This window comes from Musa acuminata, chromosome BXJ2-9 (genome assembly GCF_036884655.1).
Source record: "Musa acuminata AAA Group cultivar baxijiao chromosome BXJ2-9, Cavendish_Baxijiao_AAA, whole genome shotgun sequence".
Classification (NCBI taxonomy): Eukaryota; Viridiplantae; Streptophyta; class Magnoliopsida; order Zingiberales; family Musaceae; genus Musa; species Musa acuminata.
In genome coordinates, this window is record NC_088346.1 from 42,540,237 (window position 1) to 42,612,325 (window position 72,089).

The following is a 72,089-nucleotide window of genomic DNA, read 5'->3' on the forward strand; positions in this document are numbered from 1 at the left end:
AAGATTTCTGACCTTTCAATACTAAAATGCCTATAACTCTCTGTTGAAAATTCTGATTTATACCAAACAGACTTCATCCGAAACTAGACTTGCAGACCTTTCTTTTGACATATAGTTTGAAAATTTTGGAATTCAAATGGCTACCCTATTATTTGTTGAATCCGACCCTATGTATTCTGCAAGACAGTGATTGTGTCCTTGACCTTGTGTTACCAAATCAAAGGTAACTCTGCTAGTCATATGTGCACAGCAAGCCAATCACGTGAGTGATGGCACGTGTGACTTGATACAGAATCTTTTTGCTTATTATATTTTGGCGTATATCACTTTATAACTATTGCATAAATGCATATATATATTGTGATGTCCTTGGATTTGTGCAATGGGAATCGGATCGTGATGAGATTACGATAATGAGATCGATTCACCTTTAAACACATATCCTAAATAATCCCGGTCATAGGTTACTCGAGAGGGACATCGTGATAACCGGATAGACTGGTGTGCTATATACCCGTCCATATGATGGATGCAGCTGGTCTCATAGCTGCTCGTGTAGGGACACTAGGGATACAGTACAGGTGCTCATTGGAGAATGAGTTCACTGATAGATCCGCTTACGGAATGCTGGATGGTTGATGATGCCTTATTGTCAGACAGTGATTCCGTAGTCCTAGTGGTGTATCTGGTCCTTAGACTTGAGACACCAAGGATGTCCTGTATGAGTGCTCCACTCTTTGATACCAGACTTATAGGTTTTGGTTGTCCCAAATCTAGTACAGCTGGTCATTGGGAGTGGTAGTCGACCTTACGAGGGCTATTGAGTATCGATAGAGGATCATCCACTCTCGGCGTCATGAGAGGAATATCCCATGTGTTCTTGCTCAGACAAATCCCTAGCCAGGGTCATCGGGTTGAGAGAGAAAGAGTTCTCCGGGAGAATCCGATTAGAGCGAGACTCGAGTAGAAACCGTATGGGTCGGACAGCACCATGCTCGATATACGGTCTCTGGGATATTAGAGGGATGAAGGACTATAGGTACATGGTAACTAAGGACAGACAGGTCCAATGGATTGGATTCCCCTGTATCGTCTGGGGACTACGGCGTAGTGGCCTAGTACGTCCGTAGTCGATGAGTCGAGTGAATTATTACATAGATAATGATTCACAGAGTTAGAAGGAGTTCTGACAGGTATGACTCACGGCCAGCTCGATATTGGGCCTAGAGGGTCACACACATATGGTAGGTATTGCGATGAGTAAAGGTTCGGATATGAGATATCCGATCAAGCCCTTGTCTTATTGGATGCAGATCCAATACCCACTAGGGAAGGACCCATTAGGGTTTGACACGGGATCTCTATAAATAGGAGGGATTCACAGCCTCATAGGCTAGAGTCTTTGCTTGCCCTTCCTATTCTCCTCTCCCTCTCCACCTCAGAGTAGGCCTGGAGTTTTGAGGAGCGTCGTCGCAACCCTGCTGTGTGGATCACCGCTAGAGAGGAGGACGCTTGACCTCCTTCACCCTCTCCTAAGGATCTGCAAGGAAATAGGGATATACGATCTCCCTAGGTAACACAATCTCTATACGCAGTTTTGTGTTTTGCGGATTTTTGCGCACCAATCTTCGCACGATGACGAACATCTTTTTGGGAATCGGGGATTTTTGTTTTCTTGTTCTTCCGCTGCGCATATGATGTCGCCCCCCATGATTTCCCAACAAACTCCTTGTTGGAAACCATGATTCGTACGAAACTTGTTTCGATAGAAAACAAATTAATATATCTTTCAACAGTAGTTTTCTTTTGGGTATTGGAGCATAATTGATAATCTGAAGTATTTGTTCTATGTGCCACTTGAATTCTGTCAAAAATCGAGCTCTGGTCGATTTCGCGTATTCTGTTTCATTTCTTTGGATATGGAATTCATCCAACCTTCTTATTTGAATTGAGCTAAATATGATTGCTTGGAATCCATGTATACTCTTACTTTCCTTTCATTCCAACTCTGAATACATTTGTGAGAGATTTGTTCCTTGCATCGTATTGTCTTAAAAAGGCACATATATGTTTTGTTGTTCCGCGTGTGCTTCTGATATATGCTACTTATTGATAAAACTGTCCTCTTGTACTCTGGTGTTATGGGATTGTCTGGACCTTTGCCAGAAATGGTAAAGGGTGTTATTCTGGACCTTTGCCAGAAATGGTAAAGGGTGTTATTCTGGACCTTTGCCAGAAATGGTAAAGGGTATGTGCTTAGAGCCTGCGATGCTCTACCGGCCCCCTCTGGCTTCACCTAGACGTGGGTGGATGGAGCTCCCAGACGTGAGAGACTTCTGTCAGGTGGTCATTCAAAAATGGATTAATCACATTCTGACTGAGATCCCATTACACCTTCTATATGTTTGATATGATATCCAGAGCTTTGGTTATGTATTTATGTACATGCTTTGGATAAGAATTATATGATTGCAACGTCAAGGACGACGTTTGAGCTTCTGTACGGTATTTGTTTTTTATATGCTCTGAAATGGTTCATTCTCTGTTGATATGCTTCGAAATGTTCCATATGCCGTTGATATGCTCCGGAACATTTCATACGCCATTGATAAACTCCAAAATGTTTCATTCGTTACTGATATGCTCCAATTACTCTATGCCCCATCTGTTATGAACCAAATATGTATGATTGAAAGGACAATTGTGATTCTGCACCTAATGATATTATGTCTACAAATTCGTACATTCTGCCTTGTATTGTGAAACTTTATCTCTTTGGAAATTGTCCTATTTCGATATGGATATGTTAGTCACTTGCTGAGCTCTTTATGCTCACCCCGTTTGTTGATAAATTTTTCAGGATAGCGTACCGCTTGCTTAAATGTTAAGATTGGGCTGAGGCAGTGGAAAGTTAGAAGATTTTGGGCTGATCTTTATTAGCATATATGTATTTGTTGTATAAGCCACTCTGTATCTAATGAAATGTTGACGATGAATCTAAACCCATGGATTTTGTGTAAGTTAAAGGACCCTTCATGTTTAGGATTTTGGAATGTTAAGTTAAATTCATGTAATGATATGAACTTATGGTAAACGTTGGTTTGGTGACTGCATAGACTTCCCCACTTATGAAATTATGTTGTGGTTATTATTTTGATGAGTTGAGTTCAGATTGTATGAATTATCGAGTGATTGTGTGGTATGTTTATGAACTGCACAGGGTTTATAAATTTGTAGACTATAGATGTGAAATTTTGATCTGAATGTTTTCTTAGTGACCTCAAATGTGTGTTTGGATCCTGGATTAGTTGTGATGAAAATTAAAATTTTGTCGTTATTTTGAGGGGCGTGATAGAGTTGGTATCATAGCATGATTTGAGAATCACTAAGAATATTCTTTTTTTGAGGTTTATTGACTATCATTTAGAGATTGATCAAAGAAAATGTTCTTTTGATGTTTTAGGAAGCAAGGATGACGAGATCATCTGGTTCTCCTGTTGCATCTACTGCTGATCAATTGAGTGGTATCATGCGGACTTTGGAGACTATGGCCCAAGTGATGCAACAACAACAACAACCTGTCCTACGAGGAAGAAATGATGGAACAGGGACATCAAACCAGACGGGGTTGGGAATTGAATAGTTTAAGAAGCTTAGTCCTCCCAGTTTTAGTGGTGAGTCTGATCCAATGGTGGCAGAACGATGGATGATGCAGATAGAGAAAATATTTGATGCTTTAAATTACCTTGATGATCGAAAGGTTTTTCTTGCCACCTTTATGCTGGAAGGAGAAGCTGAACACTGGTGGAGAATGATTAAGAGGATGTCTGAAATCAAACATGAGCCAATGACATAGAAGTTATTCCAAGAAAAGTTTAACGATAAATATTTTCCAGATTGTATGAGAGAGCAAAAAGAATTGGAGTTCTTGAATCTTATCCAGGGAAGTATGACGGTTACAAAGTATGAATCTAAATTCACTGAGCTCTCCAGGTTTGCCACACATATGACTGATGATGAATCTAGAAAAGCAAGAAGGTTTGAAAGGGGATTACGGCCAGCAATAAGAAGCCGAATGTCAGCTTTAAAACTACAAACATATGCAGAGACGATAGAAAGAGCTTTGAAAATTGAAAGAGACATGGAGGAAATTCAAGGAATCATTGGCAAGAACAAAAAGGACAAATTTACTAGCAAAAGCATGAGAGAAAATGAATATGAAGTTAGTAACAAGAGGTTTAAGACATCTAGATTTAAGAAATGGAAACCACTACGGAGGACTCAGTCATGTGCAAGATGTGGATTAAATCATGAAACAAGTCAGTGTTTTCGGGTGACTGAAGCTAGTTTTGTTTATGGAAAGTTGGATCATCAAATAAAAGACTGCCCTTTGAGGAAGAAGAAAGAGTCACTATCTCTAGAGCCTCTGTTAGGATCGAGAGCACTAAGAGGGGGGGGGTGAATTAGTGCAGCGGAAATCTTACAGCGATTAAAAACCAAAAGCTGCGTTCGTTCAAAAACTATTATGATGCAAAAGCAAATTCTCAGTTTGTATCTAAGTGCAGTTTGCGTCTAAGCGCAGATTGCGTCTAAGCGCAGTTTTGCGTCTAAGCGCAGTTTACGTCTAAACTCAGATTTACGTCTAAACGCAGTTTTACGTCTAAACGCAGATTTACGTCTAAACGCAGATTTACGTCTAAACGCAGATTTACGTCTAAACTCAAATTTACGTCTAAACTCAGATTTACGTCTAAACGTAGATTTACGTCTAAACGCAGTTTTACGTCTAAACGCAGATTTACGTCTAAACGCAGTTTTACGTCTAGACGCAGATTTACGTCTAAACTTTGAAACTCGTTTGTATACTCGCAGAAAGCAGTATGCAGTTGAAATCAAGACGTAAACGTAAACTGAGATCTGATGATTGTGCGAGGAAAGCCGATTTACGTCTGAATGCAGTTTTACGTCTAAATGTTGAAACTCGTTCGTAAAATTGTAGAGGACAGTTTGCAGTTATCAATAGGATCAAAATGTAAGGGTAAACTGCAAAGAAGCTCGTTCGTAAAAGCACGGAAGACAGTTCTGCAGAATCAAACGTAAACGTAAACTGTAATGTATGAAAATACGAATTTACGTCTGAATGCAGATTCGGAAGAACAGCACTTAGAACTTGTTCGTGAAAGCGCAGAGAGTAGTAGTAATGAAGGAGGTTTGCAGTAATGATAAAGTGCTCAAGAATAAACGCAAACCAGAGATTTAGAGTGGTTCGGTCAGCCTTGACCTACTCCACTTTTGGCTTCCTCCACCGACGAGGTTGCCGACGTCAACTAGGTGCCTTCCTTCAATGGGCGAAGGCTAACTGCCCTTTTACAGTTTCTCTCCTTTTGACAGGCTCAGGAGACAACCTTTACAGACCTTTCTCTCCTCACTTTACAACTGAAAACTTGAAGAACAGAAGGAGGAAACTTAAAGGCTTTACAACACTTTTGAGCTCTTAGAATCACAGAAAAGATCAAGATTTCGGTGTAGGTCTGTATCTTTTCAGTGCTGAATGGGTGGGGTATTTATAGGCCCCAACCCAATTCAAAATTCGAGCTCAAAACGATCAAATCGATCAAATCCCAGAATTCTGGGATCAGGCGGTTGCACCTCTTGACTGGAGAGGTGGCACCGCCTGGCAGAGCTCGAAGACTGAGCTCAGGCGATTGCTCTTCTCTGCCAGAGCTCGAAGACTGAGCTCGATGGTTGCATCACCTGGCAGAGCTCGAAGACTGAGCTTGGTGGTTGCACCACCTGGCAGAGCTCGAAGTCTGAGCTCGGTGGTTGCATCACCTGGCAGAGCTCGAAACTGAGCTCAGGCTGATGCACCTCTCTGCCAGAGCTCGAAGACTGAGCTCGATGGTTGCATCACCTGCCAGAGCTCGAGACTGAGCTCAGGCTGATGCACCTCTCTGCCAGAGCTCGAAGACTGAGCTCGGTGGTTGCATCGCCTGGCAGAGCTCGAAACTTGAGCTCTGGCGGTGCTACCTCTTGACAGAGGAGGTTGCACCGCCCAGTCTAGCTCGAAGACTGAGCTCTGGGCGGTTGCACCTCTTGGCTGGGGCGGTTGCACCTCCTGGCTGGGGCGGTTGCACCTCCCAACCTCACAGCCCTGGCGGTTGCACCTCCTGGCTGGGGCGGTTGCACCTCCTGGTGCAATCAGGGTCCGAATGGTTCGCTCCATTCGGCCCAATTTGAATCTTTTCAGGGGCCCAATTGCCCCAAGATTAAGCTAATGGGATCACCTCCCATTTTCATGCTTAATCATCATGCTAACTACGATTAACTCTAAGACAACTTCTGCAGCTTTGGTCCGATGCGTCAATCGCTTCTTCCGGCGAGTTTCCGGCCAACTTCCGTCGATCATCCGATAAACCCTCGGTGATCCTTCTGCGGACATCCGGCATACTCCTGGACTTTGCGACGATCCACTTGGCGAGTTCCGACGAGCTTCGCTTGGCAAGCTTCTGGACTTCTCGGATCTGTTCTCGCTGAACCTCCGACGACCGTCCGAACTTCCGTCGAACTCTCGAACTCCCAACGTGATCATGATCTTGACTCCGGTGCAACACCTGCTGCTTGTCTTACTCTCATCGTAGTTAATCCTGCACACTTATCTCAACACATAGATTAGATAACAAATGACAATTGACTTCATCATCAAAATCCGAGATTCAACAGCCTCAGCCCATGCTAGAGTGTACGCTATCACTGAACAAGATTCTAAAGCTTCTAAATCAGTGGTGGAAGGTATTCTTCATGTTTCTAAAAGAAATGCAAAAGTTTTGTTTGATCCCAGCTCCAACTTATCTTTTGTTTCACAATACTTTGCTTGTCACTTGGATATTCTACCTAGACCCCTGGATTATATGTTATATGTAACAACTGCTGTTGGAGATTCATTGGCAACAAACTTGGTTTACCCATCTTGTTTGATCTCTATTGGAGAACACGAACTCTTTGCTGATTTGATTCTCCTAGAGATCCAGGGTTTTGATATTATACTTGGCATGGATTGGTTATCTTCTCATCACGCTAGTATTGATTGTTACAAGAAAATAATTACTTTCTGCATACCAGATCAACCTATATTTTTCTTTGAGGGCATTAGGCATGATTTGCCTCCTTGCTTGATATCAGCATTTCAAGCTTATCGTCTTATGCAAAAAAGGTTGTTTTTGTTATATGGTGTGTGTAAAGGAGCATTCAAATCAGGAAACCACCTAGATGAAATTTTAGTGGTAAAAGAATTCCCTGATATATTCCCAGATGACTTGTCTGGTTTACCTCAAGATAGAGAGGGTGAATTTGCTATTGATCTGGTCTCCAGTACAACCCCAATATCTAAGCCTCCCTACAGAATGGCACCACTTGAGCTAGAGGAATTAAAGAAGCAAATACACGAATTATTAGATAAGGGTTTCATACGACCCAGTGTATCCCCATGGGGTGCTCCGGTACTATTAGTGAAGAAGAATGATGGAACATTGAGGCTTTGTATTGATTATAGACAGTTGAATCAGGTGACCATAAAAAACAAGTATCCCATACCTAGAATTGATGATTTGTTTGATCAACTGCAGGGTGCACAAGTATTCTCTAAGATTGACCTGAGGTCAGGTTACTATCAGTTGAAGATCAAGGAGGATATTTCAAAAATAGCTTTCAGAACTCGATATGGTCATTATGAATTCTTGGTGATGCCATTTGGTTTGACAAATGCCCCTGCAGCTTTTATGGAACTAATGAATAGGATATTTCAACCGCTCTTGGATATCTGTGTAATTATATTTATTGATGACATATTGGTGTATTCAAGGAGTAATCAAGAGCATGAGGAACACTTGAGAAATGTATTGTCCATACTAAGAGAAAAGAAGTTGTATGCAAAGTTCAGCAAATGTGAATTTTGGTTGAATGAAGTTGCTTTCTTAGGCCATGTGATTTCAGGGAAGGGTATATCTGTTGATCCAAGAAAAATAGAAGCTGTAGTTGAATGGGAAGTACCAACAAATGTAACGGAAGTTAGAAGCTTCTTGGGCATGGTAGGTTATTACAGGAGATTTGTGGAGGGATTTTCTCGAATTGCTCAACCTCTCACCAAACTCACTAAGAAGAATATGAAATTTGTATGGGGTGATGATTGTGAGCAAAGTTTTCAAGAGTTAAAAAGAAGATTAACTAGTGCCCCTATTCTCACTATTCCTAGTGGTAGTGATGAGTTTGTAGTTTATACTGATGCTTCAAGAAAGGGCCTAGGATGTGTTTTGATGCAGGAAGGGAGAGTAATTGCGTATGCTTCTAGGCAACTTAAAGGTTATGAATTGAATTATCCAACTCATGATTTGGAATTGGCAGCAATTATTTTTGCTCTAAAGATTTGGAGACATTATTTGTATGGTCGACAGTTTGAAATCTTTACTGATCACAAGAGTTTAAAATATATTTTCACTCAGAAAGAGTTAAACATGAGGCAGTGAAGATGGATAGAACTTCTGAAGGATTATGATTGTGCCATCCGTTATCACCCGGGCAAAGCCAATGTTGTAGCTAATGCACTTAGTAGGAAATCTACAAGTTTTATGGCTAGTCTTAGTCGTGAAGCAATGAAAGTTATTAGAAGAAAATTTCGATTTGAAAGCTTTGAGGAAAGAGCAAGACTCGATGATATTGATGGCCTCTATTCAAGTGCAATCTGATCTTATTCAACAAATTAAGGAAGGACAATTACGAGATCCACATTTAATCTACTTGAGGAATGAAGTAGAAAAGGAATTGAAGCCACAATTTCAAGTTTCAAAGGATGGCCTATTGAGATTTGGGGAGAGAGTATGTGTACCAAATGAACCAGATATCAAGAATCAAATCCTAAAGGAAAGTCATACTTCAAAGTACACCATACATCCTGGGAGCACTAAGATGTATAGGGATCTTCAAAGTCATTATTGGTGGGAAGGCATGAAGAAGGAAATTGCAATGTATGTTTCAAAATGTTTGACTTGTCAGCAAATCAAAGTAAAACACCAAAGACCTGGAGGGTTGTTACAACCTTTAGATATTCCTGAATGGAAATGGGAATGTATTACTATGGATTTTGTTTCAGGACTACCCAGAACCTCTAGAAAGCATGATGCTATTTGGGTTATCATTGATAGGTTAACAAAATCTGCATAGTTCCTACCGATTAATATGACTTATTCGTTTGATAGACTTGCAGATTTATATGTCAATGAAATAGTAAGACTTCATGGTATTCCAAGGGAGATCATCTCTGATAGAGACTCCAGATTTCTCTCTAGATTTTGGAGAAAATTACAGGAATCTATGGGCACTAAAGTCAAGTTTAGTACTACATATCATCCTCAGACTAATGGTCAGTCAGAAAGAACAATTCAAACACTTGAGGATTTGCTTAGAGCCTATGTTATGGATTGGAAAGGTGAATGGGATAAGGATATTTCACTTGTTGAGTTCACTTATAATAATAGTTATCATTCAAGTATTCAGATGGCTCCTTATGAAGCTTTATATGGGCGAAAGTGTATAACACCTATATGTTGGGAGGAAGTTGGTGATAGAAAGCTGTTAGCACCGGACAAGGTACAAGAAACTACCGAGAAAATTCAAGTTATAAGGAAAAGGTTAAAAACTGCTCAGAGTCGTCAAAAGAGTTATGCCGACAATAGAAGACGAGATATTGAGTTTGAAATCGGAGATTTTGTATTCTTAAAGGTTTCCCCTTCCAAAGGCATTATAAGGTTTGGGAAGAAAGGAAAGTTAAGCCCAAGATTTATTGGACCTTTTGAGGTTCTTGAGAGGGTTGGTTCTGTCGCTTACAGGATTGCCTTGCCACCAGCATTGAGCCATGTCTATAATATATTACATGTTTCGATGATTAGAAAGTATATATATGACCCTTCTCACATCATTGAGTATGAGCGGATGGAGATTGATAAAGATTTATCTTATGTGGAAGAGCCCACTCAAATTATTGATAAGAAGGAAAAGATCCTAAGGAATCGGGTCATCACTCTGGTGAAAGTAATTTGGAGACATCATTCTGGAGAGGAAACAACCTAGGAGCTAGAGGAGGAAATGAAAAAGGTCTATCCTCATCTTTTCATCGACAGAGGTATGATAAATTTAGAGGACTAAATTTTTCTTTTAAGGGGGGGAGAGTGTAACATCCCTCATTTCTGAATTTTCGTATAAGTTTCTAATTGTAATGTAAGTATCTATTTTAAGTTTGATAAAATTTCAAAGTATGAATGAGGACTTATTCAAAAGAGTTGGAGGATTTGTTAAAGAAAATTCTAAGGATCTATATGTAAACCCTGAGTACCTAATCGAAAATATAATAAATACAAGGACTAAATCGTAAAATGCACAAAATGACAAATTCTACCGTTTAAGCCTCTCTGCCTTCGTTCTTAAGGAAGCAGAGAAGGCAGCTGCGTGGATGATCAGGGAAAGAAAGAAAGAAGAAGAAGAAGGAGAAGAAGAAGAAGAAGAAGAAGAAAAAATTGGGCTTTAAGGGTTCTTGCCCAAATCCTTTCACTTAGGGTCAAAATTCTCAAAGGCAAGTGTTCTAACCCCATCCTACAGAATATTAGCTTCTGTTCTTATATTGATTCATAAAGATCTGAAAGATTTCCATTTGGAATCTGAAATGTCCCTCTTTGGATATAGAACCATGGATTCTGAAATTTTTTTGGTAAACTGACCCCTATACACTGTTTCAGCTATAATTTTTAGTACAAAATGTGAATTCAGGCAGGAACTATTTTGTTTGAAATTAGACTCTTATAACTTTCTTTTGACACTGATTTTGTAGATTTTGGACACCGAATACTTACCCAATCATCTGTTTCAAATGAGCCTATAGATGCTGCTAAACATGGATCAAGATTTCTGACCTTTCGATACTAAAATGCCTATAACTCTCTGTTGAAAATTCTGATTTATACCAAACTGACTTCGTCCGAAACTAGACTTGCAGACCTTTCTTTTGACATATAGTTTGAAAATTTTGGAATTCAAATGCCTACCCTATTATTTGTTGAATCCGACCCTATGTATTCTGTAAGACAGTGATTGTGTCCTTGACCTTGTGTTACCAAATCAAAGGTAACTCTTTATTTGAAATCATGATTCGTACGAAACTTGTTTCGATAGAAAATAGATTAATATATGTTTCGACAGTAGTTTTCTTATGGGTATTGGAGCATAATTGATAATCTGAAGTATTTGTTCTATGTGCCACTTGAATTCTTTCAGAAATCGAGCTCTGGTTGATTTCGCGTATTCTGTTTCATTTCTTTGGATATGGAATTCATCCAACCTTCTTATTTGAATTGAGCTAAATATGATTGCTTGGAATCCCTGTATACTCTTACTTTCCTTTCATTCCAACTCTGAATACATTTGTGAGAGATTTGTTCCTTGCATCGTATTGTCTCGAAAAGGCACATGTACGTTTTGTTGTTCCGCGTGTGCTTCCGATATATGCTACTTATTGATAAAACTGTCCTCTTGTACTCTGGTGTTATGGGATTGTCTTGACCTTTGCCAGAAATGGTAAAGGGTGTTATTCTGGACCTTTGCCAGAAATGATAAAGGGTATGTGCTTAGAGCTTGCGATGCTCTGCCGGCCCCCTCTGGCTTCACCTAGACGTGGGTGGATGGAGCTCCCAAACATGGGAGACTTCTGTCAGGTGGTCATTCAGAAATGGATGAATCACATTCTGACTGAGATCCCACTACACCTTCTATATGTTTGATATGATATCCAAAGCTTTGGTTATGTGTTTCTATACATACTTTGGATAAGAATGATATGATTGCAACGTCAAGGACGACGTTTGAGTTTCTGTACGGTATTTGTTTTTTATATGCTCTGAAATGGTTCATTCTCTGTTGATATGCTTCGAAATGTTTCATATGCCGTTGATATGCTTCGGAACATTTCATACGCCATTGATAAACTCCGAAATGTTTCATTCGTTACTGATATGCTCCAATTACTCTATGCCCCATCTGTTATGAACCAAATATGTATGATTGAAAGGACAATTGTGATTCTGCACCTAGTGATATTATGTCTTCGAATTCGTACATTCTGCCTTGTATGGTGAAACTTTATCTCTTTGGAAATTGTCCTATTTCGATATGGATATGTTAGTCACTTGCTGAGCTCTTTATGCTCACCCCGTTTGTTGATAAATTTTTCAGGATAGCGTACCGCTTAAATGTTAAGATTGGGCTGAGGCAGTGGAAAGTTAGAAGATTTTGGGCTGATCTTTATTAGCATATATGTATTTGTTGTATAAGCCACTCTGTATCTAACGAAATGTTGACGATAAATCTAAACCCATGGATTTTGTGTAAGTTAAAGGACCCTTCATGTTTAGGATTTTGGAATGTTAAGTTAAATTCATGTAATGATATGAACTTATGGTAAACGTTGGTTTGGTGACTGCATAGACTTCCCCACTTGTGAACTTATGTTGTGGTTATTATTTTGATGAGTTGAGTTCAGATTATATGAATTATCGAGTGATTGTGTGGTATGTTTATAAACTGCACAGGGTTTATAAATTTGTAGACTATAGAGGTGAAATTTTGATCTGAATGTTTTCTTAGTGACCTCAAATGTGTGTTTGGATCCTGGATTAGTTGTGATGAAAATTTTAATATTGTCGTTATTTTGAGAAATCTTTAGCCTCTTGAATAATAGTGATTTTAGGGTCCCAACTCGAAGGGATCTTAGAATCTTATTTACGAGCTCAAAATCCGAAAAACTTTTGCCGAGTCCTTTTAGACCATTGACGACATCCATGAAACGGGTGTACATGTCGCCAATAGTCTCACTCGGTTTCATTCGGAAAAGTTCGAAAGAATGTATCAAAAGATTGATTTTTGACTCTTTCACTCTACTTTTGCCTTCATGAGTTACTTCGAGTATATGCCAAATATCAAACGCGGTTTCACAAACTGAAACATGATTGAACTCATTTTTATCAAACGCACAAAATAAGGCATTCATACCCTTTGCATTAAAAGCGAAAGTCTTTTTCTCCAATTTATTTCAATCGATCATGAGAAGAGAAGACTTCGAAAATCCATTTTCGATAAGATTTCAAAGTTCAAAATCCATTGAAATAAGGAAGATCCTTATTCGGGTCTTCCAATAGGTGTAGTCCGTCCCATTGAACATGGGTGGACGTGTAATAGAGTGGCCCTCTTGTTTTCCGACGTATGCCATCTCTCTTAGGTTTGAATCTGTTTGAGAGTTAACCCCGCTCTGATACCAATTGTTAGGATCAAGAGCACTAAGACGGGAGAGGGGGGTGAATTAGTGTAGCGGAAAACTTTCGACGATTAAAACTGTGTTCGTACGTTGAAATCCGATTCCGACGTAAAAGTCGTTTCGTGCAGATAATAACTTTGAAAGCTTACGGAAACGTATTTCAAGTAAAGTAAGGAAGGCAGTTTGCAATTAAGATAGAAATCAGAATGTAAACGCAAACTAAAATATGATGTTCGTACGATAAAATCGATTTCCATCTTAACGTCGATTCAGAAAATACTTAACTATGAAATACGTTCGTAAATGAGCAGAAGGCAATAAGTTACTGAGGATGTTTGCAGTAAATATAAGATGCTCAAAGTAAATGCAAACCGAGATTTAGAGTGGTTCGGTCAATCTTAACCTACATCCACTATAGGTCTTCCTTCAATAGGCGAAGATTAACCATCTTTTTACAGTTTCACTCATTTTAACGAGCTTAGGAGACAACCCTTACATAAATTTCTCTCCTCTCTTGAAATATCTAAACTTGAAAGAAAAGAGGGAGGAGAACTTCGAGCCTTTACAACACTTTTGAGCTCTAAAAATCACAGAGTAAAATTGGATTTTTGGTGTCATTTCATGCAGGAAATGGTGGGGTATATATGGGCCCCAAACTAGTTTGAATTTTGAGTTCAAAAATATCTTTTCCCAGATTTTCGGGGTCCTGACGGTACAACCGCATAGCAGCTCGGAGACTGAGACTCTTGGCGATGCCACCACCTGACAGGGGCGATTGCACCGCCTAACAGAGCTCGGAGACCGAGCTCAGGCGATTCCACTACTTGTTAGGGGTTCCATCGCTTGTCACGGGTGGTTACACCGCCCAGTCTCGCTCAAGGGCGGTTCCACCGCTTTTTATTTTTTAAATTTAATCAAATAAAAATATTTTTAATAAACTTTTATTTTATTTATTTTTATTATAATTTTTACATATTATTAATTAATAAATCAAGAAAAATATTAAAATATATAATCTTATTTAATTAGATAAAATATATATTATAAATATGATGAGATTTAAATTTTAATTATCAAATAATAAAAATTTTAATTATAATAAAAAATTTTAAGAAATAAATTTGATTAAAAAAACTCTTCTAATTACTAATCTGAAACCCTATACTTTTGCTTATAAATAAATAAACTCAAATATAAATACGTGACATAATATTATTTAAAGATTATATATTTTTTTATTTTTTAATCACACGTTATATATTTGATATATTATTATTTAATTTTAATTTATAATATTAAAATTTTTCATATAATCATAATTTTTATACTTAGAATTACTACTAATGACTCTATCGATAGACAAACTTCATTTCAAAGATGACAAACTTGAATGCACGTTTTGCAACTTATTTAAAATATATAAAAATATATATATTAAAAAACCAATATATATTTCAAATATATATTTTGAATATAAATTACCATTTAATATTTTTAAAGTAATATTTAATATTTTTTTAAGTAATACCTGACCCAAATATTGTAAATACTAATAACATTACTATTTTACATTAAAATATTAATGTAATTTTAAATTTTAATAGTAGTTTATAATTTTTATCAACATTCAATCATCGAATGATTTAGTAAAATTTGAATATAATATATAGATAAAATTTTATTTTATTTTTTCAAAAAAAATTTATTTATTTGCATTATTATATTTATGTATTATATATTGGACGATTCAAAATTTTTATATAATTATATATTAATTTAAAATAAAATTATATTATTTTAAATAAAATAAAAATAAAAAATATTATACAATATTTAATAAATTTTGAAAATATAATTTTACCAAATAATAATTACAGAACATTCAGACATTCCACATCCACTCAAACCAACGTAACCTAACCAAACCACACGCTAAAAATAAAAATATATTTTCAAACCCGAAAAATGGACAGTTGAGTACGGTTGGGAAGAGTGCCTCGTTTGACTTTGCAACAGTGAAGCATGTCGTGTATCCCCTCCCTCGAGTCCAGATTCAGCTTTGAGCTCAACTGAGACCAACCATGCTTCGATCTCAGTAATGGAGTTGCTCATTTCATAACTCGCCTCAATTGCTCAGTCATCGATGTGTCGCTCGAAGCTTCTCCAAGATAACCAATAAACTACCATGACAACGAAGTAAAGCAGATCAAAGAAATGGAACATTTAACTGTGTTTCTTCACACAATTCGAATCCCTTAAAACTCAAAGCAGCAACAATATCCATATATAGAGCATCCACGAACAGAAGCAGCGAGTCTTCCACGTTATCTCCTGGAGAAGGAGGTGAAAGCAGAGCCTCCATGGATACTTCGCCATGAGAAAAGGTATTTGATTCGCAATAACCATAACAAAGTATTCGCGTTGAGTTGTTACCTCCAAAAGCCAGAAAGACCATTAAGGAGAAAACAGAGCTAAATGGAACAAGAACACCTTACCGGTATGAGTGATAAGAGAGCGCCACAACAGGCGGAAGGGAGAGGAAGGAGCTGCCAGAAACCATAGGGATGGGAGGAATCGGCAAGAACCAGCGCCTGCATCTTCCCGCCAACAGACAGCATCCGAAGCAGGAAGAGCAGGCATGGACTTGCAGATGCCCCCATCCCCACGGCTTTCGGGGAGCCAGTGCTTCCTCTCCCACCTCCCCTCACCGAATCACTTCTCATGGAGGAGGAGGGCTCGGCGAGGGAAAGGGAGGGGTGCCTGGAAACCATTGGCATGGGAGGTATTGGAAAGCACCGCACTCCTACCAACATGGAGGTGGAGGGAGGGTTTTCCAAACCAGCCCCATACCAAGAGCTTCGAGAGACCCGATCTCCCCTTCCCTCCCCGACCTGCGGCTACCGTTCCGCTCTCTGCAATTGATTCGCTGCGGGGGTGGATATAAGAGGGGAGGACGCTTCCTCGGGACGACGCGTGGTTTCGTGAAACCGCCGATGTGGCCGCTGGTTTTGTTGGATGCCAGCGCTTTCCGACATGGACGTGGGTGCTGGTGCGGAGGAAAGCACGTGGGTTCCCGATGCTTCGTTACGAAGCAAAGCGGATGCGACGACGCCTCCCATACGTTTGTGGGAATGGCTTTCATATTTGTGGCGTCACACTTGGGCCACAAATAATAAATCTATGAATGGTTCCCTACTGATTCGCAGCGATCCCTCCCTGTCACCCTATGGTCATGGCCTTCATTTCACAACGGAAGTGGGTAGCGTCATGGAGAGTGGGTTTATGAAAGAGAGCTCAGTTTGTTTTTTTTTTTTTTTAAAGGATTGGAAGCTAAAAAGAAGCTTGACTCGATAGCTACGGGGTTTATAGTGGGGTAAATTTAAAAAAAAAAAAAGCAAATTCTAAAAAAAATATTGTTTTTACTTTTTATTCATTAGCTATAAAATATTTTTTTAATAAAATTATTTTTTACCTCCGCTTCTTATCATTTTTTTATCTTTTTATTTTTTTATTCTTATCTTTTTTATCATGATGGTCATAATCACTCTCACGTCTCCTTAACCCGTGATTACTAACTCGACGAGAAGTCTATAATGCCGAGACCCAACAAAGAAATCAATATATAAAATGAGAAGAGATACTAAGTGAGCAAAGGTGGGTTAGTAAGACAGAGGTAACGAACGAGGAGCAAAGGTGATCACCAATAGATATTAGGGGTAATTTCATTATTTAGAAAATAAGGAGTTTTTATAAAATTAAATGTAAAATGAATGATATTCGAGAAGATATAAAAATAAGTTTTTTAAATTTTTTTTAAATCTATAGTTTTGATAAATTCTTACATGGCATCGAATTTTCAAAAATTCTCCAAGTGAGTTTTCTTTCATAAATGATGATTTTATCATTGGTCACATCTATTATTGACTACCTTTGCACGCTGACCATGCTTGCACCTCTGGCCATGCTAGCTTCGTGCCCTCATTAGTAAGTAAGCTAGCCACGCCAACTCTAACCATCTCTATCATTGGACAACTTTGCATGTTGCCTACACTAGTCCGATTATACTTGCTAGAAAGGAGAGGGCCACTAGCAATGAAGAAGGCTGATGATCACAAACAATAGAGAAGGATAAGAAAAGTGTGGTGAGCGAGCTCATGCATAATCGTGAATGACAAGAACATGAAGCTAGATGCTTGTGTTTGCTCACGGCTCCCATCTTATTGTCGTCCTTAGTAAAGGAGAGGAGAGGTAAGATGATAGAAAGAGATAATAATAGATCTGATGAAGATAAAAATAAGATGATCTTTTCACGCAAGAAGGGATGCTCAGTAAAAAATTTTAAAGATTGAGATGCAGTATGAAAAGTTTTCAAAACCAGAAGGTTTTTCCGAAAACTCACATTTTAAAGAATTGCCACTCTTTTATCTGAAAAAATTTGGTATATGAAGGGTGGTGTTGGTAAGAGTTCTCTTTAATGCCAATTAAATTACGTACCTATAGCTTTTGACATTGTGTCGAATATTCTGGATAATAAAAAGTCCTGATATGGCTTCTATTAATCTATTAATCGGTAAGAGCACTAGAGTCAGGGAGCTTCACAGACGTAGAAGCAAAGACTAACGACACTCCAAATGAGTTACACGAGAAAATTGAAGATGACACATGCCAGAATGTGCTTGACATGTTGAGAGAAAGCTTAGAGAGAGAGAGAGAGAGAGAGAGACCTATTGCCACTTTGCTGTTTATTGAAATCTCTCTCCAAATTGTACTTCTTCATCTCACGAAAGTGATAGCTCAGAGCAGAGAAAATTGAATCAAGAAACTTCAAAAACAAAAGGCCAAGACAACGACACCACTATGTTTGATCTTTCTAAATATTTGCTCAACAGAGAAAAATGTATCGTCCTATTACGTGCTTGCACTAAATACATCTACATATATTTATTTACCAGAGGGAGCATACACATAGCAAAAGCAATTTACAAGCATTTAGATCTGCTACATTTCCTTCCGTTAGGAATAATTTTGGTTAGGAGGGGAGATATATAACTTCTACACCTCTGTTTTTTTACCCCTTTTTTTCTTAGTTTTATTGTCGTTAATTAGTATAGGGAGTAATCTATACGTTTTATGGGCGGCGCCGGAGGCGTTGATGGTCGGAGGGGGAGAGGGAGTGGCGGAATTGGCAGCGGTGGCCGTAGGTGCATGCGTCGCCGAAGAGGATCATGCGGCAGAGCTCGGTCTTGTAGCGGGGGTGACGGAGGACAGGGCGGAGCTCCGCGATGCCGTGGGCGAACCGGCAGTGCTCGCCGTATGGGCACACACCGCTCTCCTCCCACTTATTGCACAGCTCCGTCTTGAACATCCCCTGGCGGAACACCTCCAGCTCCAGTGCTCCACCACCACTCTCTCCTTCTTTCTCATCGTCCGCGCCTCCTACTCTTTCCCCCTTGCCGTCGTTGCTCCCCCCGCCCAAATGCGCCTGCCGCAGCTTGTAGTAAGAAAACAAAATAGAAGGGAAATATGCACCCTGTCAAACAAAACGAAATAACCAAAATATCTTCCAGTGTGGTAGAGAGCAACACTTCTACTACACCATGACACTTTACCCGCTCATGCACCAAACCTGTCCGTATAGTTATATCATTGTATAATAATGTATAAAAACACAACATCAACTTTCTCTGCGAGAAAAATTAAGAGGAATAGAGAATAGAATACTCACCGAGCCGATCATGACGGGGCTTGGGACGCGAAACCGGTCGTTGCGGTTCGTATCCAAACCCGGTCCACCGGCCGAGTTCAGCTTTAGGTATCCGCTGGATCTGTCCGAGGTGATCTTCGGTGGTGAGACATGCTTCTCCGCCACCGGCCCAGTTGCCGACCTGTGGCCACTGCAGATTCTCTCCTGAAAGGTGAGCACGCTCGTGGGGCTGTCTCCGGGCTTCGCCGTTTCGGCGATGCTGAGGGGGGGGGGAGCTCATCCATGAGCACCACACCCGCGGATGACGGGAAACGGCCAGTGTGCTTACCGGCGAGGAGTTCGAGCCGCCTGGCGAGCTCGCCGTTGGCGGTTCGGAGGCTGGCGTTCTCGCGGCGAAGGGACTCCACCTCCTCGGCGGTGTCGCAGAGGTGGGATAGGCAGATGCCGTAGCGCTCGGTGATCTCCCGGTACCGGAGAGCGAGGCGGGCTAGGCAGAGACGGTCCTCGGTGGCTGTGGATGAGGCCTCCGCCTCTTCGAAGGAGACCGAGGAGGGGGAGATCGCAAAGGAGCCGGAAGCGGGGAGAGGGGCAGTGTCGATCGTTGAGAAAATCGTGTACGGGCTGAGGAAATCGTCACCGTTACAGATGTACGGGGAAGGCGCGGCTGCCATCGAAACGCCGAGGCAGTCGCCACCGCCGGATGAAACCAGTGCCCGCTGCATCAATCTCTGTCTGATGCCGTCTCTTCAAAGGAGACAAACCAAGAAAGAAGCACGAACGGATCAGATCCGACCACTGCCACAGAACACATTTGCCACAAAACTTCAAATATGCATCAAAAGTTGGCCAGAGACTGGTATTTCTTCCCGGATCAAACAGAAACCAGGAAAACATAGAGAAAACAGATACTCGCCAATCCAAAACCAATAGGACCAACATCCAAACGAAAGATCACGAACGCGTGATCATCGATATCGGATCATCATCGAGATTTCAACATCTCGCTCGATTCGTTGATCCAACACAAAGATGAAAAAAGAAACAGATCACATCATCAAAGGAAGTCTCACCTTCGCCAAACGAGAAGTCAGGGGACGGGGGGCGATCAAAGAACTGAGGGAGGAGGGAGTGGTGTATATATAGGTGGGGAGGGCAGGAGTGTGGAGCGCAGTGGTCGGTGCGAGGGAGACCCCGAAACGGTAAGCTTGACGGACTATTACCGCCGTTTCAAGACGCCACAAAGTGAAACCACCGTGAGCTGACGTGGAGTAACGGCATTCCAAACTGCGTGGTGACAATAACGGACGTTAGGCCACCTTCCATGACGATTTGGACGGAGAAATAACGGACGTCACGATTACGTTTGCTTTGCGTGGAAGAGTCCCAGCTTTGAGCCACCAAACTGCGTTCCATTACGAACGAAGAAGCGTAGCCATTATGTTTGCTTCCTCGTCAAATTTTTAACTAACTGGGGCCCACCGTCCTCGCCAAGCACGCTACCTTCGGATTATAACAGCACACACGCGTCAGATATATGTATATATATATATATATATATATATGTATATATATGGATAATTTTTTGAAAAAATATTTCTTTTTGATTTTTTCTTGGAAAAGGACTGATTGAATGAGATGGCAATTGTGAAGCGTAAAAATCTCTCTCTCTCTCTGTGAAAAAGTTCCCTTTCTTATTCTATGTCACAGTGCGGACAATGAGTTGGTGGAATGTGGCAAGATTGTGTTATCTTGACCAAACTCTGTTGACCTGTCTCTGTCCTGATGATGACTTAGCAATTACAGTAGCAGAACTGCAGAAGAACAATTTTAGAACATAAAGCAGCAAAAAAGAATAAAGGAAAGAGGAAATGCATGTCATATCCAGCAAATATGAAGTAAGCTTCATTAGCTTACGTTGTTATTATCAGACCGCATGCCAAAACAATTACATACACAAACCAACAACTTCGATCTCTATGTAGAAACCAAGCTTATGATCGCTAGAGAAGGACTGCCAACGACGCTGAGAGCAAAGGCAGCAATGTTGCAGGGATGCAAGTAGCGGCGGCGGCGGGGTTCTGTAGTAGAAGAGGAACCATGGCAGGATGGGATTGGGCGGCGGCGGAGCTGGCAGAGTGTGGTCTGGTGGAGGGAAGTAGGGAATGTAACCCAGCGGTGGAGGATGCGACTCCCCGTAATATGACGTGTCCGGTGGCGGCAGGCTTGGGTACGGACAGTCGGAGAGACTCGACGGAGGACGGTCGAGGAGGAGGAGAAGCGTGGAGATGACGACGTAGGAATGCTTTGAGAGCATGAGTGCAGGCTAGGAAGGATCGAAGGAAGAAGAAGGAGAGTCGTGTTCTACGATGGTTGAGGGTGACGGCTTTGCATGGAGGATGTGATTCAGGGTTAATGAGGTTGATTTGTGCGGAGAGTAGCGTCCATCGGTGGAGCTTCGAGTGCACGCAAAGGGAGGTTTCGCAGGTTTCTATATGGAGTGAGATACAAATGGTGGATAGCATTGGAATATTAAATTTAAATTTATAATTTAACATAAATTCTAATTTGAGAGTTTTAATTATGATAAGATTCTTTGCAATTTGTAACATAAATTCATTCTTAAGCCTAATTAGTTTTTAAATATGCAGCTAACCAATAGATGTTATTGAGGTTAGACATGCAAATTCTAAAAACCCAAAAGTAGTCACATTACATAAAATATGATAATTTAAACCTTAACCTTATTGATGATAAAGTAATTGGTCATAAGTCAAGCCTCAATCATGGACACAGGAAAGTGACACTACTGATCCATCTACCAAAAGCTAAGCAATAAGCAATTCCAATAGGCATATGAGCTATGGAATAAGATTAATTGGCTCAATGTCCACTTGCAATATATAATATCATCCTCCTCCTCACAGGAAAAATATTCTCTAATACAAATGATTATGACATGTATATTAGAGATTTTTCATGTATCCCCCAGCAATCATACTCTATTTCTTTTGTGGTAGGATCTGATCATTCAATGCATGGTTTATAGTGTAAATCTATTATTTTTTATCACTGTCATTTCATTAAAGAACTTTAGTAGATAAGAAAGATATATTCTTTTGTGTAGATATGAATTCATTTATATTCTTAACAAATTTAGAGATTTACGTATAAAGCGGGAAAAAAAAAGGATCTACCAAAGCTAATCATTTAGAAATCAGAACTTATTCATCATTTTCTTGCAACAAAGAGAAGATTTGAGAACATGGAAAGAAGACGAAGCAGAAATCTAAATGATTGTTACAGCACAAGTCATAGCCACCAAATCTTCCACAGGGCGAGCAGCCCGGAGACCAGGAAGACCGGCATCGGCCCAGCGTAGCTCCGGCGAGCGCTCGAGGGGTAGTAATTGGGGTCAAACGGGTAGAGATTACCTGGCGTGCCGACTATGTAAAGATACGGCGCCGGTGGCGGCGGAGGACAATACGGTACGGGCCACTTCGGAGGCGGAGGCGGAGGCGGCGGTTTCTGCGTGCAGCCGCAGGGATTGCAGTCGCATTTGATCTGAGCGTCGGGCACCGACGGGGTTACTGCTGCAGAGCAGCCGACCACTATCGAGGCAGCCGCGATCATGATAAGCGTCGACTTCACCAGCAGTGGCGAAGGCTTTCGGCAGCATCGTCGCATCTTTTCCGACGTCCTCCTCCTCCTCCTCCTCCTCCTCCTCTCTCTCTCTCTCTCACACACACACACACACTCTCTCTCTCCGAGTAGGAGACAGCTCTGTGGACTTGGATTTGCTTCTCCTTTCAGTTCACGTCGAGGGCTTAATTGGGTTGGTCCAAAGTGGATTGCGGAGAAGGTAAAGCTGTGGAGTGTATACGAAGAGGAGGTTGGTGTAAGAAAACAATGTAATCATCTTCTTCTTCTTTCTCCTTCTATTGTTGCATGAACAACTATGGGTGTAATTGGTAGAAGAAAAAAGTGTTGAGGTGAGTTGTTGCATGGTTATCCTTCTATTATTGTTTTGTCTGAAAGCGATCGGCATGTGGATGCCCTAATATGATGGGACCCAGATGAACTGCACATCCATTATTTTGGGGTTTGATTATCCGTATTTTCGGATAATTAAAACTAAATACGATCAAATGAACATTTGGATATGATTCAATGAATGTTCTTCCCAATGTCATACGATTAGAGCTATCACTATAAACAGGTCTCTTCAGGTATGTTTTGATCATGCGATTAAATAGTTACTCTTACATTGAATGCCTAGATACCAAATTCCTACAGGAGATTCATATGCAAGTATATCAAGTCGAGAGAGATTATATCTCAAGTCGGGATTCGACCTCGACATCCAAGTCAAGAGAGAGATAGGGAGCTCCTCTAACTTAGGTTCTCTCTCTAAAGCATTTTTGCAGTGTATGTAAGAAAGTAAAAATGGGAGTCCAGTAGTAGAATGATATGATAAGGTAGGTTCTGAGTACTTGCCACTGGGCTTGTAGCTGCTGACTCGTTTTGAAAGGCAAGTTCATGGTTTCAGAGACAGCAACGAAGCTGAATGTAGACCCGCCACCAACCTGTTCAAGATAAGAATAATTAAGAAGAATGGGTAAGCCATGGAAAAGGGGAAGGAACACAAGCATGCATTTAAGAGTTACAGCATGCCCCCCAGCCAAATTCTAACACTAGATAATTTATCTTTCCCAACACTAATCACAACAGTTCTAAGACAAATATGGATTAATCTATTGTGGATTGGTTTGTCATTATTATGATTATGTTATAGGATCAAAACAAGCGTGCGGGCTGGCCGCGCAGGCGTGATCTCGGGAACATGGAGCCAAGGAGCACGACGCAGGCGGGCTGACCGTGCAGGTGTGTCTCGAGGCATGGGGCCGAGGAGCACGACGCAGGAGGGCTGGCCGTGCAGGCATGATCTCAGGAACATGGAGCCAAGGAGCACGACGCAGGCGGGCTGGCCACGCAAGTGTGTATCGAGGCATGGAGCCGAGGAGCACGACGAAGGCGGGCTGGCCGCGCAGGCGTGATCTCGGGAAGCATGGAGTCGAGGAGCACGACGCAGGCGGGCTGGCCGCGCAGGCGTGTCTCGAGGAGCATGGAGTCGAGGAGCACGACGCAGGCGGGCTAGACGCGCAGGCGTGATCTCAGGAAGCATGGAGCCGAGGAGCACGACGCAGGCGGGTTGGCCGCGCAGGTGTGTCTCGGGAACATGGAGCTAAGGAGCACGATGCAGGCGGGCTGGCCACGTAGGTGTGTCTCGGGAAACATGGGGCTGAGGAGCACGACGTAGGCGAGCAGGCCGCGCAGGTGTGGTCTCGGGCATCATGCGACCGAGGATCACGACGCAGGCGGGTAGACCGCGCAGGCGTGGTCTCGAGGGTCATGCGACCGAGTAGCACGACGCAGGCGGGCAGACCGCGCAGGCGTGGTTTCGGGCACCATGCGGCCGAGTAGCACGACATAGGCGGGCAGGCCGCGCAAGTGTGGTTTCGGGCACCATGCGGCCGAGGGACACGGCTCAGGCGGGCAGGCCGCGCCGAGGTGAACTCGGGCCGGCTACGGCCGAGGAGCTCGGCGCAAGCGGTCTGCGGCGGAGGGACACGGCTCAGGCGGGCAGGCCGCGCTGAGGTGTACTCGGCGGTCTGTGGCCGAGGAGCTCGGCGCAGACAGGCTATGGCCGAGGGACACGCTCAGGCGGGCAAGCCGCATTGAGGTGGGCTCGGGCCGACTACGGCCGAGGGATACAAGTCGGGCCAAGCCGTGTAGATACAGAAGGGGGTTAGGTTGGAGCTAACCGCGAACCGGGAGGTAGTCAAATGGTACTGAACCTTCGCTCGAAAGGAACTGAGGCAGGGCCTCGATTTCTTTTCGTGAGGGCTACATTGGTGTAGCCACCGCGGGTGCTTGACCTCTCTTATGGAGCCCACGGCCGGAAGTCGTCCCTTCTCCTCACGACCGCCCAGGCCTCCGCCGCGATGTACCGGTTAGCCCGTTGGAGCATCTCTGGCACCGTGGTGGGAGGTCGCTCCGCGAGGGATCAGAGGAATCTGGAAGGTCGCAGACCTATCATAAACACCTGCACTAACAGAGAGGGGTGAGTGTTCGGCAAACCCCGGATTTACGTGGCAAAGCGATCCACAAAATGTGAGAGGGGCTCGTCCTCCCTTTGTTCGAGTCCGAGGAGCAGCGCCGCGGAGGGCTTTGGTCGTGCATAGGCTACGTAGTGGAGCTCGAATTCATTGGCGAGCTGGCCGAAGGAAGCAATCGTTCCGGTCTTCAAGCCGCCATACCACGCATGGGTCGGCCCTCTTAGAGTGGTAGGAAACACTCTGCACATCAGGGCATCAGAGGTTCCGTATAGCGCTATTTGGGAGTGAAAAGCGGCTACGTGGTCCGCCGGGTCGGTGGAGCCATCGTAAGCGTCCAGGGAGGGGAGCTGGAAGTCCGGGGGGACTGTCAGATCCTATATATCGGGCGTGAAGGGAGACCCTTGGTGTGTGTCCTCCCCGAGCTCTCCCTTGGACCTGCGAACCTCTTTCTGCACCTCATCGAGTCGCTGGCTGACGAAGCGCAACTGGGCCCGCAGGGAGTCCAAAGAGAGTGCCTCGGGTTCCGGGCGACTGCTCGGGTTTGCCATCACTGGATCCTCGAGTGGGGCCGGTCAGACCCGAGACGAAGCGGGGGGCTCCGGTAGTGTCATGTGGGCCCGAACGGGCGCCTTGCATTATCGTAGTGGTTCGATCGCGGGCGGGTGCGTCGGATGCGAAACGAGCGGGGTAATGGTTTGCACCATTTCCATCAGAGCTCGGACTTGACGGGCGAGGTCCTGAAAGGCCTCGGGTGACACGGGCGTTGAGTCGGCTGGGGCGCCGTCAGGCGGCAACAAGCCCGGGTCATTGAATATTCGCCAATATTGTTCGGAGGTCGTGGCGGGGTGTTCGTCACGATGGTCTCCATGCGGGGGATGTTCCCCCGTGGCTTCGGTCGGGTGCGACCTCTCAGCCGTGGGCTCATCTGAGCCGTTCGGATGATCACCCGACATTCCGTCCCTCCTTCTAGCGCCAATCTGTTGTGGGAAACAGCCTTGAGCCGTGGCCTCAGGGCCAACGCGGCTCGGTTCGGGTCCGGACGACGGGGATCTCCCTGGGGGCGTTCCTCGAGCCCGCCGAGGCAGTCCGATCGGGACGGGGTGGCCGCTTGCTCCGGGCGAGGGCTCCTCGCCTGCGCGTCTCGCGGGGACCTTCGGCTTCGGACTTGCACAAAGGTCGGGTCGGGAAGCTTGACCCGACCCCTCCGACGATCGAGTCAGCGGATGTGGAGGGGGTTTCAGATGAAGAAGTGTTTTTGTGTGTTTGTCCCTCTGTCCCCTCTCTCCACCTCTTCTGATGAACGAGAGGGTATTTATAGGAAAACTTATTGTTGTTTGATGTGCCCGCCTGCAGGAGGCAGGCTGGTAGCGTCTGACATGGGTGTTGGTGTGGCATGAAGGACCGAGCCTGAGTAGGCATTAATGCGCCTCGGCCGGTGTTCCGGTTCCGTTGACCGAGTGCAATCGCGTCGATCGAGGCGTGAGGCGTCGATTGACGTCAGCCGAGTCTTATCATATTTACTATCCTCATCAAGTAATTATCCTATTTAGATCTTGTTGCTAACCATATGTAATTTAGTTTGTCTAATGATTTTATCTTGATGACATGATAGTTTGATATTAACTGCTTTGATAACTATTTTGGTTACATGTGATGCTGTTACAACACCTGAGTCATTAGCTCATAGGTGCAGGCTTGAAGTCAATTTATACACCCACATCATCAATAAAACTAAATTAATTGCCATTTAGTCTAAGTATGAGCTGAAATTTATGCCATCTACAGTGAAGGTCATGTATAAGCTCGAGGCCTATAAAATTTCATAGCAAAACATAAATTTTAGATATTTACTTCTTTTACTATGCAGATGTGTGTAATCAAATCAAATATTTAAGTTAGGAATTGATTTTATTTCCTTACTTATTATTATAATTTAAGAAAATCTTAATCTACTTCCTTGTTGATATGAATTAAGAAAATAAATATTAAGTATTCCAAATAAGATGATATCATATTTGTTAGTATATTAAATGAAAATAATTTATATTAAATAAAAGAAAATCTTAATCTACTTCCTTGTTTGTTGATATGAATTAAGAAAATAAATATTAAGTATTTCAAATAAGATGATATCATATTTGTTAGTATATTAAATAAAAATAATTTATATTAAATAAATATAAAAATTAAAATGAATTTCCCTCAATAGAGGCTCATCTCCTCTTATTTAAAGGGGAGGGATTTCTTTCATTCGTTTCTCACCTAGTCGAGCCTAGCAGCGGGAGGAACGAGGAGTTACACCCTGTTGATAAGAGAACGAGGAGTTACACCCTGTTGACAAGAGGTAGGTTTCCCTACCTTTCTTAAATTTAAAAGTTTTAGCTTCTATTTTGATTCTTTAAATGTTGAAGGTTTTATAGTTTGAAAAATGTGTATCAATTCTTTAAATGTCAAATTTTTTTTATTAAAGTAATCAGTTAAATTTTTCATAATATTCTTTGACCCATGATTAAGGTTTTTATTGTAGAATTAAATATGTTAAAAAGGTATATGTTTTATATGATATATTTTTTGTATTACAGTTTATCTTTAATCTTGTCTGGATTAAAATCTTGTTAGACTAGAATATGTTATCTAAAATTCTTTTTGATATTCTTTGATCTAAAATTTAAAATATATTATTCTGAATGATTTAAAATATGACTAGAATATGTTGAAATTTTATATGTATTGAAAACATGATTTTTATTTGAATTTAGAAGGCTATTTTCTTGTATTAAAACTTATCTCCCGGTCTCTCTTTTAATGTCTTATGATTTCTAGTCAAATTTAGAATGTTATTTCCTTGTATTAAAGCTTTTCTCCTCGTCTATCTTTTAATGCATTATTATGTTTTTATTTATGTTGTTAATGGGTATATGCTATGATATGAAATTGAATATTAATTGAAATGAAATTGCTCATAGGCCAGGCCCAACCCACGGGTCAAACCTTGGCCCGTAGGCTACCCCAATCCAACCATTATGAGCGGTCACATGTGACGCACATGACTAGTCCATGGGCCAGGGCTGGGCCAGTTTTGTGTAATGCATGCTGAATCATATATGATGCATATGACCAGTAGATGGACTGGCTCAATTTAGCCCAATATTATTGTTGAACTTGAGCCCAAATATTTATTGAACTAAACTAGACTTGATTAGTCTAGATCAATTCAGGGTGATTCCGAATTGATTGACTTATTCAAGTTAGTTTAACCTAAATTAAACTTAATCTAGTCTAAATTATACCAGTCTAGGGTAGTTCCAGACCAGTTAAATAAGGATTAGAGATCAGTTCAGTTAGGCTCTAGTAAATCGAGTTCAATTGAATCGATTAAACTAGAGTTCAAGTCAATTGAGGGCTAATTTATATTATTTGATATTGATGATATTTGAAAGAGACGTTTTAAATATGTTATTTCATCCCAAAATGGACATGACCAGTGTGAGATTATATTATTTTCCTGCCAAGAGCAGGTAGGGCGATTTCCTTCGGGGATTAGCGGGCCGTCAGACGTGGCGGCTAAACAGTTCCTCCATCCGCTGTTGGGAGAACACAAACTCATCCCGTAGGATAAAGCCTCTCCATCCGTTGTTGGGGGAGTGCTCCTTCGGGTACTTAATATACGCCAATGAGATGATTGATTGAATTTTGATCATGTATATATTTTGAGTTGACTTTTGGGGTTCCTACTAGCGTTGCTGAATTTTCTTTATTTTTTTTATTTTCAGAACAGCCTCCCTCTAGTACTAAATCGGATTCTAGTGGAGAGCGAAGCTTCCTCTACCGCTATGTAGAGTCATTTGGATGATTATTGAAGTTAACATCACTATGTTTACTTTTCTATTTATGATTCGATGAATAAATGGATTGTAATAAAAGAATTGTAATAAATATTTATGAATGATGAATAAAATGATGTTTATCTATTTGGTCATGAAAAGATTTAAAAGAAATAAAAAAAATCCAGGTGACATGTGCAGTCGTGAAATCTTTAACACAATTCAATCAACAAATTCATTTGATGATGCTGGCACAATTTAGCTATGGATCATCATTCATGTTGTTAACCGAGTATAAACTGGAATCAGCTTAAGAAGAAGAGCAAGGCAACAGAATGAGGATTACCTCTTTCCTTGTGCCGGCCATAAGCGACATCCTTTCCAGCACAAAATCACGATCGGCCAACAAAGTTTATGAGGAAGAAAACAATTAAAATTAGGTAATACTCGTGCCAATTTAGCTGCACACTTCGTCATTACTACTTACTGCAACTTCTTTCTCGTGTTCCTCAGGTGGATCATAAAGAATAGAGTCGTACAATCTCCTCCTCGTCCCATCCGACACACTGTTGCCATCCAAATTGAAGAACTTTTCAGTTCATTCATTCTTTTCATGCAAATGTGCCGCTTAGTTAAGGTAGGAGGAAATGGATGATCACCTCGGTAAGCTTCTTGGATCTGTTGGGAACTATGGGAAGACACTATTACTGCTTCCCCAAATCATTCTATATAATCCTAACCAGATGTGACCTGATCCCGACCCGAACCATTTTGCGTGCGGATCATAATCTTCGATCCGATAATGGTTGACCCGATTTGGCATCGGTCAGAGAGATGCAACCTTAGCCGTCCAATGAGAAGGACATCCACGACTCCGCCTTTCAGCTCTCCGCTCCTTTCCTCTCTCCCGAAGCCCCTCCCGTCTCTCGATCTTCTCTTCGTACGCAGAAGCGATGATGCCTTCCTTCTCCTGCCGTTTCCCTGCAACCAGACGACTGCGCCACCTCCGCAGCTTGCCCTTCCTCCTCCTTCTGTTTGCCCTCCTTACGGGCTCTGCCCTTGGGCGCGGCCGCCACGTCATCGCCATCCCCGCTGCCGTGCCCTTCCCACGCGGCCTCGCCTGGGACCCCTCCGCGCAGCACTTCCTCGTCGGGTCCCGCCTCTCCCACGCCGCCGTCTACTCCGTCTCCGACGCAGGCGTCGCCGAGGCCCTCGTCTCCGACCTCCTCCTCCCTTCCTCCTCCTCCGTCGCCGCCCTCACCGTTGACGACCGTCGCCGCCGCCTCCTCATCGCCCTCGCCGGCCCCGCCGCCCTTGCCGCCTACGACCTCCGCTCCCCGCGCCCGCACCGCCGCATCTTCCTCTCCTCGTTCCCCGACCCCTCTGCAGTCCCCGGCGGTGTCGCCGTCGACCCCAAGACTGGCTCCGCCTTCATCACCGCTGGGAGCGTCGTCCTTAAGGCGGATCTCGATGGGACCGCGTCCGTCCTTTCCAGATCGGCGATCTACGGCGCCGATCCGTCGTCAGAGGGCCTGGGCGCGGTGGCGCACGTGAGCCACGGGTTTCTGCTGGTGGTGGAGAGGGGTGGAACCGGGAGAATGTTCAAGGTCGACGAAGAGGACGGTGCGGCGAAGGAGGTGCTGAGGAAGGGGGTGGGGGCGGCCGCGGAAGGGATCGCGGTGAGGAGCGACGGGGGAGCGGTGCTGGCGCGGGGAGGAGCGGGGACGCGTTGGCTGCGGAGCCGGGACGGGTGGGGAGATGCGGCGGTGCAGGACGAGGCGGCGGTAGAGGAGGGTTGGCAGGCCACAGCCGTGTCCGTGCGCGAGGGGCGGAGGGCGTACGTTCTGGTGACACCTGGAGAAGAGGAAGGCGGAGAAGAGAAGAAGGTGAGGAGGATCGAGGAGGTGGAGTGGGGGAAGGAAGGGGAAGGGGAGATGGTGTGGGGATTTGTGCTGATTGGTCTGGGATTGGCTTATTTCTGCTACTGGAGGTTTCAGATGGGGCAGCTTGTCACCAACCTGAACAAGAAGAGAGCATAGTAACAACAGAGAAACTGCATGAGAAGAGGAAGAACACAAAATGGCCATCGAGTATAGTAACAACAGAGAAACTGCATGAGAGCAGGAAGAAAACAAAATGGCAATTGAGTTTTTGATGTTTATGAGAATTGTAAGGGTTTTCAGATTCACAATGGATCACTAGTCGTGTTTATCACTATTTATTACTCTTCAGATGGGATAATTAGGGTTCATCATGTTCTTTTTTTAGATGTATAGAATTTTGATTTCTCATATTGATTATTATTCCGAATTCCTGATGACAATATGCATGTCCTCAAGTTTCCTTCTTATGAACTTTAAATGTTGGTGACATAGTTGCAAGGGAACAGCTACAACGAGACAGATTCTGATTCTGGCAACCAAACTGTCACAAAACTGGATCATGCTCATTTTGCTGTTCTACATCCAAAGGCAAAGTTGAATCACAAGGGAAACATGAGAATGCTCATCAACTTGATCACTGGGTTTCAAATCTTGAGTTAAGATTGCTTTTTATCAGGCAGTCATAGTGGGGGGCTTCATTGCCAAGATATATGGCATCAAGGCCAGATTGTTCAGAAAGATAATATCAACTAACAACATGCAATACCATTCATGCTCTTTAAAGACATTTACCTGAGGATAGAGAAGGATAAAAGCACCATACTAGATCTGAAGTACCCAAGTACTTGAGACTGAAAGGTTATACAGAGCATAAAGGCAACAGTAAGTGATGTTGGAAGTCGTTACTTCACAGAGTTGCCTCAACCAAAGGTGCAGTCAATCTGTCCTCAGGACTTGCTGGTGGGTTTTCCTTGTTCTTAGGGTTAGCGGCGGTCTTGTCCTTTGGAACTCCTGCTTTCTCCCGAAGCTTGTTGAGCTTCTCTCTGATTTTTCTTCGGGTCTCTGGCTTCACGGAACGAGCTTCGGCAGGGTCACTGCGTGCTGATGTTGCCATCAAGGTGGCAAACAAGCAGGACATTGCATCTCTTCTTGATATGCTACCCACCAGCTTCACTTCGTTTACTTTGTTAGTCGCCTGCATGATACAAATTATGGTAACCACAGTCATCGAATGACAAAGAAAGGGAAAGGGAAAAACATGAGAGAACATGGTTAAAATGTGGGAATAATTTTGTCATTTACAGATTGAATGCTTCATACAAAAAGAAGATACAATCTTTAAGAATCACAGCATCAAAAAAAAAATCATCTTACAAGGGAAGAGCACAGATAGAAGTGGGAGAAAGATCAAGAAAATTAAATGGCAAATGTTAGGTTTCTTTTCATGGCTGTATGAGTCTGGCAGTAAGAGCAGCAGAGGAGTTATTTTGTCTGACAAACCTCTCTTGGTATCTAACAGAATAGCTAGAATTGCATAACAAAGAATAGCAAGAAACAAATGCAGGATAACATATCAATTCAGCAACCCAATTTGTTTTATAAATGTATGTATTCTCATACAATATGAGGCTAGATTTTGTGAAGAGCAAGAAAAATAATTGCAACTACCACTGAGGACACACCAGTTTGCTTTCATAGTGTTCTAAATTAACTATACAAAGGATGCAAAGCAGATCAGCTACTTCAAGTCACAAAAATAATAGCATACTTCTCTATACAAATATATAAATAAGATAGTTATCAAGATTGTATCATCATAATCTCAATACTCAGCACAATACATATGTTTTATATCAGTTGATAAATATCTTGTAACAAAGCCAATTAGATTTGTTATATGTTATTGAATAATCTCAGAAAGACTGGTGCACAAGAAGGGGAAAACAAAAATAATAGTCATCTGAGTTCAGTTTTTCAGGATGCTTTTATTAGTCAACATCCATCCCTTTAATACACTCGAATCAGACACTGCCTCATGCTTACCACTTATCCTCTCATGTGGTCCAATTACACCATAACTATGATATCCAGGCTGGTCTCATGTCCCACCTAGTTGTGTTTGTGCATGATACCTTCTTCTGTGCTCCACATTTCCATCTTATTAACATGTGTTTTCAATTCTGACATTCTTGAATGGTACCACAACAGTTCAATTTCTTGGGTTTCTTTCCTGAACACTGATTCAAAATGCAATCATTGTAAAAAGAAAAAAAATCTAACATCATGAATACTTATTTTAACGTTGAACCTAAAATCTCAGCTGTCTTCAACATTCATATCAGGATGCAAGTAGCTCTTTGAAGCTAACATGCCTACCCAATTCTTCCAGTGTTGAAATAAATAAACGTGATTCTCTGAGGACAATGAACAAACAAAGTCGAATCCTGAAAATAGAGTAGCACAGTAAGAAAAATCGAAGAACTATGGAAGGCGGCAACCTCGGATGGTGAACTATAATCTATAAATAAATATTTAAACGATCTGAATTCAACTGAGGATACTGCTTTTTACATGAATCAAAAGTGGTAAAAGATCCATATAGTTGATCCCGAATAGTTAGAACATTCCAGTTCTGAACAAAAGAATAAAAAGCTCTTGTTGGCATGCTAAATATCTTACTTGTGTGCTTCCTTCTCTTTAGATTACATTAGTACTATTTCTTATGATGAAGCTTTCGGATCTACAATTTATGACGCCAGTGGACTTCATGTCAGATATCATGCAACACTTGCTTGTTTGCGTCTCTCATATGCAACCATTGAATTCAGTAGCTGACATTGCTGTTGCAATTACAAAGTATAACACTAATTTTTTCAATCATGGAACATGAGCAAGAAATCGAACAGACACAACATCAAGAGACCTTATATTCCGGAACACCCAAAATTTTCTGCACATAGATGATCCCAGGACTTATTTATTGGGTCAAATTTAACTTCAACGTGTAATGCAGCGAACAGCAGATCGATAAGAAACCCCCAGCGAAATCTTGTCTCAAATTTCTTTTTCCTGATACATGTCATCTTTCCTAGAGGCTAAGAGAAAGAGCAATACCTGGAACTTGTTTTGGGCGATTCCGACGACATCGGAGTCTTTTGCGGCCGGAGGATGAGGCGAGGGAAGCACAGCTCGGAAAGATGAGAACGCCATTCCTTCTGTTGTGATGGCGGTGGTGGTCTTTCGCTGTCCAAGAACGCTCCTTAAGCCATTAGGGCATCAACTCCCATCCTTCCTCCGATCTGGCTTGGTAACCCTATACTTTTGTCTTTTGCTTGGCTTGGGGCCGAGCATGGGACCTTGCGCGGCGACGGTGTCCACCGTCCATTGGCGGTGAAATGTGTCGACTTGTCTCGACATTATGATTAAGGGATAATTAAACTTGACGAGATAGCAGGACTAATTACGTATTATTCTTTGATCACTTTAATACTTCGGTAAATACACTAAAAAAATTTATATTAAGATTATTATAATTATAAAATAAAATATTTAATTATATTTATTTTAATATCATCGATTTTATTGATAGAAGATATAATATAAAATAGTATGAAAATAGTAAAAAAATAATTTTAACGGTGGTGATGATAGTACTATGGTTGGCAAGAATAATACAATAGTCAATCTTACTAATGTTAATCAGAATATCGATGACGAGGAGAAAGATGAGACAAAGCAATGAGGCATCTATCGGTATTACATCACTCTATCTTCTCTTCCTCCTTCGGTGTGGCTTTTCATCTGTGTCTGCTGCACTAATGAAAAATGCTACATATGACATTACATACTGAATTGACACGAAACTAATGGGCAAATCGATAATTGTAACTTCTCTTCTGTTTCTTTTTGTTTTGCTCAAATTAAAACTTTATTAGTTGATTCTATTCTTGATAAAAAAAATTTAATTAGGATTTGAGAGAAGGAGAGCTATGTTTATTAGTATTGTTGAGAAAGATCTTTGTTCATTAGTATTGTTGTCTCGATGCCATCGACTGGCAATCGACATGGCTCGGTGTTGACCTAAAGGCATAGAGTTGTCCAAGTGACCCTTGCGGCGAATAGATGAGGCGGTCGTTATGGGGTACAAGGTGGTGGGTTCCAGTCTTCTCGGAGATCCTACACAAAAGTCAATGTCGGGGGGAGGGGGAGGGGGTGGGGGGTGTTAGAAGATAAGATTTCCCCAACTATATGAGAAAATCTCTTTACTCTGTTGAGGGAAATCCTCTATTCTGTTGAGAAAAATCCTTTCTCCTAATCTGTATAAATAGGAGAAGGATATGTTAATGTATTCAAGCTAAAGCTAAGTTACTTCAATAAAGCTTCTTTACTTCTTCAATAAAGTTTCTTCAATAATTATTCTTATCTTCTATTCTTTTCTTCATGGTATCAGAGCCACTTGCCTAGAGCAAGCTCTCTTCTCCCTATCGACTCATCTGTTGCCACCTTTGGCGGCAAAAGAAAAAGCTTTCTACTACTGCTTTTCCATCGTCAGGCTATCGGTGCGATAAATCTTTCCTCCTCGGCAAATGGCAACTATTGTCTCCACTGCCACTCTGTACCAACGTCCGTTCCCTTTCGCTATGGCGTCTCTAGTGCTATGCTCACCAGCACTGCCTTATCTTTCCTCCTTTGTTGTAGCCTTCTTCTCTATTGTAGCATCGTTGCAGCTTCCTCCTCTGCTGTACCTCTATTGCAGCTTCCTCCTCTACTGTACCTCTATTGCAACTTTCTTCTCTGCTGCACCTCTGCTGTAGCTTCCTCCTCTGCTATAGTATCGCTGCAACATTGCTGCAATTTCCTCCTTTACTGCAGCTTATTTCTCTATTACAGCATTGCTATAGCTTTTTTCTATTACTGCAGCTTTCTCCTCTACTACAGTCGTCGCCGTCGCAATCGCAACAACAACAACAGCAACAACACGCTCTTGCCCTACTCACGAAGCCTCTGGCTCGTAAATCATTCTTTGCGTCGATCTAAGATTGGTATCCTTGATAGGAGCACCATCTTGCGGGGGCATGATAGAAGATAAGATTTCCCCAACTATATGAGAAAATCTCTCTACTCTGTTGCAGGAAATCCTCTATTTTGTTGAGGAAAATCTTTTCTCCTAATCTGTATAAATAGAAGAGGGATATGTTAATGTATTCAAGCTAAGTTACTTCAATAAACTTCTTTACTTCTTCAATAATTATTCTTATCTTCTATTCTTTTCTTTAGAGGGGGTGGGTGGAGAGGATTCTCAATTCCTTCGATGATCAAATTAGTTTTTTGTGAAGTATTAAGAACGAGAGAGTTTAGAGTGAGAAAGCCACCCTAAGAAAATCTCAGGGGGACCATTCATGGTTGTCATTATGAAAGATGAGGTGGTGGTACAAGGTGGTGGGTTCCAATCTTCTCGGAGATCATACACAAAAGTCAATGTCTGGGGGGAGGGAGGGGGGGGGGGATTCTCAATTTCTTTGATGATCTTAGTTTTTTGTGAAGTACTATGAACGAGAGAGTTTAGAGTGAGAAAGCCACCCTAAGAAAATCTCAGGTTAGACTTTTATACTTGGGCAATAGAGGAGGACCATTCATGATTGTCAAGATGCTCTTCTTTTGTCATTTATCTATATGGATGGTTGGTCCATATGGCCCCCTATGGCCTGCTATCCACAAAGGCCAACAAAAAGGAGGGAAAGTCGATCTAATCAGTCACCCGAGGACCACGACCCCCGACAATTGACAAGGTCAACTCGAGTGGCTCTATATGGTCTATCTTTCACAGAGACCGATAGAATGGGGTGCAGGTCTGTTTGACCACCCGAGGATCATTACTCTTGGCGATCGTCGGGATCGACCCATATCGCCCCCCATGGACTGTTGTCCACAACGATCAATAATTGTTGCCTTACTATCGAGTGGAGGGGAGGATGACTTGGCTTTCGTCATCTATATCAACTCTTTTTTGGTGATCAACTGATAGGCTATGATTGATATCAGAATATACCTTATTAATTAGGGTTTGAGAGGATTAGGGTCTATGATTAAAGCAATAGTTAAGGACGAGATGTTAAGACAAAGAACTTGTCATTGAGTTGTCGATCGATAAAGACTTTGATGAGTATTTATCTTTTTTATTTTAAATTATTGTGTTAAATATAGATTTATTGAATCATAGTTTAAATCATTGTTTTGAATCATATTTTTTTGAGTGTTTACCTTGTTGCAATAGAAGTGTTTTTCTTGTTATTGTTGAATCATATTTTTGTGAGTGTTAACCTTGCTGCAACAGAAGTGATTTTATTGTTCTTGTTGAATCATCTTTTTGTGAAATACTTGTTGCTACCGGTGGTGTTTCTTCTTCAATCAGTTGTGTTTCAGACTCATAGTTTTGAGTGGTTCTGCTATCAGTCTTGTTGAATCATGTTCTTGCTGCTATTAGTTATTATTTCTGACTCATGGTCCTATTAAATCATGTTCTTGTTGCTATCATAGTGAGGAAGAATCATGAATGTCTGCTTTCATTACAGTTTTTTTATTTTAGAATCTTATTTTATTAATGGTGTTTTTGCTATATGATTGTTTTGTCAATTGTGATAGTATTTTTAATGAAAGTTAGAATGAAGGGGATGGAATAATAAGAGTTGGGGAATGAAACAGTACAAAAGTAGGAAGATTTTCCTGATGCTATAGAGTTTCGTGTTAGAATCAAGTGATATATAAAAGATGATAAATATAGAATTAAGGTGATATGCTAAATTATTTATGTGAGATTATTTGACAATAGTTAAATGGTTGATCGATACGTAAGAAATCTTTGATACAACTTGTGTTTCTAAATCATTACGACAGAAACATTATAAAACTAATGCGAAAACAAAATAGCATACCTCCGGCCATTGTTGTCAAGAATTTCTGCAGCGATTTCTTCTTGAACTTTGGTACTTCTCAGCTTAGAACTCTCGCTTTAGATGGTGTAGGAAATCCTTTTGACTTCAAAAAGATGTTGAGTCGAGAGAACAAAATCCTCATTTATATAGATGTTCTCTTATCAAGAACATTTATTATTACCAACTCATAACGTTAAAGAATTAATTCAAATTTATAACGTTTAGACCATAATGAAGAACTTAACGATATTAAATATTTAATAATAATGATTATATTTAGAATAAAAAATCAAAATATTTAAAACATAATAAATGAAGAAATTGATTATAATGAATTATGAATCTTAATGAGAACAGTTACATTATTATTAAATATGATATTTAATAATAACAGTTATATTTTTTCATTTGGTCCATATGTTTAGCTTAATAATTTGAATTAATCTTTCTCGAACAACTTTCTTAAGAAATAAATATATGAATCATAGCGATAAGTCCTCTAAGAGCGAGTATTATCATCCATGTATCATGATGTATTTAGTTTCTTAATCTTAATGTGGTAATATTACTTAATGATTAAACCTTATGTTTATTCTTGGTCCAATAACAATATATTTTCTTAAAATAATGTACATATGAATGAAAAAATATCAGAATATATAAGAGTTTCAATATCATTACAAAGTGGAACCAAGTCCCATTTTCTCTACATGATCCTTGAATTTCAGAGGTGGCATGCCTTTAGTCAAAGGATCAGCAATCATCAACTCAGTGCTAATATGCTCAATGACCACTTTCTTTTCTTTTACACGTTCTCTTATAGCTAAATACTTAATATCGATATGTTTACTTCGACTTCCACTTTTATTGTTTTTAGCCATAAAGACAACAGCTGAATTATCGTAGAAAATTCTTAATAGCCTAGAAATAGAATCCATAATTCTAAATCTAAAAATAAAACTCTTAAGTCATATACCATATGAAGTAGCCTCAAAATAGGAGATAAACTCAGCTTCCATGGTAGAAATAGCAGTAAGGTCTGCTTGGTGCTTCTCAAAGAAATAGCTCCACCAGCTATCATAAAAATATATCTTGATGTTGATTTACAAGAATCAACACAACCGGATAAGTCTGAATCTGAGTAACCAATCACATCCAGATTATCTATATGTCTATACATAAGCATGTAATCTTTGGTTCTGTGTAGATACCTCATCACTTTCTTTACAGCTCTCTAGTGGTCTATACTTGGATTACTCTGATATCGACCTAGCATCCCCACAATAAATGCAATATCAGGTCTAGTACATAAGCATATGGGATGTTTTTCATTTATTCTCTTTCAAAGTGGTTCTTTTGGCATTGGCTCAAATTAAATCTATCACCTTTCACAATGGGAGCAACACTTGGTGAACAATCCTTCATCCGAAATCTTTCTAAAAGTTTATCGATATAGATTTCTTGTGATAGACCTAAAATGCCTTGAGGTCTATTTGTATGGATCTTAATGTCAATGACATAAGATGCTTCACCCATATCCTTAATGTCAAAATTTTAAAAAGAAATTGTTTCACCTCATGAAGCAAACCATTATCATTGGTTGCAAGCAAAATATCATCTATATATAAAACAAGGAAACATATTTTACTCCCACTAACTTTCTGGTATATGCATTGATCCATGAGATTTTCAACAAATCCAAATGAAGAAATCACTTTATAGAAATTAAAATACCATTGGGGCGAGAGGCTTATTTTAAGCTGTATATAGACTTTCTAAGCTTACAAACCAAGTGTTCACTAACACTAGAGGAGAAACCTTCAGGTTGTTTCATATAAACCTTTTCATTTAGATCTCCATTAAGAAAATACCGTTTTCACATCCATTTGTTGTAACTCAAGATCAAAATGAGTAACTAATGTCAAAATAATACGTAGAGAATCTTTCTTACATACAAGAGAAAACGTCTTCATATAATCGATTCCCTCTTTTTGAGTAAATTCCTTTGCAACAAGTCTTGCCATATATCTCTCAATGTTGCCTAACGAATCTTTCTTAGTTTTAAAGATTCATTTGCAACCAATAGCCTTTGTTTCATTAGACAACTCTACAAGATCCCAGACTCCATGGCTCATCATGGAATTCATCTCTTCTTTCATAGCATCATGCCACGAATTTGACTCTTTACAACTCATGGCTTGTGAAAATATTTCAGGATCATTTTTTGCTCCAATATTATAGTCATACTCTTGTAGATATACAACATAATCACTAAGAATTGCTGATCTTTTATTTCTAGTAGATCTTCTTAATGTTGTACCAATGGTTCCCTAAGAAACTTGTGGTTCAACTAGTCGTCCAAGAGCTTGTTGTAATTCCTGAACTGCTTGATCTATTAGAATACTATCAACAATTTATGGAATTTCAATTATTGGTTGTTCAGCACTAGTTTGTACTTGATGAGTGCTATGAACTATAACCAATCTATCATTTGATGTGGAAAGTTGAGATTCTATATGATCATGTGTGAAAACTATATTCTTGAAATGATCGCTCCCACTAATCACATCATCCTCAAGAAATTTAGCATTTCTTGATTCCACAATCCTAGTTATGTGAGATGGACAATAGAACCTATAACCTTTGGGCTTTTCGGCATATGCAATGAAATACCCATTAATAGTCCTCGAGTCCAGTTTTTTCTCTTGCGGATTATATATCCTGACTTCAGACGGACATCCCCAAACGCGTATATGTCGCAAACTCGGTTTCCAACCTTTCCATAATTCAAATGGTGTCTTTTGGACAACCTTGGTTGGAACTCGGTTTAATATATATACAACCGTCTTTAGTACTTCAGTCCACAAGAATTTAGGAAGATTGGAGTTACTAAGCATACTCCGCACCATGTCTAATAATGTTTGGTTTCTTCTTTCTGCAACTCCATTCTGGTCTGGAGAACCAGACATAGTGTATTGGGCAACAATCTCATGTTCTTGAAGAAACTTAGCAAAAGGACCAGGTGTTTGTCCATTTTTAGTATATCTATCATAATATTCTCTACCCTTATCTGATCTCACAATTTTAATTTGATTACCACATTGATTCTCAACTTCAGCCTTAAAGACTTTGAAGGCATCCAATACTTTATTTTTGTTATGAAGCAAATATATATACATATATCGTGAGTAATCATCTATAAAGGAAATGAAGTATTTCTGACCATGTATACCTATGTCTAGAAAACATATATCAGTATGAATTATCTTTAATAAGTCTGAACTCCTATTAGTACCATTTTTGGACTTATTGGTCTGCTTTCCCTTAATATAGTCCACACAAGTCTTAAAATTAGTAAGATCAAGAGTCCTAAGGACCCCATCTTTAACTAATCTCTTAATTCTCTATGGAGATATGTCCTAATCTTCGATGTCATAATATAGAGGAATCCTCATTAATATTACACCTCTTAATGCCAGCGTGAACATGCATTGAACTTTGAGTATTATTATTTTGTAATAAAATACGATAAAGACCATCAAACAAAATACCTTTTCCAACACAATCAGATTTATATAATAAACGAAATGATGTATCTTTAAAATTAAAAGAATACCCAAATGGTATGAGTTTGGAAATAGAAATTAAGTTTCGTGAGAAACTTGGTACATAAAAGGTCATTTCCAATTTTAAAACAAAACCACTACTTAAAGTTAAAATGCATGTTCTAATTGCCTCAACATATGAGCCTATCTTATTTCCTGATAAGATGCTTTGCTCACTTCTCACTGGCTTCCTTAGGTTTTACATACCCTGCAAAGAGTTTGCAATATAAATTGTTGATCCAGAGTCAATCAACTATGTGTTAATATTAACATTGACCATATTAGATTCATAACACACAAACAAAGTTAGTTTACTTTTCTTTTCAAGCCATTGTTGGAATTTTGTACATTCCTTCTTCATGTGTCTCTTTCTTTTACAAAAGAAACACTTTGCTTCTTTCTTGATATCAGCTTGGGGTGGTATTTTATCTTTTTCCTACTGATGAGCATTTTGATTGGCTTAGTTTTTGTCAGTTTTATTTTTCCCGCGAGTGATTACCACCAATGCACTCTCACCCAATTCCATCACTAGCCTCTCTTCTTTTTGAACACACAGTCATTACTTGGGGTGGTATTTTATCTTTTTCCTGCTGATGAGCATTCTGATTGGCTTAGTTTTTGTCAGTTTTATTTTTCCCACGAGTGATTACCACCAATGCACTCTCACCCAATTCCATCACTAGCATCTCTTCTTTTTGAACACACATAGTCATTAATTGACCATTTGTCTATATTGTATGAAATTTTAAAATGGTCATATTGAGGTGGAAGGGTGTTCATAATATAGTGCACTAGGAAGGATTCTGACATATTAACCTCGAGTTTCTTAAGTTGAGCTGTAATATCTCGCATTTGCATTATGTGCTCACGCACACCCTTTATGTTGATGAGTCTAAAGGATGAGAATTTCATTATTAGGGCACTAGCTAGTGCCTTATCCGAAGTGACGAATTGTTCATCGATAGCTTTTAGTAAGTCTCGGACATTTTCATGCTGGTCAACAGAACCATGTATGCCAATAGTTATCTTAGTTTTGATAAACATCACACTGAGCCGATTGGATCGCTCCCATCGCTCACATAACGTGATCTCAGTTGGAGTGCTGGTATTAGTGACTATAGGTTGTTTGTCTACCTAATAGCATAATCAATATTCATCCACCCTAAGTGGAGGAGAACCCTCTCCTTCCATATCTTATAGTTATCACCACTAAGTTCGAGAATATCACATCGAATATCAAAGAAATTAATAGTTTGAGAAACTGCATAAAATCAAACATGCTTATGTCAAAATTTGATGCTTAATAATCTAAATTGTATGTTTTACCAATGTGAAACATGCCAAACAAAAATATAAATCTCATGACATAAAAATTATCTCTGGGCTAAACTCTTAATTTAAATATATTCAAATGGTTTTTATGGTAAACTATCAAATTATATTCCAATTCATAATCCCTATAGGTAAATTATGAAAATAATATGATCTTTTATCCTAATTAATTATATTAAATATAATAAAGATCCTGTGAGATAATAATTATTATATAAAATATAATCAGTTACAATATGATATCTAATTACTTATGTGATCCTTATTTTAATTTTATATATAATTTTAATTAATTAAGGATGGCTAATTCTTAATATACATTATGATGGTTAATTCTTAATTAATTAAGATTATATGGATCACTAGACATTTTAGACATATAAAATTAACTCATAAGCATGATTAGATATAATCAAATATGCATACGAGTATTTTATTATCTAAAATTATTGAAAATGTTATATCCTCATAATTTTCAATATATCAAGAAGTTTCAAAAAGAGACCAAAATCAAATCATTTTCATGGCATAAAAATGAAAGCTCTTTCATATCGAGATTAATCGGCTATGATATCAAATGTAAGAAATCTTTAATACCAACTTGTGTTTCTAAATTATTATGACCGGAAATAAAATAGTGTACCTTCAGCCATTATTGTCAAGAATTTCTGCAGTGATTTCTTCTTCAACTTTGGTACTTCTCGGCTTAAAACTCTCGCTTTAAATGATATAGAAAATCATTTTGACTTCAAAAAAATATTGAGCCCAGGAACCAAAATTCTTATTTATATAGATGTTCTCAACATTTATTATCACCAACTCATAACGTTGAAGAATTAATTCAAATTTATAACGTTCGGACCATAATGAAAAATTTAATGATATTAAATATTTAATAATAATAGTTATATTTAGAATTAAAAAATTAAAATATTTAAAACACAATAAATGAAGAAATTGATTATAATGAATTATGAATCTTAATGAGAACGGTTACATTATTATTAAATATGATATTTAATAATAACGATTACACGATAAATATTATGATATGATTAGAATGAATTCTACGTTATTAAGAAAATTTTTAAAAGCAATAATCTAATATGAGTATGTTTTAAATATTTTTATACATAAATTGTAAAGTGTAAACAGTGAAGAATGAATGCTACCACTGCAGTCTTATATCAGTGTACACATCCAATGAATATAGCATCTGAAGCAAATTACTCAAGCATGTAGTATGCATGCTAATGTTGACTGGTGCAAAACTGGCTCTTTCTGACATTGAAATCCCACAAGCCAAAAAGGAGAGCAGTGAGTGGCCAAATCCCCAAGCATTAATGAGTGATCCATTCATTGCATTTCTTCATTTAAAGATGGATACAAAACTGGACACAAAACTAAGGAATGAACATTACAATCTTAACACCTAACAATGATAGATGAATATCCATTACAACAAAAGTGTACAGAACTGGACATTGCAATCTTACACAAAACCTAAAAATGATAGGGACAGTGAACTGGACACAAAACTTAGGAATGCAGCAGCACAACCCAATCTACTTAAAGCACATAACATTGATGATACAATCACATATGCCTTTTTATTTAGACCAAGTGTACAAATAAGGTAAATTGCAATCCAAAAAAATAATCGGAGCTTCCCAATATAATTTCTCCCTCGATGTACTCCTTGGCCAACTCGGAATTACTCTATTTGGAATTACTCTATTTGCTCCTTTACATATAGGTGGACCAATTCGATTAAAGAATCAATATCCTACACCTAAAACAAAGAATGCTTGTCAAGAGAAATTAATCGTTGAACCAACAAAAGTATATAACCTACAAAGATGAAATCGTTAGAAGATAAAATCATTAGAATATAAGGAGAAATTTATTGTAGAAGTCGCATGTACAATCTAACGTTACCTCTCAGGGTTATATTGATGAGGATATAAAGTGAAGTAACCTTTGTATATGAATAAATACTAGTAGGCCTATGTAGCGGAATTAAATAAAATCACAATCAAATATAACACCAAGATATACATGGAAAACCCCTCCAGTGTGAAGGGTAAAAACCACGGGGTAAACTAGAGATAATTCACTATGAGAATAATGAATATACAAATCTTAATCTCTTGCCCTAAACCCTAGCAACAATCACAAGAGAATAATTGAGATATAAGGATCACGTCACTATCTACGATATCTAAAACCTCCCCAAGTAATCACAACAAGAGTCTACTATAGATTTGATCTAACTTGAGATGAGAACACTGCTAGATGATTGAAAATAGTCTCTCTACGTTATCCTTATTTTCTTCTCTTTCTTTCTCTTGTTTTTCTGCCTTTTTCTTCTCCTCTTTGCTACTACGAAGATCACCACATTGCTGCCCAAAAAGCGTAGCTACCTTCCTTGTCAAAACGCAGCCACCATACCTCTCTTATATTGATCTAGGGTTAGGTTAAGAGGGGGTGTGGGCTGATAAAGCCCACCATGGGCTGAACCCACTTTGGGCTATCAACCCAACAATCTCCCCCTTCAGCCCATAAGAGAGGTTATCCCATGACTCCTCAATATGAAGCCATGTCGACTAGTTGTCGGTATATCTCCTGTCTTTCTTTTGGTAAAGTTTTTGTCAATATGTCTGCTCCGTTGTCATCTGTGTGAATTTTCTAAAGCTGCAACTGCTTCTCTTCAAATACATTTCGAATCCAGTGGTATCTGACATTTATATGCTTTGACTTGGAATGAAATATTGGGTTCTTACATAAATAGATGAGACTCTGGTTGTCACAATGCATCACATAATTTTCCTATTTCAGCCTCAATTCTTATAAGAATTCTTTCATCCATAACATTTCTTTACATACCTTTGTAGCAGCAATATATTCTGCTTCTGTGGTGGAGAGAGCAATACACCTTTGCAATCTGGATTGTCATGATACAGCTCCCCCTGCAAAAGTAAGTACATAACCTGAAGTAGACTTCCTCGTATCTATATCTCTGAAGTAGACTTCCTCGTATCTATATCTCTTACCATATTTGTATTTGTGTAACCTGTCAACACATGTGATCCACCTCCAAAGCTTAAACAAACCTTAGAGCTCCCTCTAAGTTATCTAAAAATCCACTTCGCTGCTGCCCAATGCTCTTTGCCTGGATTTGCAAAAAATCTACTAGTAACACCAATTGCATATGTGATGTCTGGCCTCGTACATACCATTGCATACATTAAACTTCAAACTGCTGAAGCATAAGGAACCTTTTGTATTTTCTCCTTCTCCTCATCACTTGACGGACTCTGTTCTAAGCACAACTTAAAGTGACCTGCAAGAGGAGAACCAACTGGTTTTGCATTACTCATACTGAATCTTTCCAATACCTTCTCGATGTATTTCTCCTGTGACAACCAAATCTTCTTATTTTTTCTGTCACGGGAAATCTGCATACCTAGTATTTGCTTTGCTGGCCCCATGTCCTTCATTGCAAAAGACTCACTCAGCTCCTTCAATTTGTCAATTTTAGACATATTTTTCCCAAGAATAAGCATGTCATCAACATAAAGTAAGAGAATAATAAAATTCTCACCAAACCATTTGATGTACACACAATGATCTAAAGTCGTTCTTTTGTATTCATTTTCTATCATAAATGAATCAAACTTTCTATACCACTATCTTGGAGCTTGCTTTAGCCCATACAAGCTCTTCTTCAATTTGCACATCTAACTGCTCAACCTCCAAATCCTGGCTAGCAGCAATACCAAGAGCAATACGAATAGAAGACATTTTAACAAAAGAAGAAATAATCTCTTCAAAGTCAATACCTTTCTTTTGACCAAAGCCTTTCACAACCAATCTAGCTTTGTACTTTGGTTGAGAACAATATTCTTGAGTTTTCAACCTGAAAACCCACTTGTTCTTCAAGGCCTTCATTCCATTTGGTAGTAACACCAAATCATAAGTGTGGTTTTTCTTAAGAGCATTCATCTCTTCCTAGCAACTAACCACTTATCTTTTTGCTCACTTTTAACTGCTTCTTGATAATTCTATAGTTCACCTGCATTAGTAAGCATCACATGCTAATTTGTAGAGTATCTTCTGGAAGATTAACGTTGTCTAAAAGATCTTCTCAACAGAGGTTCTGCAGGAAGTTGCTCTCCAACTTCTTCTTGCTCAACATGTCCTGCAGGTAGATCAATATCAGACTCTACACTATCTTCTTGCACATCTCCCCCATCACCCTGATATACTGGAGGAGAAATTGGGTCACAATCTGCTAATCCTTCTACATAAGTATTGGCTAGTGCCTTCTTCTTCAAATCTTTAAAAGTTTGATCCTCAAAGAAGACTACGTCTCTACTTCTAAACACCTTCTGCTTTTCTGGATCCCAAAGCCTGTAACCAAAATAATCATGTGAGTAGCCAAGAAAAATACATTCTTTAGACTTACCATCTAGCTTAGACCTCTCATTGTCTGGAATATGTGCAAATGCATAACAACCAAACACTCTCAAATGCCTATAGGAAACATCTTTTCCTAACCATACATGCTCTGCAACATCACCATCTAGGGCTGTACATGGTGATAAGTTGATCACATCAACTGCAGTCCTCAAAGCCTTATCCCAAAACCTTTTAGGTAGCTTGGCCTGTAAAAGCATATATCTGATCTTTTCCATGATGGTGCGGCTCATCATTTCTGCAATTGTATTATGCTGAGGTGTACCAGGAACTATCATCTCATGTTGGATTCCATGTGACCTGTAATAATTATTAAATAATCCTGTATACTTACCACCATTATTTGATCTTATGCATTTCAATTGCCTTTTTGTCTCTCTTTCAACCCTAGCATGAAACTCTTTGAAGACAATAATAACCTGATTTTTGGTCTTCAAAGCATAGGCCCAAACTTTCTTGGAAAAATCATCTATAAAAGTGATAAAATAAAGTGCACCACTTATACCAAGAACATCAACAGATCCACCAGGAGTTTTTGTTCTCAAAGGATCACATACATCTGTATAAACATGGTCTAAGACATGCATTTTTCTAGACAAAGCAGGACTAGCAAATGAAACTCTATGTTGTTTACATGCCAAACAATCAATACAAGAGTTCATATATATACCTATGAGGTTTGGCAATACCTCTCTCTTGGAAAGAGCTTGCAGCCCATTCTCGCTCATATGTCCCAGTCGCCTATGCCTCAACTCTATGCTGAAGTCTTTTTCTATAGCATTTAATTGCTCACCATAAACTTTAGCCTGCAACCTGTATAAAGTGTGATATTTCTTTCCATTAGCTATAACAAGAGAACCCTTACTGACCTTCCATTGCCCTTTGTGAAATATGCTATTATAGTCTTCATCATCTAGCCTTCCAATTAAAATTAAATTCAGCCTCAAGTCAACCACATGTCTCACATCCTTAAGCACCAACTTGTAGCCAAGGTTGGTCTTTAAATGGATATCACCCATGCCTATGATGTTTGTTGTGCCATAGTTTCCCATCTTGACAACACCAAAATTTCCAGACCTGTATGTAGCAAAAAACTCCCTCCGTGGTGTAGTATGATAAGAACCACCTGTGTCAATCACCCACTCAAGATCCTGACATGCACAAGAAAAAATATCATCAGAATGAGACAAAAATATCACCACCCTACACTATAGTTGTGATATTATCTTTTGACTCTATAAACTCCACTTCTTTTCCCTTTTTCTTGCTCTTCTCAGGTTACTTGTATTGGTTCTTGTAATGTCCTTTCTCACCACAATTATAGCAAACAATATTTTTTCTTGATCTTGACTTACTCCTACTCATGCGTGAACTGCTTCTAGATTTTGATCTTCCTATGTTCTCTAAGATAAGTGTCTGTGAATCATTCTGAGATGTTGCTAGACTCTTTTTTCTCAACTCCACATTCAACAAACTGTTTGTTACTTGACTCATAGTGATAACACCATCTGATGCAGAATTACTGAGGGAAACCACTAGTGTCTCCCAACTTTCTAGTAATGAACTGAGAAGTAACAATGCCTGCAACTCATCATTAAGAGACATTTTTATAGAGGATAACTGGTTAGTAATACTTTGCATTTTATTCAAATGCTCAGCAATAGAAGCACCCTCTCTATATTTTAGGCTCACAAGTTTTTTGATCAAAAAAGTTTTGTTGCCAACTATTTTTATTTTTCTTTCATAGAGACTTTCTAACTTTTTCCAAAGAGAATATGTAGAAATTTCAGTAGAAACATGGTGAAAGACACTATCATCAAGCCACTGTCGAATAAACCCAATTGTTTTTCGATCTAACCTCTTCCACTCATCATCTGTCTTAGTTGTGGGTTTTGCACTATCCCCATGCAAAGGTCCATGCAAATATTTGCAATACAAGAGATCTTCCATTCTTGGTTTCTATATCATCCAATTGTTTCCATTTAAACTAATCATGCAAGAAACATTACTGGCCTCCATGTTCAAATACAAAAATTAAATCACCAAAACCCTTGCTCTGATACTAATTGATGAGGATATAAAGCGGAATAACCTTTGTATATTAACAAATGCTAGCAGGTCATGATATGCAACGAAATTAAATGAAATCACAATCAAATAGAACACCAAGATATACGTGGAAAATTCCTCTAATGTGAAGGGTAAAAACCATGGGGCAAACTAAAGATAATCCACTATGAGATTAATGAATATACAAATCTCAATCTCTTTCCCTAAACCCTAGTAACAATCACAAGAGAATAACTAGGATATAAGGATCACATCACTGTCTATGATATCTAAAACCTCCCAAAGTAATCACAGCAAGAGTCTACTATAGATTTGATCTAACCTGAGATGAGAACGATGAGAACAATACTAGATGATTGAGAACAGTCTCTCTGCGTTGTCCTTGTTTTCTTCCCTTTCTTTCTTTTGTTTTTCCGCCTTTTTCTTCTCCTCTTTACTGCTGCGAAGATCACCACGTTGCTGCCCTTTTCTGTTAAAAAACATAGCTACCTTTCTTACCAAAGCGCAGCCACCACACTCCCCTTATATTAATCTAGGGTTAGGTTAAGAGGGGGTGTGGGCTGTGGGCTGATAAAGCTCACCATGGGCTGAACCCACTTTGGGCTATCAGCCCAACATATGCTCCATTCAAGAATTTCTCATCATAAATCACATACCATAATAGCATAATCCATACATATTCAAACTTAAGCTAGAACTCTAATTTGATATTAATATTCATAATATTGCTAAAACTCTGACCTGATATTGAGATGTTGTAGAGAAGCACATGTTGATTGTGAAGAGCTTTACTACAAACCCTGCGTGACTGATTTAGGGTTAAAAAAAAAAAAAAGAGTGAGACGCGGGGCCACCCTAGGTCAAGCGCTCTTTTTTCTACCATTAAATTAACTGATTAAATGATCATTTTATTACTCGTAAAATACTAATTAAATATCTGATATCAGATACAATGTCTTCCATCAGTGCAATAGATAATATTATAAAAAAATAAAATAAATTATTTTAATTTCATAATTATAAAGCATAACTATAAAGAGACTAATATAACTTTTAAAAGTACAAACAGTAAGATGTTATAAGGGTTCAAATATAAGAGATAATCTAATAATTAGTGCTTAAGAAAAGGATTAAATAATAAAAATAAAGATTGTTGATTACTTTGAAAAAACTTTTCATTTGATAATTTTTTTAATGATCTAAATATCCTTTGTCACCTCGGTGGGTATTGTCAATCGTCACCCCCTACCTCGATGTGATCACCTTTATCTCGTCGCTCCCCTATCTCACATTTATCTTTTCCCCCACTTTCAACCCCCTATACCTCTATATTGCCCTTTATGTTCTCGTCACTCGACTCAACTCTATTCTTTCGGAGGAAGAAGTTTCGTCCCTTTCCCTCTTATGAAGGCTTCATATTCCTTCCAAAGTGTGTCACTAGGAATAGAGATGAACAGGTTATGGGCAAGGAAGAGAATACCACTTATCTTAGGGGTTGAGTTTGGTGGCAAAGACACATAGGAGAGGGCAAGAGGAAGGGTGTTGAGTAGATCGATGAGGTCACATAGGCAACCACAATAGAGGCAGAGGCAATGGTTGATAAAGAAAGAGATGGCAAGACACATATAGGGCATTAGAGGAAAAAAGAGCACCATATAAAAAATAATAAAAATTAAGAATACCTTTCGAAAATTCCAAAAGAGTGGTATATAAAGTATCATAGCAAAAGGGGATATATAGGTTATTAGAGCAAAAAAGGGGCATATATGGTATTAGAGTAAAAAAGGGGTAAATAAAAAAAATAAAAATTAAGGGCACCTTTCAAAAAATCTCAAAAAAAAAAAAGGTGCCAAATAAAGATAGCACTATCTTTAAAAAAATATATAACTATATTATTTATTTGATTGGGCCAACACAATTTTGTCCCTTCAAGATGGATCTAAAAGGCACGTTAATAAATAAAGAGTGTCTCTAGCACTTATAAGATATTGACTCTCTTATTTCTCAAATAAAATGAGATTAAATATGCTTATCAATTAAAATTTTTATATGATTTATAATTATGTTTAGTTTCACATTATTTGAGGAGCAAAAATATTAAGATATTGTAAGCATTGGAGTCACCCTCTTTCCTAATATATACTTTTTGAGGCTCACTACTAAATCCTAAACCCTGAATGGATCAAATAATATGGATTTATCCAAATGCATAATTCATCTTGAACTCTTGTGCCTCCTCTCTTCTAATTCAAATAGATTTTCTAATTATTATTAAGGATATTATAAGAGGATCAATCTTGATCACCAAGGTTATAAAAATATAATCTTACAAGTATATTCACTTTATATAACCTATGGTTGTTAAGTCTATTTATTTGATATTGATCTCTTATGGTTAAAAATATATATATTTTTTGGTTAAAAATATATTTGAACATGGTTGCTAGTTTGTAAAGATATATACGAGTATGGGTATCGATGAGGATGGAGGATATATTTTATTACTCATATGGTTATGTGATGATGATGGGTTCCCACTCTTTCTCATACTCATCTTTATCTCGTTTATATTATTATATTATATATAATATATATTAATAATAATATAAATAAAAAATATTTGATTATTGAATCCAATACCTATAATTCAAACATTTCAACATTAACCACAAAATCAATTATATATATATATATAAATAATTGTTTTTAATATATTTAAATTTTATAAAAAAATAATAGAAAAATAAAATAATATATTTCATCAAAAATTAAGATTTATTATGTGATGAAATGTATGTACGGTATGAACTTTAATTTGAGTAAAAATACTTTAATTTTTATCTATTTAATATTAGTTCTTAATTTTTTGCTTATATAATTAATTAATATTTAAGAGCAAATTGGAAACGTCTAACATCCTTTGAAGAGGATAAAGATTATTATAAGATAATTAATAGATATTTTAGTTTAAATAGAATTATTTACTTTTAAGATTTTATTACCAGATACTTTATATGTTTTCTTATTTATATATGATCCGTACGTGAGCATGAAAATTAAAAAGCAGAATTAATGAAAAAATTATTAACTTATGGATTTACTTGGATATATTTATATTTATTTATTTATGGTTATATTTGGAAATATTTATATTTGAATATTATTGTGACATATGAACTTTGTGAATATTATTATTATTATTATTATTATTATTATTTATAATTTTTATTAATAATAATAATATTTTTATTTTCTAAACTAAAATGGCAAATGTGTGAGTTCTTTACCTTATGAAAATTTTTGTCACTACTTCTATTTTATCTAAACGAGGAATAAGATGAAGATAGAAGATAAAAGATAAAAGTAACGGAAGAAGCATTCCCCTCACCTCCTCCAATTCTATTGACATCCATACTCCAATTCATTTCATCACAGTACTGAAGTTGTGATACGGGTTAAAGAAATGAAGTCGTACTGTGCTTTATTTCACCTTGGAAAACTGGATGATTGTTCTTAGCCAACGCTTCTGAGCCCTCCTTGCTCGGTTTCAGCAGCCTTGGTTACGTCGCCAAGAAACACAAGACGACCTGTGGAAATTTCAATCCATTTGAAGTATGTTGATCATGGATAAAAATCCATCTACATTCATTAGTTCTTTATTCATATGGCTTCTTTTCAAGGGCACTATAGGCATTCTACTCTCAAAAGCCCAATGAATCTGACTGTAACTTTGAAGAACTTATACTAAAATATAATTTAATTATTTACTGATTTCTAAATAAAAGCTTTAATATTATGTTTTACATTATATCAGAATTTTGGTCAAAGACCTTAGGATCTATCGGTTCTCAAGTTTTGAGTCAAATAAGATTTTATTCAGCATTTTGACTTGTGCAGCAATTAAATAAATAAATTAAATTGTTGCATTTTTATCAAGGCCCTAAAACTATTAACTGTTCAACATGTAGTTTCGATCTGGGGTATTAAAATTCACCCAAGCTTTCACTGTGACCGGTTGCTTTCAAATTGATCTATTGACAAATATTTGGGTTCTCACTAGAAGCCAAAGTCCTATACTACAAAATGCAAGATAACTAATTGTAACTCAATAAGCATGCCCCTTCCTCATTGGGTCATCAGTTCTCTACTATCTTTTTCTGAATTAGTATACTTGAAGGCTAAAGATGACTGGAAAGCTTTCAAACTTTGAAAAGCAAAAAATTAAGGAAAGAGAAATACCATCTGCACGGAGAGCAACTTCCCTTATGCGCCTAACAAGTCCAGAAATTGGGTCACTGAAAACTTTAGTCTCCAGGTTGCCCTCGAAATACAAAATCGCCCTGTAATAAAGGAAGTAGCAAGTGTTTACCATTGACACTCATATATTTTTCCTTTGAAAAATATAAAATGCAAGAACATACAATCAATTTAATTAGACACATCTCACATCACAATTAACAATTCTCAATCACATAGATGATTGTCATTCACAAAATTACTTAATATATGTATATATATATATATATATATATATATATATAATTAAGAAATTTGTTAACATCATGGCAAATCAATACTCAATATGTCTAAAGGTCATGTTAATGGTATAAACATCGTCCATATAAGTTAACATAGATGTAGGATGTGCACACATTCAAGTGGTCCCATTTCCAAGTATGAACTTTGGACGAGAAAAAGCATATATCCTTTTGATTTGTTTACTCAATAGCACAAATTCCGTGGAACTCCTCATGATGATGAACTTACCGTAGTTCATTTAAGTTGATGAACTTGCTTTCATGAACAAATAGCTTAGCAATCTATATGTGGTCCTTTAGGATTTCAAGAAGTTCCTTGACATATAGGCAGACTACCTCACTGAAGCTGATGGCTCAATAGAACAGAATTTGCTCAAGAATCAGACAATATATTTCTAGTAAATAAGTTCTTAATCTATATTTTTTGCAGAATCAGAATCCAACGGTTCCTACATAAAGCAACTTAGGTTGTTGGCATATGATTCTTTAGTAAATTTAGATGAGAACATATCTGAACATTCGTTTGCTTCAGCTAAATAGTAATCAATATAATTAAATAATTAGTAGATTGAGATATCAAAGAAACCTCTGGTAGCAACAAAGAAAGGAACATATTCATTAGTTAGGCTCATTCATATATGATTTCCAGGATGAACTTGTGACACTGGTATAACGACATACCTCTCGACCACATTTAATGTGCTTATCGCACAGAATGACTAAAAAAACCAAAGAAACTTCAATGATTCATCACCCTTGTAAACATCATCTACAACTGTTTACATGTGAAAGGCTTAGAACATTTGGCATTTTTCGGTCCGAACTTCCTGAGTTAGCATTAATCGCCTAATTATGAATAGAATAAATTCACCTAAATCAAGATCATAAGTTCACCAACTGTGAATAGAATAAGTTCTCAATAATTGCATGATTATGGGATCATGATGTGAGAACCAAGTTAACAAAGGCATACAAGAAACTTGGGTCAGCAGTATTGCAGATAAAATCAATTGATTCAATTGCAAAGCCATATAGAACGAATGACATTATCGACATCGTTCTCAGCTATATTATCAGACAACTTACCCAGGCTTGACGTGCTTAAGGGCGAGGCCGCTGAGCCGATCAGAGTACACACAAACCCTGTGTCACTGCACGGCGCACAGCTCGGCGTACTCTCTCGGCTCCTCATTCTCAAGGGGCCGGCGATTGTTCCGGATCCCTCCGGTACCCAGCGAGAAGAGCACCACGGCGCGCCCGCTCCTCAGATATTTTTGCACCGGTTGCTGCCCCACCTTCCCGACAACGACCGCCTTCGGGACAGACAGATCTCCCGATCAAAACAAAGCCCGTCGGTTATCAATAGGGTTCGCCGTGAAATTTTACCTTGTAAACACCTTGGTCGAGGCCGCTTTCGAGGGGGCGTTGGAAGGGGGCACGCCGCTGGGGAGCCTCGGAGGCAGCTGTGGCATCAGCGGCGCCGGATGAGGGGGAAGGGGGAGTGGTCTCTTCCGAGCGAGGGGTGCCACCTTCGGACGTGGAGTCAGACTCGTCGGGGGAGGAGAAGCGGGAGGCAGAGGGGAGAAGGATCTGGCGGCAGAGTGGAGGACCGCGACAGATTAGGCGCTTGGAGAGGGAGGCAAAGGCGGAGAAGGAAGAGGAGGAAGCAGCCATCTGAGGGTGGTGTGAGCTGCCCTCTTCTTCTTGTGGTGCGATAAACCCTACAGCTTGAAATGGGGGTGACGGCTGGGGTTTTGGGCGCGGCGCAGCAAACGCGCTCGAGAACCGGGAAACGTTAGGGTCCGAGTCAACCCATGCAAATTAGCATGCCTGCCATTTTTGGGTTTTTTAATTCATTAATTAGAAAATGAGTAAATAATTTTGTTTATTTTTTTAATTTCTCAATATTTCAATGCATATTGGCCTCCAATTCTCGGTATTTAAGAAGAAAACTATATTGGTATTTATTTTATAGAAGATTCTATACTATCTTAAAGAGGATTGATTGATGCATGTTAATATAAGTCGATCCAATTCATAAAAACAACCTTTTATAGGTCCAACTCAAGTCACGGTAAAGCATATGATATTGCATCCATCATAAGATACAGAATATATGACAAATTGATGTCATGAATACTTCTTAAACACACACACAAACACACACACACATACATATATACATACATACATATATATACATACATACATACATACATACATATATAAATATATATATATATATATATATATATATATATATATTTATTTATTTATTTATATTTATTTATATTTATATTTATATTAGAGTTGATGCTTAACACAGTTGATCTTTTATTGTTGGCTATTGGAAGGACCAGTTCACTTGCAGGTGGCAACGAGGACTTTCCTCGGCGGCAGCGAAGGCCGCCTCCCATGGAGCAAGGCCAGATTATCCAAGAAGAGCACGTCCCCTTCCTCCCACTTGAACTGCACGCTCTCCTCCTCGATGATCTCGCCGCACCTCTTCACGACGTGTTCGGGTATCTCCGACCCGTCCGCCATGGTCGCCGAGCTGGTCTCCTTGCCATGCATGCCGACGACGGTGTTGAACCACATGCGCCTTGCCTTCCTCCCCGGGAAGACCCGAGTCAAGGGCCGCGGCCCCAAGATGGTCGTCGCCCCGCCGTTTGGGAGCCACTCGATGTTCATTCCCAGTGCCCTGGCCCTGCACCGTTGACTCCATTCATTAGAACTACATGCTTCTGCTGTGGAGGACGAGATGGATGATGGTACCTTCGCTCTGCTTCGACCGGATCGGATGTGCCGAAGGCCTCCTCCCATCCTCTTCCCCTCATGGAGGTGGTGTCGTTCTTGCTGACGGCAGTGAAGGTGTATCGCAGTCCCTTCTCCTCCATCTCCCTCACGTTGTCGGGGTACTCCTCAAGCATTCTCTCCGTGACTCGAAAGCTCGGCACGAAGGGCGTCTCACCGCCCTCCGGCGGCGGCACTTGGCAGAAAAGGATCACCTTGGTGGGGAATTCGTTGATCTGACCATCACATATCAGTAAAAGGTACATATATCTGATCACTTCATCGATCGAACAAGGAAGCATGGGGCTTCGAGCTCACCAGAACCATCTCATGGTGGTAGTATATGAATTCGGACAGGGGTCCTTCGTTGGCGGTCCACACGCGCTTGTGGATGTGAGTCCTTGGCGCAGGGCCGACATAGCGAATGTCGTCCCACCCGAAGGCATCGACGATCTCGTTGAAGCCCTCGGCGTCGCGCACGTCGAATCCCCTGAAGAGGACGGCGCTGTGCTGCAGCAGCTTCTCCTCGAACCACTCCTTGTTGGCCTTGAGCGTTGCCACCAGTGAGCATAGGCCTCGCTTTTGGGCTTCGGCTGGGCGGAGCACCAGCGGCATCTGCTCTCCGTCAACGAGCTTTTGGCCCTTGCATTCGCCCACCTCAAACTCGTTGTTCACCACCTCCATTACTGCTTTGGGACTCTCTCTCTCTCTCTCTCTCTCGCTCTCGTTTGTGTGTGAAGAGAGGATCGTGGCCTGATAAAGGAGAAGCCACGCTAGTTAGACATTAGATCCATTAGAACAGACAAGAACATTTTTTAGTGTAGAAAGTGCCAGAAACTGTTGGAAGGCAACGATGAATCCTATAGAGAACGTAGTATGCCAAATGTGTTGAGCTTTGGAAGCCATGTACAGATTACAAGAAGCTTTGGAGACTTGGTAATGAGTGATTTTGGCTTGTACTTGTCGAGAGGAAATCCTTCAACGACAACCATAATTAAGGTCACGTATTTCTCCATTCATAGAAAGAAAAAATGAGTTATATAGCAGAGCCCAGACACTAACCATGCAGCCGTTTCACATAGGCTCAAAGCTCCCTGCAACGAACTGTCGAGAGTCAGCACTAACTTAGCTAGAGTGTTTCATCCCAAGTAGCTGCTCATGGCCATTAATCAATCTACATTTTGTGTACTCGTCCAGTAAGTTTCTACATATGAATCTCTCAGCTTTTCATATATACTAATGCAAGCGCAAGAAGTCCTGATTCATCATTTCACTTGTTCAAGTACATTTAGATAAATCTCAATGTCACTGTCGAACAAGTTCAAAATATCAAATGACGTCTCATAACATGTTTCATGAAGCAAATGTTGCCAGTGTCACCCAACATAGAACAATAACTTCAGATGAAACTTGGACAAACAGGTCCTTTTGATATGCCAAGGCGAACTTCCATCCCGTGATGCATGTCCAGTGGCTTGAATGTTTCCGAGTCCTGTGGCACTGCAAATCCGAAAAGAGAAAAAAATATTAGACAACAACACAGCATGTAAATTCAAAAACAATAATGGAAAAAGAAAAAAGAAAAAAAAAATTATAAACTGTGACAGACTCATTTAAGTAAAGCATCATAATAACCATAACCAGTTCTTCTAGTTGTACTGGAAGATAGCACTACCAGTAAGTTGGTCAAAAAGCCACACTTCACTCAACACTCTAAATCTAAGGCTCACGAGAATTGCCAACAATCTGCTAACCCATTTGTCCAAAACTACAAGCAGCAAATTAGATGAAAATTATGCATTGCCCTGCCATATATGAAGGTACATAAGAGCCATTGATACTTGGAAATCCATATTGATAATGATCTCAGACTCATTACATAGGGTCCTCTTTCCTGAGAAAGCAGGGTGCATTGTGCATACATGTGTCAGCATGCTTAGCTCTTCACCATGGACTATAATTGTCACATGCTAAATGAAAACATAGAACAATCCTAAATGAAGATATTGATTTATCAGCAGAAATAGTGAGGAGCAAACTAGGATAGTCAACAAAATATCATAAAATTCCACAATTGTGATACAAAGATAGCATTATATCCCTTACAAAAACAATATGCAAGGAATGCTAGACATATGCAAAAACTTCTCAGAGACTAAATTTGAGAAATTGAAAGAGATAAAACTTGTAAAAGAAGAAAAAACACATACAGTTAAGGTAATCTTCAAAAGCAAAATCATCCAAGCCACCAGTGAGAGCCTCAAATCCTAGCATGGAAGAGGGCAATGCTCCAGGAGGTCTTTGGAATCTGCAAATGATAATGCAATCCTATTAGGAACATAAAGAGTTATACTAGATAAAAGAAGTCACATTAGTATCTCAGATATTACATGCTAGGTCAGCCTCACATATCAGAAATTAATACTCATCAGATTCTTACCCCATTGATCTTAAACACATTGTTCAGTCATTTCCTAACAAACAAAGATTGGACACTAAGAAATATAGGTGCACACTCTCAGAGTACCTCCAATGGCTTCTAGATGTTGACCAAATCATAAGCATTAGACAAGATATACACTTGGTTTTAGGTGTGAACTTGCAATTATTGCATTAAATATGTGATATCAGAACACCATTTATCTTTTCTTCACTTCTAAATTTCTTCCTAGCTCCTTGGTATTTCCAGCACTTTGTTATTGGCAAATAGCTTCTTGATAAAACCCTCATGTCATTTCTTAGCTTGACTTAGAATAAAAGTCCATACAAAAAATGCAAACCAAAATTTTCATATAAGATTTACCAATCCTATGTCTACCTCACAAATGGTCTAAACAGAAATTAATACTTCAAAAATAAATGTTTAAATTTTTTGCATATTTTAAAATTATGAACCACCTGAAGCTATTCAAGATGCTTGACAACTAAATACATGTTTAATCCAAATTCAGGTTGTCTTAAGATTTTTAAGCCTGAGTCCATGCTCCGACACAACCTGCCCAAATTTGGGAAAACTTATGGTTTGCATGGTCAAGTTACACCCCCTATATAAACTTAATATACTCTTTCATTGTATTTCAATCTTATGTGTAGGTCATCTATATTCAAATAAAGAATATTTATCCTTAAACCATTAAGGAGCTGCATCAGCGAAATGTGAAATATGCTGGTAGATAATGATATTACCTAAAGGCAACCCTAGACAACAAGGACCAGTTAATAGCCAATGCCAGATCTTACGTTCTCCCTGTTGACCCATATCATATATATAAGTTAATGGGGGAAACAACCTAACCCACTTACCAGATCTAAATGAGAGGCCGATATATATGAAAAGGTTTTTGAATATCACAAAAAAAAAAAGAAAAAAACAGATGTATGGGCCAAACAAGTATAAGACAACAAAGTAACCAACTACATCAGAATATGAACTTATCAGCCAGTCAACCACCTTCATACAAACACTTCAATATGCAAGAGGAAAGATTTGGGAAAGCTGAACTCAGTCAGAGAAGGAACTAGAGATGCTTGGACCTTCAAGGTAACCCACCCCAGATGGGCCTCTCTTCTTTGGTTCATATTTGTCATATATATAAAGATGAGACAAGCTCAGAGCATATTTCCACTCACTAAAACGTTCTGATTCAAATAAAAAATAGACGGAGAAACAATATTATACAAACTTTTTCACCTACAATTTCACCGCCATACAAACCCATCCCCATGCTTATGTTTCTGATCAGCCTTGCTACAACTATACGACGAAAACTTCAACCATAAATATGCGCTATTTTTCTCTCGATTCAGTACATTTCACTCGATCAAGTAAGACCCCCTTAGATAATATACAGCAGACCACCATTAGAAGCCTGAACAAGTGCAGGAGAAAGCATAGAATACAACTCGCTACTCTGAGCTTTTAATAACTAGATCAAATAGTCAGTACCAATATGACATTCATAATCAGTGGCTGTTGCGACATTGCACATCGTGACTGTGATTTTGCTGAGAAAATAATACATACCTGGAGAGAATTTGGGCATCGAGATCTCTCCTCAGATTGAAAGCCGTTCCGTAGGTAAGGTCCAACCCCATCCGCTTCTTCTCCTCCCAAATTTTACCCGTCTGGTCGAGATCAGACCCAAAGACACACCAACGACAACGAAATAAGGATTAGGGTTAGGGTCAGCATAAGGTTAAAGTTCGAGAAACCAGTAGAAACCCGGACGATCGGAAGCCAAAACAACGAAATCAAACGAAAACGGCAGAAGGATGGGATCGGGAAGGGTGGGTTACGGATTCGCGAAGGGATTGGAGGGGATGGGATCCGACAACGTCGCCCTTGACGGCGTGCAACCCGAAGCGGAGGGCGTCGTGGTTCGCCACCACCTCGTGCTCGATCACCGATTTCGACGACATCCTTGCCTTCTCCACTCTTTGCTTCGGCTCGCTCGCTTTCTCTCTCTCTCTCTCTCTCTCTCTCTCTCTCGCTTCGTTTTGGTTCTGCGGTCGACGGCGGCCCTATTAATCCTGCCTCGGCGTGGGTATACTTGATGGGCAAGAAAGAGCGCATCCCTGCGCTTTGAGATGAGTGCATTGCAGATGGGACTATGGACGGTGAGATTTGCGGGAGAGGAGCTGAGCCACTGAGCGCTTGGATCGCAGATATGACATGTTTCTTGGATTTCATATCGCTCATATAATATCACTTAAAAATCGTTAAAGAAGGGTTAACTCAGCGTTATAATGAAATAATAATTGACAAATGGGATGAACATTGCCATGGATAATGTCGCTATTATTTTGACCCATCACAATCATGAAGTCACTAAACAAACATGATAACAAAAGTTGGACGAATCTCAAACCAATAAGATTTAATTTGAGGAAATATACGTTATTTACCTATATTTTTACATAAGAGTTTTTAGATACTTAAAATCTTATTCTCTCTTATATTACAAACTAAAGAGTATGGATGTCAATAGAACAAAAGGAAGTAGGGGGAATGTTTCTTTCATTCGTCTCATCTTTTTTATCTTCCATTTTTATCTTATTCCTCGTTTAGATAAAACAGAGGTAATGATGAAAATTTTCATAGAGGCAAAGAACTCATGTATTCGTCATTTTATTTTAAAAAATAAATTTATTATTATTATTATTATTATTATTATTATTATTACTAAAAATTATAAATAATAATAATAATAATAATAATAATAATAATAATAATAATAATATTTACAAAGTTCACACGTCACAATAATATTCAAATATAAATATTTCCAAATATAACCACAAATAAATAAATACAAATATATCCAAGTAAATCCATAAGTTAATAATTTTTTCATTAATTCTGCTTTTTAATTTTCATGCTCACATACGGATCATATATAAATAAGAAAACATATAAAGTATCTAGTAATAAAATCTTAAAAGTAAATAATTCTATTTAAACTAAAATATCTATTAATTACCTTATAATAATCTTTATCCTCTTCAAAGGATGTTTCATGTTTCCAATTTGCTCTTAAATATTAATTAATTATATAAGCAAAAATTTAAGAACTAATATTAAATAAATAAAAATTAAAGTATTTTTACTCAAATTAAAGTTCATACAGTACATACATTTCATCACATAATAAATCTTAATTTTTTGATGAAATATATTATTTTATTTTTCCTATTATTTTTTATAAAATTTAAATATATTAAAAAATTATACATATATAATTAGTTTTGTGGTTAATGTTGAAATGTTTGAATTATAAGTATTGGATTCAATAATCAAATATATTTTTTATTTATATTATTATTAATAAATATATATTATATATAATATAATAATATAAACGAGATAAAGATGAGTATGAGAATGGGTGGAGACCCATCCTCATCACATACCCATATGAGTAATAAAAAATATCCTCCATCCTCATCGATACCATACTTACATATATCTTTACAAACGAACAACCATGTTGAAATATATTTTTAACTGAAAAAAAAAATCTTACATAAGGGATCAATATCAAATAAATGGACTTAACAACCATAGATTATATAAAGTGAATATACTTGTAAGGTTATATTTTTATAACATTGGTGATCAAGATTCATCTTCTTATAATATCCTTAATAATTATTATAAAATCTACTTGAATTAGTGACTCTAGCGCTCTTCAATTGATGCCCCCGTTAGGAAGAGTCAAGGCACGATAGTTCAAGATGAATTATGCATTTAGATAAATCCATATTATTTGATCCCTTCAGGGTTTAGGATTTAGTAGTGAGCCTCAAAAAACATAGAGGGTGACTCTAGTGCTTATAAGACCTTAATTTTTTTGCTTCTCAAATGTGAGACTAAACATAATTATAAACCATATGAAAATTTTAATTGATAAGCATATTTAGTCCCATTTTATTTGAGAAATAAATAAATTAATATCTTATAAGTGCTAGAGCTTCTCTTTATTTATTAACATGCCTTTTAGATCTATCTTGAAAGGATAAAATTGTATTGGCCAATCAAATAAATAATCTAGTTAGATTTTTTTTTTTTTTAAGATAGTGCTATCTTTATTAGGCACCCTTATTTTATTTTGAGATTTTTTGAAAGTTGCCCTTAATTTTTATTTTTTTTATTTACCTCTTTTTTACTATGATACCATATATGCCTCTTTTTTACTCTAATAACCTATATGCCCCATTTTGCTCTAATAGTCTATATACCATTCTTTTGGAATTTTTGAAAGGTATTCTTAATTTTTATTTTTTTATATGGTGCTCTTTTTTCTTTGATGCCCTATATGTCTTTTGTCATCTCTTCCTTCAAGTGGATATTATCAACCATTGCCTCTATCTCTATTGTGGTCACCTATGTGACCTCGTCGATCGACTCGACACCCTTCCTCTTGCCCTCTCCTCTATGTCCTTCCCACCAAACTCAACCCCTAAGATGAGTGGCATTCTCTTCCTTACCCATAACCCCTTCATCTCTATTCCTAGCGACATGCTTTGGAAGAAATATGAAGCCTTCGTAAGAGGGAAAGGGACGAAACTCCTTCCTTCGAAAGAATAGAGTTGAGTCGAGTGACGAGAATATAAAAAGAAGTATAGAGACGTAAGGGGTCGAGAGTGGAGGCAAAGATAAATATGAAATAGGGGAGTGACGAGATAAAGGTGATCACATCGGGTAGGAGTGACGATTGATAATACCCACCGAGGTGACAAAGGATACTTAGATCGTTAGAAAAAAAAAATCAAATGAAATTTTTTTTCAAAGTAATCAACAATCTTTTTTTATTATTTAATCCTTTTCTTAAACGTTAATTATAGATTATCTCTTATATTTGAACCCTTGTAACATCGTAGAGCTTGTACTCTTAAAAGTTATATTAGGCTCTCTATGATTATGAAATTAAAATAATTTATTTTATTTTTTTATAATATTATCTATTGCATCTGATATCACATACTTAATTAGTAATTTACGAATGACAAAATGATAATTTAATCAGTTAATTCAATGGTAGACTTAGGGTGGCCCCGCATCTGACTTTTTTTTTTTTTTTAACCCTAAATCAGTCACGTAGGGTTTGCAGTAAAAGCTCTTCACAAGTCAGAGTTTTAGCAGTATTGTGAATATTAATATCAAGTCACAGTTCTAGCTTAAGTTTGAATATGTATGGATGATGCTATTGTGGTATGTGATTTGTGATGAGAAATTCTTGGATGGAGCATAACCCTAACCCTGAGAGGTAATGTTAGATTGTACATGCGACTTCTACAACAAATTTCTCCAGTCATTCTAATGATTTTATCTTCTAACGATTTCATCTTTGTTGGTTCAACAATTAATTTATCTTGACAAACATCCTTGTTTTCGGTGTAACAGTAACAGTAGGATATTGATTCTTTAATCGAATTGGTCCACCTATATGTAAAGGAGCAAATAGAGTAATTCCAAATTTGCTGTGAAGAGTAAAAGTGCATGAAGTCGAGTTGGCCAAGGAGTACATCGAGGGAGAAATTATATTGGGAAGCTCCGATTATTTTTTTGGATTGCAATTTACCTTATTTGTACACTTGGTCTAAATAAAAAGGCATATGTGATTGTATCATCAATCAAGGAGCTTTTAAATGTAATGTGCTTTAAGTAGATTGGGTTGTGCTGCTGCATTCCTAAGTTTTGTGTCCAGTTCACTGTCCCTATCATTTTTAGGTTTTGTGTAAGATTGCAATGTCCAGTTCTGTACACTTTTGTTGCAATGGATATTCATCTATCATTGTTAGGTGTCAGTGTAAGATTGTAATGTTCATTCCTTAGTTTTGTGTCCAGTTTTGTATCCATCTTTAAATGAAGAAATGCAATGAATGGATCACTCATTAATGCTTGGGGATTTGGCCACTCACTGCTCTCCTTTTTGGCTTGTGGGATTTCAATGTCAGAAAGAGCCAGTTTTGCACCAGTCAACATTAGCATGCATACTACATGCTTGAGTAATTTGCTTCAGATGCTATATTCATTGGATGTGTACACTGATATAAGACTGCAGTGGTAGCATTCATTCTTCACTGTTTACACTTTACAATTTATGTATAAAAATATTTAAAACATACTCATATTAGATTATTGCTTTTAAAAATTTTCTTAATAACGTAGAATTCATTCTAATCATATCATAATATTTATCGTGTAATCGTTATTATTAAATATCATATTTAATAATAATGTAACCGTTCTCATTAAGATTCATAATTCATTATAATCAATTTCTTCATTTATTGTGTTTTAAATATTTTAATTTTTTAATTCTAAATATAACTATTATTATTAAATATTTAATATCATTAAATTTTTCATTATGGTCCGAACGTTATAAATTTGAATTAATTCTTCAACGTTATGAGTTGGTGATAATAAATGTTGAGAACATTTATATAAATAAGAATTTTGGTTCCTGGGCTCAATATTTTTTTGAAGTCAAAATGATTTTCTATATCATTTAAAGCGAGAGTTTTAAGCCGAGAAGTACCAAAGTTCAAGAAGAAATCACTGCAGAAATTCTTGACGATAATGGCTGAAGGTACACTATTTTATTTCCGGTCATAATAATTTAGAAACACAAGTTGGTATTAAAGATTTCTTACATTTGCCGATTAACCTCGATATGAAAGAGCTTTCATTTTTATGCCATGAAAATGATTTGATTTTGGTCTCTTTTTGAAACTTCTTGATATATTGAAAATTATGAGGATATAACATTTTCAATAATTTTAGATAATAAAATACTCGTATGCATATTTGATTATATCTAATCATGCTTATGAGTTAATTTTATATGTCTAAAATGTCTAGTGATCCATATAATCTTAATTAATTAAGAATTAACCATCATAATGTATATTAAGAATTAGCCATCCTTAATTAATTAAAATTATATATAAAATTAAAATAAGGATCACATAAGTAATTAGATATCATATTGTAACTGATTATATTTTATATAATAATTATTATCTCACAGGATCTTTATTATATTTAATATAATTAATCAGGATAAAAGATCATATTATTTTCATAATTTACCTATAGGGATTATGAATTGGAATATAATTTGATAGTTTACCATAAAAACCATTTGAATATATTTAAATTAAGAGTTTAGCCCAGAGATAATTTTTATGTCATGAGATTTATATTTTTGTTTGGCATGTTTCACATTGGTAAAACATACAATTTAGATTATTAAGCATCAAATTTTGACATAAGCATGTTTGATTTTATGCAGTTTCTCAAACTATTAATTTCTTTGATATTCGATGTGATATTCTCGAACTTAGTGGTGATAACTATAAGATATGGAAGGAGAGGGTTCTCCTCCACTTAGGGTGGATGAATATTGATTATGCTATTAGGTAGACAAACAACCTATTGTCACATCCTGAAATTTTTTTTTTTTTTTCATATATTTTCACACAGGCCAAATAAATAAACATCACTTTATTCATCATCTATAACCATTTATTACAATTCATTTATTCATCAAATTACAAATAGAAAAGTTAACTTCAAGAGTCATCCAAGTGGCTCTACCTAGCGATAGAGGAATGTTCGCTCTCCACTAGAATCCGATTTAGTACTAGAGGGAGGCTGCTCTGAAAATCAAAAACAAAGAAAATTCAGCAACGCTGAGTAGGAACCCCAAAAGTCAAATCAAGATAAATACATGACCAAAATTCAATCAATCATCCCATTGGCGTATATCAAGTACCCGAAGGAGCACTCCCCCAACAGCGGATGGAGAGGCTTTATCCTACGGGATGAGTTTGTGTTCTCCCAACAGCGGATGGAGGCAAACTCATATCACACTCCCAACAGCGGATGGAGTGGTGTCCCACACCCGCCAAAGTGGGGACACGTTCCTCCCAACAGCGGATGGAGGAACCGTCCAGCCGCCACGTCTGACGGCCCGCTAATCCCCGAAGGGAATCGCCCTACCTGCTCTTGGCAGGAATATAATCTCACACTGGTCATATCCATTTCGGGATGAAATAACATATTTAAAACGTCTCTTTCAAAAATCATCAATATCAAATAATATAAATTAACCCTCAATTGACTTGAACTCTAGTTTAATCGATTCAATTGAACTCGATTTACTAGAGCCTAACTGAACTGATCTCTAATCCTTATTTAACTGGTCTGGAACCACCCTAGACTAGTATAATTTAGACTAGATTAAGTTCAATTTAGGTTAAACTAACTTGAATAAGTCAATCAATTCGGAATCACCCTGAATTGATCTAGACTAATCAAGTATAGTTTAATTCAACCAATATTTGGGCTCAAGTTCAACAATAATATTGGGCTAGATTGAGCCAGTCCATCAATTGGTCATGTGCATTATACATGATTGAGCATGCATTACATAAAACTGATCCAGCCTTAGCCCATGGACTAGTCATAGCATATACCCATTAACAACATATATGAAAACATAATAATGCATTAAAAGATAGATGAAGAGAAAAGTTTTAATACAAAGAAATAACATTCTCAATTTGACTAGAAATCATAAGACATTAAAAGAGGGACTAGGAGATAAGTTTTTAACACAAGGAAATAGCTTTCTAAATTCAAATAAAAATCATGTTTTCAACACATAAAATTTCAACATATTCTAGTCATATTTTAAATCATTCAGAATAATATATTTTAAAATTCAGATCAAAGAATATCAAAAAGGGATTTTAGATAACATATTCTAGTCTAACAAGATTTTAATCCAGATAAGATTAAAGATAAACTGTAATACAGAAAATATATCATATAAAACATATACCTTTTTAACATATTTAATTCTACAATAAAAACCTTAATCATGGGTCAGAGAATATTTTGAAAACTTTAACTAATTACTTTAATACAAAAAAAATTTGACATTTAAAGAATTGATACACATTTTTCAAACTATAAAACTTTCAACATTTAAAGAATCAAAATAAAAGCTAAAACTTTTAAGAAAGGTAGGGAAAACCTACCTCTTGTCAATAGGGTGTAACTCCTCGTTCTCTTGTCAACAGGGTGTAACTCCTCGTTCCTCCCGTTGTCAGGCTCGACTAGGTAAGGAACGAAAGAGAGAAATCCCTCCCCTTTAAATAGGAGGTGGTGAGCCTCTATTAAGGGAAATAAAATTTAATTTTCGTATTTATTTAATATAAATTATTTCCATTTAATATACTAACAAATATGATATCATCATATTTGGAATACTTAATAGTTATTTCCTTAATTCATATCAACAAACAAGGAAGTAGATTAAGATTTCCTAAATTATGATGGCAAGTAAGGAAAACAAAATTTAAATCTCAATCTCAAATATTTGATTTGATTACATTTCTCCCCTCCTATAGGAAATTTGGTCCCCAAATTTAGCTTACCTTAGTAGAATAGATGAGGATACTGCTCTCGCATATCTTCTTCTCTTTCCCATGTTGCCTCTCGGTCTGAATGGTGTTGCCAACAAATCTTTACCAAAGGTATAATTTTGTTCCTTAGAACATGTTCTTTCCTTTCCAAGATCTGGGTTGGTTGTTCTCTAAAAGTGGCATCATCTTGTAGTTGTAGAGGTTCGTAAGAAATGACATGTGATGGATCCCTGATATATCTTCGAAGCATTGACACGTGGAATACATCATGGATGCTAGCCAAAGCCGGGGGCAATGCCAATCTGTATGCTACAGGCCCAACCTTTTGTAAGATCTCAAATGGGCCAATAAATCTTGGGGCTAACTTTCCCCTTTGACCAAACCTCATAACTCCCTTGGTTGGCGACACCTTTAAGAAGACGTGCTCACCAATTTCGAACTCTAGATCTCTTCGCCTTCGATCTGCATAACTTTTCTGGCGACTTTGAGCTGTTAATAATCTTTGGCGTATAATTCGAATATTATCAGCATCTTTTTGAATTAATTGAGGCCCCAAAAGCTTCCGTTCTCCCACCTCATCCCAATATACAAGTGATCTGCACTTTCTTCCATAAAGAGCTTCAAATGGAGCCATCTGTATGCTAGAGTGGTAACTATTATTATAAGAAAACTCAATTAGATGTAAGTGCATATCCCAACTCCCACCAAAGTCTAAAGTACATGCTCTTAAGAGATCTTCAAGAGTTTGTATTGTCCTTTCAGATTGCCCATCAGTTTGGGGGTGAAAAGCTGTACTAAATTTTAACTGCGTGCCCAAAGATTTTTGTAGACTTCCCCAAAATTTAGAGGTGAATCTTGGATCTCTATCTGAGATAATGCTAACTGGCACCCCATGATATCGAATGATTTCCTTAATATATAAGCTTGCTAGTTTATCCAATGAATACTTCTTGTTAATAGGAAGGAAGTGAGCAGATTTAGTAAGTCTGTCTACTATTACCCAAATTCCATCATATCCTTTCACAGTCTTGGGTAATCCTGTCACAAAATCCATAGTGACTTGCTCCCACTTCCATTCAGGAATCGAAATCCTTTGCAACTTTCCCGCAGGTACTCGATGTTCTATCTTCACCTGTTGACATATCAGACATTTAGAAACAAACTCTGCTATATCTCTCTTCATACCACGCCACCAATAGTTTTGGCGTAAATCTCGATACATCTTAGTAGTCCCGGGATGGATATTAAATTTTGATCTATGTGCCTCCTCTAATAATTGCATCTTTACTGGATGGCTTTCGGGAACACAAAGTCGATTGTGGAATGTAATAGAACCATCTTCGGCTTGGAGGAATTCAGATCTAGATCCTTGAGCTATGTCCTTAACTATTATTTGAAGATATGTATCTTCCTTCTGATTTTCTTTAACCTTTTCCACCAAATATGATTGTGCCATCAGACACGCAAGAAAACCTTTATTTGTCTCCGATAAAAGTTTAAGTTTTAAGTCTGCCAACTCCGTCATCATAGAATTCCTTTGAATATTCATATGGGCTACAAGACTGTAGGTATTTCTGCTTAAGGCATCGGCAACTACATTAGCTTTCCCAGGATGGTAGTTGATATTAAAATCATAATCCTTTAGAAAGTCCAACCACCTTCTTTGTCTCATATTTAAATCTTTCTGTGTGAAAATATATTTGAGACTCTTATGATCTGTGAAGATTTCGAAAGTCTGTCCATATAGATAATGCCTCCAAATTTTCAGTGCAAAAATGATAGCTGCTAGCTCTAAGTCATGAGTAGGATAGTTCTTTTCATGAGGCTTTAATTGCCTCGATGCATAAGCAACTACCCTCTCGTTTTGCATTAGAATGCAACCAAGCCCTTGTAGTGAGGCATCACTATACACTACAAAACCTTCTCCCCCTGAAGGAATCACCAAGATAGGAGCACTGGTTAATTTCTTCTTCAATTCTTGAAAACTTTGTTGACATTTATCATCCCATATGAATTTTATGTTCTTTTGTGTCAACTTGGTCAATGGTGCTGCTATTTTTGAAAAGCCTTCTACGAATCTTCTATAGTATCCAGCCAAACCCAAGAAGCTTCTAATCTCTGAAACATTAGAAGGCTGCTTCCATTTTATCACAGCTTCAATCTTGTGAGGGTCAACAGATATGCCAATGCTCGAAATTACATGACCGAGAAACATAATTTCATTGAGCCAAAAGTTACATTTACTTAACTTGGCATATAGTTTCTCTCGCCTTAGGACTTCCAGAACTGTCTTAAGATGGTGTTCATGCTCTGCTATGCTTTTGGAGTAGATCAAGATATCATCAATAAACACAATTACAAATTTATCGAGATAAGGGTGGAACACTCTATTCATGAGATCCATGAAGGCAGCTGGTGCATTTGTGAGTCCAAAAGGCATTACTAAGAATTCATAATGACCATATCTTGTTCTAAAGGCAGTTTTCTGTATGTCTCCTTCCCTTATCTTTAGTTGATGATACCCGGATCTCAAATCAATCTTTGAGTATACCTGAGTACCTTGAAGTTGATCAAACAGGTCATCTATTCGAGGAAGAGGATATTTATTCTTTATGGTCACTTGGTTGAGTTGTCTATAATCAATGCATAGTCGCATAGATCCATCTTTCTTCTTCACAAATAGGACAGGGGCATCCCAAGGTGATACACTAGGTCGAATAAAACCCTTGTCCAAAAGCTCTTGGATCTGTTTCTTTAACTCCTCCAACTCAATTGGTGCCATTCTATATGGAGGTTTAGAAATAGGTGCAGTACCAGGTAGAAGATCAATTGTAAATTCAATCTGTCTATTTGGTGGCAGTGCAAGTAGATCTTCAGGAAAAACATCTGGAAAATCCCGTACAATGGGGATGTCCTTTAATACTGGCTTCTTAGCTTCTTCTCCAGAAATAAAGGCCAAGTATCCCTGACATCCCTTTAGTAATAGTTGGGTAGCACTCAAGGCTGAAATAATAGAAGGGAACTTTTCTTGAATCCCGATGAACTTGAAATGTGGTTGATCTAGAGGTGAGAAAGTAATAGTCTTCCGAAAACAATCGACACTTGCATGGTATGCGGAAAGCCAGTCCATACCCAAGATAGCGTCGAAATCTTGAAATTCTAGTAGAATAAGATCTACTAGCAAATCGTGACTTTCAATAGTAATAACACAGTATCTATATATCTGATCAACTATCAAAGAGTTTCCAACCGGTGTTACTACCATTAATGCATTATTCATTGTCTCACGATTCTTATGCAGTTTCATAGCAAAACAAGGTGATATAAAAGAATGCGTAAAACCAGAATCAATAAGCACAGATGCTGGCATACCACAGAGTGTGATGATACCTTTAATAATAGATCCCGAGGCTTCAGCATCTTGATGAGTCAGTGCATAGACTCTTGCCTGTTTGTCCAGTTGTTTGGGGTGGAGCTCGGCGTTGATATTGCTTCCGTGGGCAATCCTTCGACATGTGCCCCGGT

The 72,089-nt window shown here is 38.4% G+C and overlaps 5 protein-coding genes, 2 long non-coding RNA genes and 1 pseudogene across 7 annotated transcripts; 1 reads left to right on the forward strand and 7 right to left on the reverse strand.

Annotated features, from left to right (window-relative positions):
* Positions 1 to 15,180: 15,180 nt before the first annotated feature.
* Positions 15,181 to 16,922, reverse strand: LOC135623466 (uncharacterized). Its single transcript, XR_010491400.1, has 2 exons — positions 15,844 to 16,922; positions 15,181 to 15,715 (listed from the first exon to the last, which is right to left on the reverse strand). It is a non-coding gene; the product is annotated as an uncharacterized LOC135623466 (long non-coding RNA).
* A 1,342-nt stretch (positions 16,923 to 18,264) lies between these two features.
* LOC135622048 (zinc finger CCCH domain-containing protein 9-like) lies at positions 18,265 to 23,049 on the reverse strand. The gene is made up of 4 exons (XM_065123680.1): positions 20,414 to 23,049; positions 20,123 to 20,336; positions 19,169 to 19,847; positions 18,265 to 18,878 (listed from the first exon to the last, which is right to left on the reverse strand). Exons 3-4 carry the CDS (start codon positions 19,772 to 19,774, stop codon positions 18,477 to 18,479), a joined length of 1,008 nt encoding a protein of 335 aa, XP_064979752.1. The 5' UTR covers positions 19,775 to 19,847; positions 20,123 to 20,336; positions 20,414 to 23,049; the 3' UTR covers positions 18,265 to 18,476.
* On the reverse strand, positions 22,362 to 22,736 carry LOC135622049 (leucine-rich repeat extensin-like protein 6). The gene has a single exon (XM_065123681.1). It carries the CDS (start codon positions 22,734 to 22,736, stop codon positions 22,362 to 22,364), a length of 375 nt encoding a protein of 124 aa, XP_064979753.1.
* A 6,594-nt stretch (positions 23,050 to 29,643) lies between the features above and the next one.
* On the forward strand, positions 29,644 to 31,315 carry LOC103998632 (uncharacterized). The gene has a single exon (XM_065126470.1). It carries the CDS (start codon positions 29,946 to 29,948, stop codon positions 31,029 to 31,031), a length of 1,086 nt encoding a protein of 361 aa, XP_064982542.1. The 5' UTR covers positions 29,644 to 29,945; the 3' UTR covers positions 31,032 to 31,315.
* Positions 31,316 to 31,615: 300 nt separating this feature from the next.
* On the reverse strand, positions 31,616 to 34,264 carry LOC135623467 (uncharacterized). Its single transcript, XR_010491401.1, has 2 exons — positions 33,990 to 34,264; positions 31,616 to 32,070 (listed from the first exon to the last, which is right to left on the reverse strand). It is a non-coding gene; the product is annotated as an uncharacterized LOC135623467 (long non-coding RNA).
* An 18,362-nt stretch (positions 34,265 to 52,626) lies between these two features.
* LOC135621975 (uncharacterized) lies at positions 52,627 to 55,617 on the reverse strand (annotated as a pseudogene).
* A 524-nt stretch (positions 55,618 to 56,141) lies between these two features.
* LOC135623468 (clavaminate synthase-like protein At3g21360) lies at positions 56,142 to 57,719 on the reverse strand. The gene is made up of 3 exons (XM_065126472.1): positions 56,943 to 57,719; positions 56,607 to 56,860; positions 56,142 to 56,538 (listed from the first exon to the last, which is right to left on the reverse strand). The coding sequence occupies exons 1-3, from the start codon at positions 57,306 to 57,308 to the stop codon at positions 56,193 to 56,195; spliced, it is 966 nt and encodes a 321-aa protein (XP_064982544.1). The 5' UTR covers positions 57,309 to 57,719; the 3' UTR covers positions 56,142 to 56,192.
* Positions 57,720 to 57,861: 142 nt separating this feature from the next.
* LOC135623469 (cyclin-B1-2-like) lies at positions 57,862 to 61,148 on the reverse strand. Its single transcript, XM_065126473.1, has 4 exons — positions 60,921 to 61,148; positions 60,649 to 60,749; positions 58,835 to 58,932; positions 57,862 to 58,124 (listed from the first exon to the last, which is right to left on the reverse strand). The coding sequence occupies exons 1-4, from the start codon at positions 61,041 to 61,043 to the stop codon at positions 58,024 to 58,026; spliced, it is 423 nt and encodes a 140-aa protein (XP_064982545.1). The 5' UTR covers positions 61,044 to 61,148; the 3' UTR covers positions 57,862 to 58,023.
* Between the last annotated feature and the right edge of the window lie 10,941 nt (positions 61,149 to 72,089).

What these genes read in the sequence shown, in the direction of transcription:
- LOC135622048 (XM_065123680.1), bottom strand. Translation starts at nt 19,774, where the DNA reads ATGCAGCGGGCACTGGTTTCATCCGGCGGTGGCGACTGCCTCGGCGTT. An exon ending in GATCACCTCGGACAGATCCA is followed by an intron (nt 18,879 to 19,168) that starts GCGGATACCTAA and finishes TTTGTTTGACAG; the next exon opens with GGTGCATATTTCCCTTCTAT.
- LOC135622049 (XM_065123681.1), bottom strand. Translation starts at nt 22,736, where the DNA reads ATGCGACGATGCTGCCGAAAGCCTTCGCCACTGCTGGTGAAGTCGACG.
- LOC103998632 (XM_065126470.1), top strand. Translation starts at nt 29,946, where the DNA reads ATGATGCCTTCCTTCTCCTGCCGTTTCCCTGCAACCAGACGACTGCGC.
- LOC135623468 (XM_065126472.1), bottom strand. Translation starts at nt 57,308, where the DNA reads ATGGAGGTGGTGAACAACGAGTTTGAGGTGGGCGAATGCAAGGGCCAA. An exon ending in ACCACCATGAGATGGTTCTG is followed by an intron (nt 56,861 to 56,942) that starts GTGAGCTCGAAG and finishes TGTGATGGTCAG; the next exon opens with ATCAACGAATTCCCCACCAA. An exon ending in CCGGTCGAAGCAGAGCGAAG is followed by an intron (nt 56,539 to 56,606) that starts GTACCATCATCC and finishes TCAACGGTGCAG; the next exon opens with GGCCAGGGCACTGGGAATGA.
- LOC135623469 (XM_065126473.1), bottom strand. Translation starts at nt 61,043, where the DNA reads ATGTCGTCGAAATCGGTGATCGAGCACGAGGTGGTGGCGAACCACGAC. An exon ending in GATGCCCAAATTCTCTCCAG is followed by an intron (nt 58,933 to 60,648) that starts GTATGTATTATT and finishes TATCATTTGCAG; the next exon opens with ATTCCAAAGACCTCCTGGAG. An exon ending in TTTTGAAGATTACCTTAACT is followed by an intron (nt 58,125 to 58,834) that starts GTATGTGTTTTT and finishes TCGGATTTGCAG; the next exon opens with TGCCACAGGACTCGGAAACA.